Genomic DNA, 72,089 nt, shown 5'->3' on the forward strand with positions numbered 1-72,089 from the left:
CTGCCTGGCCTTTTGGTCAGGCACAGCAGCCTCGGCGCCCACGCATGAAGAAAATACGTAGCAAAAAATATAACTTTTCGTAAAAACAATTGCTACGAGGGCGTATGAAAAGGCACTCGATTCTAAAAGCGACTAAAAAATAAAAATAAATAACTCTTTGCGTCGTTGTTAGGCCTCCTACGACGACAATGCTCGACACTAAAAACCGAACATGCTAATAATTATGAATGTCACATGGGCGAAGTATTCAAAAAAAATAATGTTCGAATAAAGTCTTCAAGAAAAAATAAATGTTCAAATAGAAAATGAATAAATCCGAGTCTAGACTAGGCTATGCCAAAGTACAATCCAAATCCTAAGTCTTAGTTGTCTTAGAATCGGTCCTAATGCTTGGTGTCGTTCTGCAAGTTAAAAGGTTAAACCATATTGAGTCTCCCCTCCTAACATTTAAATCAATAAGCACCCATATGTAATTGTCATCCCTTACTAAGAGTCTACGGCCTCAATACTCTCTCTCACCAATAAAAAGAATATGTTATAGTATTTGCAAAATGGAAACGGTCACATTCTGAAAATCATTCCCCCATAGTCGCACAAACCCCAAAGTGAACCTAAGGTGTCAATACCATTGGCAAGAAAAATCAATGGCCTCAAGGCTTATAATCACATTGGGTCACGACTATCATAGTCCTCTCGAGTCACTCACTCCTTGAAATACTATTAAGTACGGACTAAGAGATCTTCCATGAATGCAACATGACCAACCATGAAAATACCCAAATCGGCATACCAATAGGGCTACCATTGGGGTAAAGCAATACACACTAAGAGAGAAGCCGCACTAATGATTCTAGTCTTGCAAAAATAAAAAATCGATCTCCCCAATTAACTACCTTGCCAACATTAAACAAAATGGCGCATGACAAATGAACACCGAAGGTTTAAAATCTAAAGTGTCAACCAACGAAAGTTATGGTCCAATTAGCCTAAGTCTGAGAGTTGCTTGGTCAAGTATTATAGGCTTACGCCACGTCATTATTTTGAGTCTAGGCCACCTCCTTGTATTCATACACGGGTTATAATCAGAAAGATTAATGAAAGTTTGAGTCTAAATCACAACTTCCAATTAAATCTCAGAAACTAGAATCTGAAAAGAAACAAAAATTACTTTCGATGTAATTCTTTCGTTAAAATTCAATAAGGTAAAAACAACATTTTGAATCTACGCTATTTTAAGAAACGACTAAATACGCTTGCAAAGTAAGACAATTTAAAGGTCCGCCCTAGGCCTACTAAAATTAAAGGTCCACTATAGGCCTACCAAACGAGGCTCACTCAGTCTCGCCTCGTGACTCAAAGACCACAACCATCTACCTTTTAGCCCAAATTGATTGAAGGATTTATGTTGGGGAGAAATCCCAAGCAAAAAGAAAAAAGAGAAAAAGAAAAGGGAAAGCGAAAAGAGCGAGCCATGAAATACTTAGCCCGTACCTCCCAAAGTGCGAAATTTACCCAAGTAAACGAAGGAAGAGAATTGAGTCAACCAATCCAAATCATAAAATTCTACGATGTCTACCCTTTCCAGTCCTTATGTTCTTAGACACCTTCGCTCTGGGGCCCCTGTTCAGCTCATTTAACCCATCCATGTTCTCACTGCCATAACCCAACAAACCATTACCTCGACTCTTGTTCTTGAACTTGTTGTCAACCGCAAACCACGCGCGACCATTAACACGTGCGTCATACCCATTATTTCCAAAGCCCAAACCTGTTCTTACACCACCATTAGCATAATGACCATATAACTTGTGTGGATACATCCAGTTGATATACCCTTGAGCCGTCCCCATGCTACTCATCGACCTTGGTTGATTTAAACTCATGACACTAGCTTGAGGCTGCAAGTTGTGAGTCCTAGCAGATATAATCCTCATGCTTGACCAATACCTATACAAATTATCCTATCTCATTCAACCCATTTTTCAAACCGTCTTGAGTCACGAGTAAAAAAAAGAAGACAAATGAAAAGTACAAAACAATAATGAATAAAAAAAAAGCAAACTTTGCAAAGCGCGTTTAAAAGTTCATCTAAAAAGAAAGAGAAGCATATAGCGCACCAAAAAAGATCCGCCCAGAAATAATCTTCAGCGCCCACAGCTGGGCGCCGAAACCTTTAGCGCCCCAGCCTGGGCGCTGAATCTCTCTACTCGCCAAATTTTGTCCAGAAGTGCTTGTCATTTTATCCGCACATGCACGGAAAAATAACGAACACTTGGAGGGGTACAACACGTATTCAGACGTACGTACCACGTACTAAAAAATACATGTACTCAAAAAATATATAAAACAAATTTTTACGGCAAGGCAGCAGATTAAAATAATAATAAACTTCACTTATTCTACCGTTTCAAATAATATGTTTCCACCTCAGAACGTACTTGTTTAAAATCGGCATCCTAAGAAACCATTTTCTAGGCTAAGAACTACGCAAGACCTGATTCCAAATTAAAATTATTTAAGGCGGATACGTAGGCAATCCATGATTCGGTCCAACCAATTTGCAAAAATATTAAAGCCTATAGAATAACAAGAATAAAAATAGAAGTTCCTTGTTGAAATTTAATTACTTGCAACCCAAGTCGAAAGAAAAATTTAAGTCAAAGGAAGAATCCAAGTCACCAAGATGCCAAAATTAATGAGCACACATCGAAAAATAATAAAGGCACGTACCTTGCCAGAAGGAGCACTCACACTCCTAGGCGCATAGCCAAGACTCAAAAGATCGCTCTGTCTCAATTGAATGGGGGCTAGCGCAAGCGCCCATGACCTCTAAAGTACTTGACTTGACCCTCCCTAAAAGCGAACTAACTCACTTAAAGACTTTCTTTCACCACTAGACATAGTCGTTCGCTTAAAGACCTTCTTTCACCACTAGACACAGTCATGATCGCCAACAAATAGTAAGGGCAGTAAGCTTGCAATAAAGAGGATTGTTCTACGGCATCGCCCCATCGTTCCTCCGAACTCAGGGTATCCGTTCGTGGTAATTCAAATGCTTGCTAATCTCCTTTAAAAAAAAATCAGACATTGTCAATAGGACTTGGCACTTAACCAAGGCTCACCCTACTCAGACATATGACACGGGCATCTAAAATCGAAATCTAAAAACATCGTTAATGGGAAGACATAATAGCAACTGGGGGCTAAAAATTGAAATGAAAGAGCATAGGGAAAGAACTAGGTATACCTTGACCTTTTGTGCAGACATACACCAAGTAAATCTAAGTCGTTTGAAAACGGTTTATATTCCCGCAATTCTGGAAAAGATGGCCCTAAAAGCCTAAAGCATATGCCGCACGGGCACAAGTAAAATCTTGGCGCCTGCACCCTGGCTTCCAGCAAATCCTTATACAGCATTCCAAAAATCGTAACAGTATTTTGATTCACTCATGTGATCCTGTACGAACCCTTCTATAAGTCAACTTGCCTAGGACGCCTCGGATTGTACACAGTAGGACTCGGATTTTAAATAATTTTCAAATGATTTTTAAAGACTTCTTCGAACATAATAAAGTGTCGTTGGTTTAAGCTTAGTATGCGTCTATCTCAATGTTGCAAGTGAGTCAAAAAGATTTTTAAATATGATTATGGGTAAAGAAAGGCACCTAACTTTTGGTCAAGGCATACTTCCACATGTTACTACCTTGACCATGGCAATGTCGCACAATACGACATTTACAAGAGAAGCAGCAAAATCACTACTCGAACGTACCTCGCACTAAACGAGTCTGGTTCAAACTATTCATGATCCATGTCACCATGAATGCATAAAAACGTATGCAAAGCATTATAGCACCAAGCCAATCCCGTAGCTACAATTGGTGGCTTGAGAAAAACACTCTGAAAATGCTCGAAATGACGATTTCATCGCAAATTCTCGACGCTAATGCTATACATACATCATAGGGGCACAACCCTAAGCTTTAATCGTGTAAAACGAATCTTAGAATGGCTACAACCCCTCCCAAATTCTAAAACACTACTTAGAATATATAAAGTCACCCCACTAACAAGGGTAACTGAAAGTCGCGAGTCACCAAAACTCCGATCAAACCACTGCACATAACGCTCGCCCTACAAGCGCCCGTTACACAGTCTACCTCGTTCCAAAGCAAAAGCGAAAGAAAAAATCAAGGATAAGAAATGTCAAAATATACCCAGAGATAATTTTCAACACCCAGAGCTGGGCGACGATATCTTTAACGCCCCGGCCTGGGCGTTGTATATCTCTGCTTGCTAAATCTTGCCCTGATATAAAAATAAGAAAGAAACACCTATGAATCCTCGCATCGAACGAAGTAATAAGCCGTGCAAACCCACGCAGAAGGTGCTACACTTATTCGAACACCTGAACAAGGCATGATGAAATACTCCAAATAATGATATCCCAACACTTGGAAGAATGTTCTAAGACACGCCGTTAGGCCACACAAGCCTGCGTTGCACCATAATCCCACAGCACAAGTCTAAAAAAGGGTAAGGCACATTGCACTAATGCAAGCACGACCAAGGGTAAGAGGCAAAGACTACTTATCGCCCAAATGCAAGCCACACGACTTCTACATTAAGGATTAAAGGTAGCAAAACATTACCTACCACGGAAGGAATAGCTCGCACCTACACGAGCAAAACCCCAAGGCATCTTTCTCGAAAGAACCTACAAAATCGTACGCCAAAAGGAAGTATCCCAACATGCATACTTGGGGGCTCCAAGCTACGAAACAACCATAACAAAATAAAAAAAATCTCGAAGCAAATGTTTGAACAATCGAAAGGGCACGATGTTTGAGCCCACTTCATGAATGGACCTGACCCCTATCAAGCTTCTAAGCAAACTATTCAAAATCAGTCATTACTCAAAAAAAAATGATTCAAGCAATCTGATTAATGGACCGCACACAACGGCCATTCTATGAACGCTCGTTCGCGCATACATATCATCATTCACGAACACGTTCAAAAAATATAAGAGCGGTCAAAGTCTTACGCCTCAAGGTATGTTCCTCGGACCAAATAGACTCGCCCAACTACTGCAATAACTGTACGCCTTAAAGAGCAACAGTTCCTTAAAATAATCGCCCCAAAGCGACAAGCACCGTAGTCCACCGATCGGCTACGGCTTCTCAAGAAAATCATCACGTTCTAAAGAAAAAAAAAACAAAAGACAAGAGAATACATAGAACTTCCAAGTGAAATAAACGAATGAACAAGAGGCCAACTGTGTCATCAAAAGACCAGCCCAAACAACACTTTCAACGCCCCACCTGGGCGTGAATTATTTCAACGCCCAGGCCTGGGCGCCGAAAATGAATCCAGGCTCAAAAGGCCCTAACTTCTATTGGGCCCTGCCATATTCATTCGGCTTGAAAATTGCCGATTTCTTCACTGAAATTCGCACCTCACGGCTTTGTTAAAAATAGCACACTACTATAAGAGGTCGCTCGCACATACGAGCATGACCCCGAACATGATTACAAGACGCGAAAAACAACCGGCGAGCCCCAACACTTGGGGGCTCGCGAAAAGTGGATTCCAACAAAGAGCGCACAATCAAAATCACATTCCCAGACTGCGCCACGCACCATATCATGTTTGGATATCTCAAAAAATATATTGTTAAATATACACAGTGTGGACCCACTTATAGGACACATCTAATCAGGAAATATTATGACCCACCAACAGGTTGTAATCACCAAAAGCTCTTCTACATAGGCAAAATAAGAAATTCAAAATGGGCTCGCCCACCCTCAGCGGGCGGGGTCTGCGTTACTAGCCGCGCAGGTCCTCAGTTTTTCAAAGAATAAAGTCTTCAAATTTAAAATAGGCTCGCAATCTTCAGCCGGCGGGGTCTACGGCGCAAACCACGTAGGTCCTTATTTTCAAAAAAAAAACAAAAATTTCAAATAGATTCGTCCACTTCTATCGGACGGGGGGTCCACCCTCAGCGGACAGGCTCGCCATCTTCAGCCGGCGGGGTCTACGTCACAAACCGCGTAGGTCTTTATTTTCAAAAAATTTAAAACAGATTCGTCCGCTTCTATCGGACGGGGTGTCCACCCTCAGCGGACAAGGTTCGCCACCTTCAGCGGGCGGGGTCTACGTCACAAACCGCGTAGGTCCTTATTTTCAAAAAATTTAAAACAGATTCGTCCGCTTCTATCGGACGGGGTGTCCACCCTCAGCGGACAAGGTTCGCCACCTTCAGTGGGCGGGGTCTACGTCACAAACCGCGTAGGTCCTTATTTTCAAAAACATCAAACAGATTCGTCCACTTCTATCGGACGGGGGGTCCCCCTCAGAGGACAGGCTCGCCCACCTTCAGCGGGCGGGGTCTGCGTCACTAACAGCGCAGGTCCTTAGTCGCTGCAGCGATAACTTTTACTGGATTTTCCTTCGTTTTACTTCCTATAAAAACAAGGGTACTGGATTTTCCTTCGTTTTACTTCCTATAAAAACAAGGGGGTTTTCTCGTTTAGCCAGCCCTGAAAATGAGAATCTTTAAAAACGTTTTACCTCGTGATTGGGCTTGGCCAGGCCCAATTACACTTTACAGCTTTAATTTCGAAAACATTTGTAGTTACTCCCAATGAAAAAGTGAGGGGGTTTCTACGCACCTTTAGATCCTTCCAATGACAAAGTGAGGAAGTTTCTATACTATCAGTTGACAAATACCAATGACACGTGAGGGATATGTCGACACTTCAAGTGATGACCCTTAAGTCAAATGTTATCACTCGGGGGCTCGTGAGACCCTCGCAAAACAGGTCACATACACCATGGCTTGTGCGACGCATCCGTCTAATACTTTGACAATCGTCTTACTCCAAGACTCAATCAAAGTGGGGGCTAACTGTAGACACCTACTTTTGTCCCCATTCCTGCAAGGGAAAGGTTCGATGATGAAAGCATAAAAGCTCCACTTGACAACGCATCTCCTATAAAATAAACGAATCTCGATTCCCCATTTCATTTCACCCGAAACCAGCTATTTATGGAAACCTGCTAAAAATAGTAACTGCCGTAAAAAAGTAGCTTCTAAAAGTGGCAAAATCTGTCAGAATTAGGTGTTGCATTCCAACATAAATCCTAAATGAGATAGAAAACTGCGAGAATCCTATTCCTAAAAGGATTCGGAAATAAGAGTTACGTATTAATTAAAATCCTAACGAACCTAGAGTTCGTAACGGGCCCAGACGCATTCCGTCACAAATTGATACGCGCTAAAAGACTCAAATTAATCTCAAACTCTACGGATTTTAGAATCCAAATCTGACTAAACAAAAAACTGCCCAGACCCTATTTTCAACGCCTGGCTCTGGGCGCCGAAATCTTCGGCGCCCAGGCCTGGGCGCTGAAAATACCTGGGTACGTTTCTTTTCCTAATTCTTTGTGGATTAGAACTCTGCAATCCTATCTTTCCACGAACTCTTCCCTATAAATAGACCCCTAGTTTCGACGTGAAACAACACACAACAACACATAATATATTCTGAGTATTGACTCAAAACCCCCTGAGCCCAAGCCTCTCGCTGCGAAACTGTTCACGCGTTCTGTCGCAATCGATCCATAAATCGAACAGAACGTATCCTGTCCCATAATCGAGATTCGTTAAATAAAAAGGAGAAATAGCAAAGTCAAAGTGGTTAGTTTTCTGAGAACCCTGACGCACCTCTCAAGGGTGCGTCGTAATGTGTCCCTTTTCGATGATTTAACCGCTTTCCTCGTCCTTTTTATGAACTGTTAAACTAACCTAATATGATTGTTCTATCACGCCTAATAAATATAATATTTTTGGGAAATCGGATTATCATGCTAGGTCCCTTAATGATATTTAAATCAGATAATCACGATCGAATTAGTATTATATGCTGCATACTGCTAAAATCAATTCAGATTAGTTTAATAGTTAACGCATGTCCCTTCAATTATTTATGCTGAGCTAGTAAGGATATCCTGCCTCTAGAGTTATCGACGAGCGAATTACTCCTCTCGGTAGTTATAGTCCCCCGAACCCTCAATCTCTACCTTGCGGGTGTATATTGAGAGATCCCCACACCAGGGATCACAAGGGAACCTACGGCCGTCGTGGTCAAACATAATTGCACTCCCTTTATGTCACGATAACCGGGTTTTGTCAGTTTTTCTCATTGTCGTTAAAAACTGAATGGCGATTCCTATATTACTAGTCAATTGGGTGTATACTCACAGGAAATCCAATTACACTTGATTGAATAAAAAGAATCGTCACACCCACGAGGGACAGGTCACGCATTAGCCTCGCGCTTTTTCGACCCCCTCACATCCACGCGCATTCAAATTTCGTCTCCAAAATCGTACAATTGAAGGTGAACTTACGAACCTTAGCGTTTTTGTTCCTGTTTTGGTAAATTTTGAATTTTGGGCTCCCTTGATGGTCAGTTCGTAAAAACCCGAGCTGTTGCAATAATATAGTTTTTTTTTTATGTTGTGGGATGTTGGTTATTGTGGTCTTGTTGATAATTTAGAAAGAAAAAAGGACCTTGAATTTGAAGAAGATCCAGATCCAACAGGCAATTGCTTTACCCCAACCATAGCAATTGCTGATTATTTTTTATGAACTTCGAATGGAGAGGTATGAGGGATCGACAATGGTGGAGAAGAGGTAGAAGAGAAATAATGGAGAGGAGTTCAGAGATGAAGTAGAAAATCGCATTGGAGAGAGGAACGAAAATTAAAATAGCAATTAAAGAAAATAAGGGGAAAAAAAATTATAATTGTTATATGCCATGTAAGGGTGGATAACGCTTATAGCAGGTTAGTAACTTGTTAGGCTTAATAATAGTAGTTAGGTCATAAAGGTTGGATTATTTAGAAATATCGCATAGGTAGACTTAATTAAAGAAAATCAGGCAAATGTTGGATTAATATTTACAAACTTTCCTTTAAAATAAAAAACAGTTTGATTGGCGGGATACCAGGAATTAATCACTCCGACTCGATATAATTGTGTTGTTACTAGTTCAAATTATATTATCAATTAATTCGGGACATAGGGATATTACTCCCTCCATTCCTAAATGATGTATCCATTTGGAAAAGGGTGGTGTTTTTAAGAAAATTGGAATCTTAATTTGTATTGGTATAAGTGTAATGATTGAGTGTAAGAAAAATGATTGTATGTAAGAGATTATAATAAAAAAAAGAAGAGAGAAAATAATAAAGAAATAAGGTAAGAGAGAGGAGTGATAATGATGGGTGATAAAGGAGGTGAGAGAGTGGGTATATGGGGAAGGGAAAAGAATTAAATAAATAGGGGTGAGGAAATTTAGGTGGGGAATCTTTAGGTATTTTGGTAATTAGATAGAAATATAAGGGTATTTTAGGAAAAAATGTATGTCCAAAAATAGAAACGGATACAACAAATACAAACTTTTGGAAAAGACGGTCTTACAGGAAAGACCGCTTTGTTGTCAATCAATATTCCACGCGTTTGCTGACGTGGTCGCAATGTCAGCATATTTTCTGAAAATATATATATCGTATTTTTCATTACTTTTTCATTTTATTTCTCTCTCATCAAAAAATTATAGCGCTCTCTCTCCCCATCCCCTCAAAGTCTCCGCCCCTCCCTTCCCTCAAAATCGTCGACGTTCTTCTCTCCGATCTGTCTGATCTCACATGCAAGGCGGTGGTTTTTGCTTGGCCATGACGGAGGTGCGACGGTGCGCTGATCGATCACCTTTGGTACTCTCTCTCTCCTCTCTCCTCTAAATGTCTTCGTTTTCCTTCATTTTTATTTGCAAAACCCTAATTCCATGATGATTTGTAACAGAAAAGGAGGTGGCGGCGTTCGTCGTCGTAAGAGATTATGGTTTCGCGAAGGATTAGGTTAGATTAACCAGAGTTGGCGACGATTTCGGTGGCCGGCGAGCAGTGAAAGAAGAAGCAGAAGAACAGCGGGAGAGATGATGCCGCCACCGTCGCGAGATCTCCAATTCGAAGAAAATCACAGATTAATGGAGGTTCGCTAAGCGTGAAGATTGAGAGCCACCGATCTGTTGAGATCTCGTAGCCTGATCGAGCCGAAGCCAAATAATGTCGGCGAGGCCGGAGCATACAGAATCAGGGAGCGGAGCGGCGAAAGAAAGAGCGGAAGAAGTCGTCGACTCCTCGCCGCCGCCGTCGTTGCCATCAACTTCCGATCGATGTTGGCAGATCAAGTTGTTCTACGCCAGAATTAAATGTGGTGATGGTTTCTTCTAAAGTACTCTGCTCCTCCGATCCGCTCTGCTTATGCGGTTGTTCCTTCGGTGTTGCTGGTGGTCGTCATTGGCGTTGCTCCTGTTGTCGCCGCCTCCTGACTCTACGTTGTTGCTTAGTTTTTTTTAGTTGAGAATAATTATGTTTTAGTTAACAATAATTACCTTTTAGTTAATTTCGTGTTAGTTATGTTGAATTTTGTTTTAGTTAAGAAAAAATCCATTTTAGTTAAGAAATAAAATTGTTTAGTTATATTTTTGTATTTATGTCAAATTTTATTTTAGTTATGATTTTGTTATATTTAGTTAAGAATAAATTTGTTTTAGTTAAGAATTAATTTGTTTTAGTTAAGAGTGTTTTAGTTTATTTAATATTTTCTGAGTTTTAGTAAAAATTCTTTTGATTTTAGTTACGATTTTCTTGATTTTAGTTTTTTTTTTTTTAAGGATTCTTGGTTTTAGTTAGTAGTTTTTTATTTTTAGTTATGTATTTACGAGTTTTAGTTAAGGTACATTTTTTTAAGCATGAAATCAATTAGTTAAGCAATATAATGACTTAGTTAACAAATGTAATTAATTAGTTAAGCACTGGAAATAATAAGTTTACATATATAAAGAACGTATTTGTTAAGTCTGAAATTCAATTAGTTAAGTATTGAAATTAATTAGTCAAGTAATGAAATCAATTAGTTAATCAATAAAATCAATTATTTAAGTATTTGGATCAATTCAAATTGAAACCAATTAGTTGACCACTGGAACTAATTAGTTTGCATTGGAACCAATAAGTTTGCAGGTATAAAGAAAGTATTTGTTAAGTCTGAAATTCAATTAGTTAAGTTATTGAACCAATTAGTTAAGCCTGACTTTTAGTTATGATATTTTGAGTTTAAGTTACGTATTTCCGAGTTTCAGACAACGAATTTCAGAGCTTTAATTAAGATCCAAAAATGAAACCAATTAATTAAGATATGGAACCAATTAGTTAATAAATGGAATCAATTAGTTAAGCAATAAAACTAATTAGTTAAACACTGAAACTAATAAGTTTACAAGTATAAAGAAAATATTTGTTGAGCGTGAAATTCAATTAGTTATGCATTGGAACTAATTAGTTAAATAATGAAAGCAATTAGTTAAACATTGTGACGAGTTAGTTAAATAATAAAACTAATAAGTTTACATATATAAAGAAATTTTTGTTAAGCCTGAAATTTAATTAGTTAAGTAATTGAACTAATTAGTTAAGCAATGAAACCAATTAGTTAAGCATTGAAACCAAGTAGTTAATCAATATAACCAATTAGTTAAGCAATAGAACCATTTAGTTAACCACTGTAACCAATTAGTTAAGAATTAAAACCAACTAGTTAAGCATTGAAACCAATAAGTTTAAAGATATAAAGTATTTATTAACCCTGGCATTCAATTAGTTAAGCAATGGAACAAATTAGTTAAACAACAGAACGATTTAGTTAAGCAGTGGAACCAATTAGTTAAGCAATTGAATCAGTTAGTTAAGTCAGAAATTCAATTAGTTAAGCAATGAAATCAATTAGTCAAACAATAGAACCAGTTAGTTAAGCAACAAAACGATTTAGTTAAAGCAATGAAATCAATTAGTTAAGCCTGAAATTCAATTAGTTAAGCAAGTTAAGCAATGAAACCAATTAGTTAAGCAATGAAATCAATTAGTTAAGCCTGCAATTCAATTAGTTAAACATAAAATTCAATTAGTTAAACTATGAAAACAATTAGTTAAGCCTGAAATCCAATTAGTTAATAATGAAATTTCATTAGTTAAACCTGAAATTCAATTAGTTAAGTTATGAAACCAATTAGTTAAACAATGGAACGAATTAGTTAAAGCAATAAAACCAATTAGTTAAGTAATGAAATCAATTAATTAAGCATAAAATTCAATTAGTTAAGCAATGAAAACAATTAGTTAAGCAATTGAACCAATTAATTAAGCACTGAAATTACTTAATTAATTAAGCACCAATTAGTTAAGAAATATAACCAATAAGTTTACAAATATAAAGAAATTATTTGTTAAGCCTGAAATTCAATAAGTTAAGCAATGAAACCAATTAGTTAAACAATAAAACCAATTAGTTAAACACTGAAACTAATTAGTAAAACAATGGAACCAATAAGTTCACAGATATAAAGACATTATCTGTTAAGCCTGAAATTCAATTAGTTAAGCCGGAAATTCAATTAGTTAAGTAATGAAACCAGTTAGTTAAAACAATGAAATCATTGCTTAACTAAAACAATTTTAATCATAACTAAATTAATTACTTTTAACTAAAACAAAATTATTCTTAACTATAACAAAAAAATTTCACTAAAACAACCGTTGTCATAAATGAAGAAAATATAACTAAACCATCGTTTTTCATAACTAAATACAACATGAGTTTAACTAAAGCCTCAATTCACGGCTTAAAAACAACACTAATATAAATGGAGCAAATATAACTAAAACATAGAATTTCATAACTAAATACAACATTTGTTCAACTAAAGAGTCTAAAAAAGTATAAATCAGAATATTGCAAATGGATTTGATAGTGATTCATTTCATTCACATTGCTTTCTCGTGTATATGTCCTTATCATTTGCAATAACCAAATCAAAGTTTAAATTCCAGATTTGATGAATAACAACTTCAAAATCAAATCAGAAGAGGGAGAAGACTGAAGAGGAACGTTGAACATTATCAATAATAACAACGATTAACACAAGCAATAGGAGGTTGTGACACAATGGCCACCACCGACCACCAGTCGCCCTCTGCACAGTTGCTCCTCCGCTACCATTAACAATAGCAGCGACCCCAAGCCACAGCTAGGTAAAACGCCGCCTCTGCTTCCCGCGACCACCAGACACCAACACACCCAAACACCAGCATCCTAATCGCTCTACACCACTACCAATGTAATCCCCCGTAATTTTATATATTTTGTTTATATATTTTAACGTATATTAATACATTTAAATATAATTTACGGATTTCAGAAATGAATGTGTAATTAAAATATAATTATTTTATTTCATTTTGAATAATTTTAATGATTTATGAAATCAAAATGTATTTTTGAATTTTACGTTAAAACGAATTCGAATTTCGAAATCACGTTCGATTGAAATTAGCAAGCAACCCTAACCATTTCGGATTCAATAACCTAAACCCTACTCCTAGCCCAATTGGGTAAAAGCCCAAACCAATAAAAATACTCCCTCCCCTTTTCTAATGCACGTGAACCCAAAGAAACACAAAAAAAAAAAACCTCCTCTTGCTCCTTCACTGTTCACGTAACAAGCACCAAACCCTCAACACCCTCCTCCTTGCTGCCGCTGCTCACGCCGCCGGACCCACCAGCACGTCACCGGCATCCCGTCGCCACTGGTAACGCCCACCTTCTCTCTTGTCGTTCTCTTTCTCTTGTTCGTTTTCTTGATCTCCTCCTCAACCGGTTCTTGTTCTCGCACAGCACCACCACCACGCTGAGCGCTCGTGGTTCGGCAATAACCGCCGTCCTCGTCGTCCACCCTTGCACGGTAGATTCCTCCTCCTTATTTCCGTTCTCCCGTCGTGTTTTCCTTTCTTTCGTTTCCTTTTCATGGCTCTCAAACCATGCCTTGATTGTTTTGCCAGCAACACCACCTCGCCGCACCGCCGCGTGCCGCCCAGCCTTCCTCGCCGCACCGCCGCGTGCCGCCCAGCCTTCCTCGTCGCCGGCAGTTCTCCCCCTTCCCTTATTCGGTTAAACCCTTAAACCCTAGACTAATTGAATGTCTTAATTATATATATTTTTAGCTTAAATTATGATTCTTGAATTTAGATTATAAGTCTCATGGTTTAATTTGCAAATTTCAGATTTTTACACGTGCGTAATTGAATTATTAATTTTCAGATTCGTATATTATAATTTAAACAATATTATTTTATTTTCAGATTATATAAATGCATTGAAATATTAGTTTTTTGATTGATTAAAGTATGAAATTCAAGGTTTTTATGATTGTAAATCATGGTAGGTCGAGTATGGATTATTAAATTTGTTGTTTCAATGTACTAGGGACGTAGATTGACCATGGTGAAGCTTTTAAATGAATCTATAGTGCGGAAAATTTAAAGTACGATGTTTGCAAAAGTTTTCAACGAATTTCAATAACTAATTCAACAATTATGATTCTAGGAAATCAAATGTTTAAGTTTTGATATTGGGGAAAGTTCTAAATATGCTTAGGATGCAATTAGAATGCGTTATTATGGTTGTCAATGATCAGAAATTGATTGAGATTATTTATTGGTTGTTTTAGGCGGAGAATTCTCTTTAGGCGACTTTTGAAAGTGTTAAAGTGGCCTATCAGTTTGTTTACACAAGGTACGTACATACCTGTGTGCTTGGAATGTGTGCTAATTGTTGAAACCATGTGTATTATTGATGAACCTGGTTATGTTAATGTTGTTGATGAACTTAGTCGGGTTGAAACTGCATGTTTGATACTGTTGGATGAACATATTAAACCTTTATTGCATTTTGAGGATTTTAACATGTTAGTATGGAAGATTGATGCAAACATGTTTGATTGGGAACGCTAGATTGTTTAGTATATAATTCAGATCAGTTAATTGTTGTTCCCTTTTTAGCTTTTCACTACTTTATGAGGGCGGAGGACCTCATTTAGTAAGTTGAAACCTTATACCCATATTCAGGGGTTAATTAGTATTAAAGAAAAGATTGGAGTTAATTGGAATGAGTCTTGTTAGATGCCTTTGTGATCACTTACTCAATTCCAAGATAAAAACAGTTATAAATAAATGTGAGTTGCATGCCTTATGTGATTGTTGAGTCATAACAGGGTGTCAATTTGTAAATCATGTAAAGTGAAACTGAGTAGCAATAGCTTTAGACTGTGCACGTCTAAAGTGACGGACAAACAGGAGTTGGGGTTCATGGTGGTAGCCCATGGCCTTTCATTCGGACCGGATTGATCACCGCGTCCTATTTTCAGTCAAACGTTCCTCGATATCGCAGGTCACTGAGGTTACGGAGTCGCGCCCGTACCTCGCCTAGCTAGAAAACTCGGTCCATTGCCTATTTAAATTAAAATAATGTTATTGTTATAAAAAGTCTAGTCCAGTCTAGCTTAGTCTAGTTAGGTATGGTCGTTAGATTATCATGCTTTGTTTGCCCTTAATTATGTTTAATAGTATCATGTTAGGATTTTTATTGCTTTAGTATGTAGTACTCAGCTTTGCTGATTACGTGCTTGTTTGTGTGTGTTGATCATGGCTATGCCTTATTGATCCTGTGATGACCCATTTCTGGTGAGCAGTCTCTAAGGATCAATAAGCATTGCCCATCTACAGGTTTGAAGATGATGCATCATTGGGATCGGGATTAGAGAGCTTGTAGTTCTATTTGTTTAATTAAGTGATTCAATTTGTTAACTTGAATTTGAAACTTGTCGTACTATTCGTATTTCCTTATTTCAGTTAATTGTTTTGGACCTAATATGTAATAGATTAATTATGAACCCAAAAGTTAGTTTTATGTTTTCCGCTGCAAAATTCTGAATAAGCCGTACGTTTTTACACGGGCGATAATACTTTGATAATTCCCTACAGTTATATTTAAAAAGAGGTTATTTTAGAAAATGGGAATTGTCGGGGTGTTACAAAGTGGTATCAGAGCTAAAGGTTTTACTGACATTTCGTGTCTACCTTTTATATCTTAGGCGCCTAACCAACTAATTAGTTATGTAAAAGTAATTTCACACTAGTGAATAAATTTAAAGTTATTAGCTAGAAATGTTTGAATTTATTTTAATATTGACTCTTGAATCGTGCTTTGAAATACGTTTTTATGCGAATAAATGTATTTCGATTCTTTTGAAATTTAAATTAATATTTCAAAAAAAAAAAAAAAAAAAAAAAAAAAAAAAAAAAAAAAAAAAATATTTTACTGCTGCTGCTGCTACAGTACCGTAAAAAAAAAAAAAAAAAAAAAAAAAAAAAAAAAAAAAAAAAAAAAAAAATTATTTAGTTATTTATCGTTTAATAATTATTCTTTTAATCAATCTAATTCTTATAAATCATTCTTGTTTATCCTTTTATGCTTCAATGTTGCATATACTATGATTATTTTGAGAGTTGGGTAGTATAGGAAAAGGCATATAGAATAGAAGCATTGTGCATGCATTATGTCAACATGATTGTAATTTCTCTACCTGCTAACTGTCGTGTCTTCCCTATGCATTGCGATTGATATATATATTCTTACTTATTGTGTATTGTGGGATCATACGGTAAGTGAGAGTACTAATTACTAACATAGAAACTATGTTTAATTGTTATAGATCACTAATCATGTCTGGCATACAAGGAAATAGAATAGGGAGCAATTCTAACCCTATTGTTCTAAGCGATGATGAAAATGAAATGGATTACGAGTCTGACATTAACAGTTACACCAGCCATGAACTTGTTTTGCGTCGAGTTTTAAGAGCAGGAGAACCTGATAGTGATGATGAAGCCCTTCGTGAATTTGATCGTGCTAGAGGGCAAACTAGAGTCGATATTTATCAAGCTGTTTTGAGACCTGAAAGCGATTCGGAGCCTGAGTTTGAGCATGAATTTGGGTTTGAGTTCGAACAAGAATTTGAGTTTGAATTCGAACATGAATTGGAGGTTGAACCTGAGTTTGAGTTTGAGCCCGAACAAGAACCTGAACCTGAGCCTGAGCCTGAGGAAGCTAATCATCAACTTCAAGGTCTACGAAGATCCTCTAGGCCAAGAAAAGAAGCTTATTATTTTGATATGGATGACGATGATGAACTTAAATATGAGTTATTCACCCTAGAAGGTTATAGCGAATCAAAGGACAAGTCTGATGACGTTTCCCTTTAGCTTTGCTTACATATTTAGTTGTGTGTGAGAAAAATGTTGGACAATCCGCCCAACCATAGTTTATGTTATATCGTAGAACCTTTTTACGTCATTTTGAGAACAGGTGTGTGTTAATATTTAGGATTGTTATTGACATTCTTCTGAGGAATAAAAGCTAGATTATTGACTATCTAAAAGATCAGAGTTTTACGGGCACGCAAATGGAATGTTTTCTTCTTTTATTCTAACTTATTATTCGTGATGATTGAAGTTATTCCTTGTCTCTCAGTTAAATGTTTTGCATGATTGTTCATTTCGTGTGCATTTTGAATGTTAATGTGATATTGCATTGCTAGAGGATAATGTAAGTAAAGTTTCGAACTTGAACTAGAGCATATTAATTTCAGGTCGCGCTCTAGGATGGCCAATAATAGTGACCTAGCTGCTGCTATTCGCCTCTTGGCGGAAAAACTAACCCAGGAAAGAACTGAGCGTCCCGATTCTGCAGGGGACATGTTTGAAAGGCTTGCGAAAGTTAAGCCACCATACTTTAAGGGGCAGGCAGACCCCACCTTCCTTGAAAACTGGATCAGGGAATTTGAGAAACTATTTGGGGCGGTAAACTGTCCTGAGCATATGAAAGTAGGCCAAGCTGTCCTCTACCTGAAAGATGAGGCCGACCTTTGGTGGAGGGAAAATGGCACTAGACTAAGCGCTGCTGAGGGATTCAATTGGGATTCTTTTATTGTTGCCTTGAGGGGGAAGTTCTATCCTCCTTTTATGAGGAAGCAGAAAGCCCAGGAATTTATCAACCTTAGGATGGGGAATATGACCATCGCTGAATACTACAGTAAGTTTATAGCTTTGTCGAGGTTTGCACCTGAGGTGGTAGCTACTGAGGAACTAAAGGCTCAGAGGTTTGAACAGGGGTTAACCGATGAAATCCAACTGGGATTAGGCGGGGAAACCTTTACGTCCTTAGACATTGTGTATGGGAGAGCTGCCCATATTTATGGCCTGCAGACCAGGAGGGACAAAAAGAACATTGTTGTTGGGGATAAAAGGAAAGAGTTTAATGCTGGGGGAAGTCAGGGGAACTTCAAAAGGAATAGAAATGGAAATGGGGATGGTAATGGTAATGGCAACTTTCAGGGAAGGAATAACCAGGGGAATAACTACACCAACAAAAACCAGCCTAACAGAGTGCATCACTGTAAGATGTGCAACAACAATCACCCTGGGAAGGACTGTAAGGGGGAATTGGTGACTTGCAACTACTGTCGTAAGAAGGGGCATAGAGAGTATGAGTGCTTTACAAAGCAGAAGAGAGAGCAGAAAGGTAGTGGGAGTAGTAACCAAGGGAAACCAGGGTTTAACCATTCGGGGAACCAAGGTTCGAAGCCTGCTGGGGCACCAAACAACCAGGGAAACCAAAACAAACCTGCCAATGGAAACAACAATAACATCAAGGCTCCCGGAAAGCTGTTCGTAATGAGTAGAAATGAAGCTGAACGTTCTGCAGACGTAGTTTCGGGTACTTTCTCTATCAACTCCTTACCTGTTAAAACATTGTTTGATTCAGGGGCAACATATTCTTTTATTTCGACCTCTATTGTTAAAAATTTGAAGTTAGTAGATTTTGAGGCAATTGATTCACCTGTTAGTATGCCTAATGGTGCAACAATAAGGTGTACGAAATTATTTAAGAACTTGCCTTTGAAAATAAAAGATTGCACTTTTCCATCTAATTTGATAGAATTTAGTTTGGGGGACCTAGATGTGATTCTGGGGATGGATTGGCTAAGCTTATACAAGGCCAGGATAGACTGCGAGATTCAGAAAGTAAGCCTAAAGAACCCTACTGGGAAATCAATATCATATAGACGTTTTGGGAAGTCTGGGAACTTTGGGGTGATCTCCGCATTACAAGTGAGGAAACTGGTCAATAAAGGGTGTGAACTATTTTTCTGTAGTGTCCAAGATGTGAGTAAGAAAGTTGGGGTAGAGATAGGGGATGTCCCAATCGTAAGAGAATTTGTAGATGTATTTCCGGATGAGATTCCGGGTATGCCACCGGCTAGAACCCTTGAATTTACCATAGAGTTAAATCCCGGAACTGCACCTATATCCAAAGCACCTTATAGGATGGCACCCCCAGAAATGAGTGAGTTAAAAATACAATTGCAGGACTTGTTCGACAAGGGGTACATTAGGCCTAGTGCATCACCGTGGGGAGCTCCAGTATTGTTTGTCAAAAAGAAAGATGGGAGTATGCGGCTATGTATTGATTATAGGGAGTTGAACAACGTAACAATCAAAAACAAATATCCTTTGCCTAGGATAGATGACCTGTTTGACCAGTTGAACGGGGCAAGTGTATTCTCAAAGATTGATTTGCGTTCGGGATATCACCAATTGAGGGTAGCTGAAAAAGACATTCCTAAGACTGCATTTAGGACTCGTTATGGCCATTATGAGTTTACAGTAATGCCTTTTGGGTTAACCAATGCACCCGCCATCTTTATGGACCTGATGAATAGGATTTTCCATGAGTTCCTAGATAAGTTTGTGGTGGTATTCATTGATGATATTCTGATCTATTCGAGGAATGAAAAGGAACATGACGAACATTTGAGGGTTATCTTGGAGACGCTTAGGAAGAACCAGTTGTATGCAAAGTTCTCTAAGTGCGAGTTCCGTCTGGAAAAGGTAGCATTTTTGGGGCATTATGTGTCAAAGGAAGGAGTCTCTGTGGATCCTGCCAAGATTCAAGCTGTGAGTGAGTGGCCTACCCCGAAGAATGTGTCTGATATTCGGAGTTTCTTAGGTCTAGCTGGGTATTATAGGAGATTTGTGAGAGATTTCTCAAAGATAGCAAGACCCATAACCAACTTGATGAAGAAAGAATCAAAATTTGAGTGGAGCGAAAAATGTGAGGAAGCCTTCCAAATTCTCAAAGAGCGTTTAACCTCAGCACCTGTTTTAACCTTGCCTGATGGGAATGAAGGGTTTGAGGTGTATAGTGATGCGTCGAAGAATGGGTTGGGGTGTGTATTACAGCAAAATGGGAAGGTGATTGCGTATGCGTCGCGTCAATTAAAACCATATGAGGCTAATTACCCTACCCACGATCTAGAGCTAGCTGCGATTGTTTTCGCTTTGAAAATTTGGAGACATTACCTCTATGGGGCAACATGTAAGATCTTCACAGACCACAAAAGCCTAAGATACATTTTCACCCAGAAAGATCTCAACATGAGACAAAGAAGATGGTTAGAGTTGATCAAAGACTATGATTTGAACATCCAGTACCATGAGGGGAAAGCAAACGTAGTTGCCGATGCATTGAGTAGAAAATCTAGCCATAGTATGAATGTCTTGGTAGTGCCTGAAGAGTTGTGTCGAGACATGCAGAGACTTAGCCTGGAAATAGTAAACCCTGGGGAAACCAAAGCAAAACTGAGCGCATTATCATTGGGGTTGTCTATATTCGAGGAGATTAGAGAAAGTCAAGCCGGGGATGAGTGCCTAGAGAGAATCAAAGAAAAGATGGGTCAAGGGAAAGAAGTAGATTTCAAGATTCATGAGGATGGTAGTTTGAGGTTCAAAGGGAGATGGTGTGTACCACAGAAGTGTGAAGAACTCAAGAGACGTCTTATGGATGAGGGGCATAATACTCCATATTCTGTGCACCCTGGGGGTGACAAATTGTACAAAGACCTGAAACAAATCTATTGGTGGCCTAATATGAAACGGGAAGTTGCTGAGTTTGTGTCTAGATGCCTAACCTGTCAGAAAGTCAAAATAGACCACAAAAGACCCATGGGGAAAGTTCAACCTTTAGAAGTGCCTGGATGGAAGTGGGATTCCATTTCTATGGATTTTGTTACTGCCTTGCCTAGATCAAAGAACGGAAATGATACCATTTGGGTGATTGTGGATCGTCTAACAAAATCAGCCGTGTTTATTCCGATTAAAGAGACTTGGAAAAAGAAACAGCTTGCAAGGACATACATTAAGCATGTAGTGAGGTTGCATGGGGTCCCAACCGATATTATCTCATACCGTGATTCAAGATTCCTCTCGAAATTTTGGCAAAAGGTCCAGTTGAACCTTGGGACAACTTTGAAAATGAGCACTGCTTTCCACCCTGCAACCGATGGTCAGACTGAGAGAACAAACCAGACTATGGAAGATATGTTGAGGGCTTGTGCGATTGACTTTAAGGGTAGTTGGGAAGACCATCTAGACTTGATCGAATTCTCATACAACAATAGCTACCATGCAAGCATTAAGATGGCACCTTTTGAGGCACTATATGGGAGAAAATGTAGAAGTCCCACCTGCTGGAATGATTTCAGTGAAAATATAATCTTGGGAACGGAATTCATTGAGGAGACTGTCAAGAATGTAAAAATGATTCAGGCTAGAATTCAAGCTGCCCAGGATAGGCAAAAGAGTTATGCTGATCTGAAAAGAAGAGATGATGAATTTGCAGTAGGTGATAAAGTGTTCTTGAAAGTATCACCAACCAAGGGTGTGATGAGATTCGGGAAAAAGGGGAAGCTAAGTGCCAAGTATGTAGGCCCATATGAGATTCTGCAACGAATAGGGAAAGTAGCTTACAAGTTAGCCTTGCCAATGGAGTTCGAAAAGATGCACGACGTGTTTCACATTTCCCAACTAAAGCGCTATATCCCTGATGAGCGTCATATCTTAGAGCCTGAGAGAATCCAGATCGATAGTAGCCTCACATACGAAGAAAGGCCTGTGAAAATCCTTGATAGAAAAGTGCGTAGTACACGCAATAAGGACGTCAGCATAGTGAAAGTGCTTTGGTCAAACCACGAGTACGAAGAGGCAACGTGGGAAGCCGAAGCTGAAATGAAGATCAAGTATCCAGAGTTATTTCCTGAGGTGAGTTACGAGGGCGTAACTCGTTTTCTTTAAGGGGGGTAGAATGCGATAGAAATTCGCGCTTTTTACCTATTTTTATGGTATTTTTATGCATTTTATGCTTATTTTTAGCCACTTCTACATGTTGATGCAAGTAAATAGATTCTCCGCATAAGAAAATGTGTTCTTGAATATTGCAAGTAACTCTGTGTTGGCAAAAGAGTGAACAAGAGTGGCACAAAGTGCTTCTACAATAAGAATAAGTTGAAAAGTTTGGAAAGATATGTGAATTTTCGTGTCAAGTTTCGGGACGAAACTTCTTTTAAGAGGGGTAGATTGTAATCCCCCGTAATTTTATATATTTTGTTTATATATTTTAACGTATATTAATACATTTAAATATAATTTACGGATTTCAGAAATGAATGTGTAATTAAAATATAATTATTTTATTTCATTTTGAATAATTTTAATGATTTATGAAATCAAAATGTATTTTTGAATTTTACGTTAAAACGAATTCGAATTTCGAAATCACGTTCGATTGAAATTAGCAAGCAACCCTAACCATTTCGGATTCAATAACCTAAACCCTACTCCTAGCCCAATTGGGTAAAAGCCCAAACCAATAAAAATACTCCCTCCCCTTTTCTAATGCACGTGAACCCAAAGAAACACAAAAAAAAAAAACCTCCTCTTGCTCCTTCACTGTTCACGTAACAAGCACCAAACCCTCAACACCCTCCTCCTTGCTGCCGCTGCTCACGCCGCCGGACCCACCAGCACGTCACCGGCATCCCGTCGCCACTGGTAACGCCCACCTTCTCTCTTGTCGTTCTCTTTCTCTTGTTCGTTTTCTTGATCTCCTCCTCAACCGGTTCTTGTTCTCGCACAGCACCACCACCACGCTGAGCGCTCGTGGTTCGGCAATAACCGCCGTCCTCGTCGTCCACCCTTGCACGGTAGATTCCTCCTCCTTATTTCCGTTCTCCCGTCGTGTTTTCCTTTCTTTCGTTTCCTTTTCATGGCTCTCAAACCATGCCTTGATTGTTTTGCCAGCAACACCACCTCGCCGCACCGCCGCGTGCCGCCCAGCCTTCCTCGCCGCACCGCCGCGTGCCGCCCAGCCTTCCTCGTCGCCGGCAGTTCTCCCCCTTCCCTTATTCGGTTAAACCCTTAAACCCTAGACTAATTGAATGTCTTAATTATATATATTTTTAGCTTAAATTATGATTCTTGAATTTAGATTATAAGTCTCATGGTTTAATTTGCAAATTTCAGATTTTTACACGTGCGTAATTGAATTATTAATTTTCAGATTCGTATATTATAATTTAAACAATATTATTTTATTTTCAGATTATATAAATGCATTGAAATATTAGTTTTTTGATTGATTAAAGTATGAAATTCAAGGTTTTTATGATTGTAAATCATGGTAGGTCGAGTATGGATTATTAAATTTGTTGTTTCAATGTACTAGGGACGTAGATTGACCATGGTGAAGCTTTTAAATGAATCTATAGTGCGGAAAATTTAAAGTACGATGTTTGCAAAAGTTTTCAACGAATTTCAATAACTAATTCAACAATTATGATTCTAGGAAATCAAATGTTTAAGTTTTGATATTGGGGAAAGTTCTAAATATGCTTAGGATGCAATTAGAATGCGTTATTATGGTTGTCAATGATCAGAAATTGATTGAGATTATTTATTGGTTGTTTTAGGCGGAGAATTCTCTTTAGGCGACTTTTGAAAGTGTTAAAGTGGCCTATCAGTTTGTTTACACAAGGTACGTACATACCTGTGTGCTTGGAATGTGTGCTAATTGTTGAAACCATGTGTATTATTGATGAACCTGGTTATGTTAATGTTGTTGATGAACTTAGTCGGGTTGAAACTGCATGTTTGATACTGTTGGATGAACATATTAAACCTTTATTGCATTTTGAGGATTTTAACATGTTAGTATGGAAGATTGATGCAAACATGTTTGATTGGGAACGCTAGATTGTTTAGTATATAATTCAGATCAGTTAATTGTTGTTCCCTTTTTAGCTTTTCACTACTTTATGAGGGCGGAGGACCTCATTTAGTAAGTTGAAACCTTATACCCATATTCAGGGGTTAATTAGTATTAAAGAAAAGATTGGAGTTAATTGGAATGAGTCTTGTTAGATGCCTTTGTGATCACTTACTCAATTCCAAGATAAAAACAGTTATAAATAAATGTGAGTTGCATGCCTTATGTGATTGTTGAGTCATAACAGGGTGTCAATTTGTAAATCATGTAAAGTGAAACTGAGTAGCAATAGCTTTAGACTGTGCACGTCTAAAGTGACGGACAAACAGGAGTTGGGGTTCATGGTGGTAGCCCATGGCCTTTCATTCGGACCGGATTGATCACCGCGTCCTATTTTCAGTCAAACGTTCCTCGATATCGCAGGTCACTGAGGTTACGGAGTCGCGCCCGTACCTCGCCTAGCTAGAAAACTCGGTCCATTGCCTATTTAAATTAAAATAATGTTATTGTTATAAAAAGTCTAGTCCAGTCTAGCTTAGTCTAGTTAGGTATGGTCGTTAGATTATCATGCTTTGTTTGCCCTTAATTATGTTTAATAGTATCATGTTAGGATTTTTATTGCTTTAGTATGTAGTACTCAGCTTTGCTGATTACGTGCTTGTTTGTGTGTGTTGATCATGGCTATGCCTTATTGATCCTGTGATGACCCATTTCTGGTGAGCAGTCTCTAAGGATCAATAAGCATTGCCCATCTACAGGTTTGAAGATGATGCATCATTGGGATCGGGATTAGAGAGCTTGTAGTTCTATTTGTTTAATTAAGTGATTCAATTTGTTAACTTGAATTTGAAACTTGTCGTACTATTCGTATTTCCTTATTTCAGTTAATTGTTTTGGACCTAATATGTAATAGATTAATTATGAACCCAAAAGTTAGTTTTATGTTTTCCGCTGCAAAATTCTGAATAAGCCGTACGTTTTTACACGGGCGATAATACTTTGATAATTCCCTACAGTTATATTTAAAAAGAGGTTATTTTAGAAAATGGGAATTGTCGGGGTGTTACAACCAACACACCCAAACACCACACCATCTCCCTCGCCAATCAAACACAACAACCATACCCAGCTTCCAATCAACCCTCCTCGCAAAACACCAATCACACCAGCATCGAATTTAGAGCACCTTTCAAGAACAACTCATGGACCGCAGTAGAAGGTTGACGAATTTGCTGAATTCGTCAACCTCGACCACCAGCCATAATCAATCTCGAAGTTTTCATGTGGATACGACGGTGAAAGATCCATGGAAACTTGAAAACCTCAAGGCGGAATCCATGGTTGCGCATCCATGGTCGGCGGAGACTACGAGGCTGAGAGGATCGAGGAGAGATCGAGGAAGGAGAAGAGAGAATGAAGGTGGCTAGGGTTTTGTAGGGACGGCGACGAGGAGGTACCGGTGAGGTGCCTGAGTTTTGGAGGAGAGAGGGGGCTGAGATCCAGAGATTTTTAGAGGAGAGAGAAATAGGTTAAGAAGAGAGAAGGGGAAAGTGAGAACCCGGTAAACAAAAAAATCGTTTTATACCGCGCGTGAGCCCACGCGCGCGTGGTTGTCTCACCCGGTCTTTCCTACACGCGCCTGTAAGGCGGTCCTACCGAAAAGTAGCTGTACAACAAAGAGAAACGTTTAAAATGGAAACGGATACAACAAAAAGAAATAGAGGGAGTAGTATATAATGACACAAATAAAGTATTCCACCTCTCTCGATTTCTCCGTGACACCAAAAATAGAGGCGGCAAAAGGCGAATAGAAAGATCAATTCATCAACTGAATTTTCATTGGTACGTTTGGAATTATTCACTATTGTTAAATTGAATGCTGCTTTTGAGTTCAATTTTTAAATTACCTATTCTAGAATTTCTTGTATATAGTAGTTGAATAATCTGTTTTGGGAAACTTGTAGTTGAAATCGATTTGGTTGATTATACTGATTTGGCATGTGGGGTGGGTTTTGATCCATGAGCAAATGGTTTATGAGTAAATCAAGCTTCGGATAATATATGTTGCAAATCATGATCTTGTTTGACTGGGTTAGTTGCAAGATCCCGAAATAGTTGAATAAATAGCCGACAAAACTCTGAAAGTCTGATCAATCATGGTAACTAACATAAGAGGTAAATATGTCAGAATTAGAATGTAATACGAATGGAATGCTAATTTTGATCATATTTCGTTTTAGCTGCACAAGTTGATAGATTATTTTATGACTGTTCTGCAACCTAGTCTGAAGTCACCCAGGTATTAATCCTGATCTAGCTGCAGGAATTTTGCATAAACTGAACAGCAAAAGGACAATCAAAGAAAATGAGGTCTTTGCTCATGTCATCGCTGTTAATTACAAGACTTCCTCTTTCACTGATTACATCCAGATTTTTTAGATTATCCTTGGTATGAATCCCCTTGCAGCATAAATAGGCATTGAGTTCAGTTCAAGTTCAATAGTCCGAAGTACTGAACATCTAGTTGCAGAGCTCCTTATAAGTGTTATGAAGACCTCGTCAATCTGTATTTGTAAATATGTGAGATCCTCGTTAATGTGTAATTACTTTTTATTTTAATCACTTGAGCGTGGTAGAGGAATGAGCCTATATGCACATAATGACATAGGTAACTGGCTACTATATAAGTCAAATTCGACTTAGTTTTTTGGAGAAAGTCTCAAATTTTTGCTATGAAAAGAAATAGAATTTGTGAATTCCAGCCATTGATATTCCATTTATGGTACGAGAATGATCTGATTGTGTTGGGACATGCTAAGAACGATTTAACATATGATACGGACCAAATCAAAATGGCTCTTAAAACCTCTTCGTTTCGTTTCCTTTCCATGAAATAGAAGATAGTCGTCCCGTTATCGCTTTTGGGTCAATTGGAAACAACCTCTCTGCAATTGCAGGGGTAAGGTTGCGTACACTCGACCCCCCTTACCCCGCTTCTTGCGGGAGCCTCTTTGAGGCAATGGGGTAATGATAATGATAATGATGAATGACGGAGTATTTAATTTATTTGGTTTTATTTGCTTCTGTAGCTGTACATTTATACCTAATTCCGCTTTTAGTCTGTGAACCAGTTTCTGGCCAAACTAGCTAGTTATCCTCTCCAGTTTTATGATATCATTGATACATTGGGGGGAATGAACATTTCACAACATCTCTATTTAGAAATCTTACTACTGGGTCCCTTGATCTCCTGAATAACTGTTTATATTTTTCATATTTTGTGTGCAGAAGACAGAAGTAAATTGCTTCAGTCATATTCTACAGAATACTATTCATAAATTGGGGGCAAACCTACTAGGAAGGACTCTCCCTCATCCAAAGAAGATAAAACCGCTAGCCAAAAATACAACCTCCTTAACTAATTCTCACACATAGGCACACTTTTGTACAAAACACCATTTCTTGTCTTCCAAATCAGATAAATGGTCGCATTTACAGTTGCAGCAAGTACCCTTTCTGAACTAAGACCCTATATATAATATATTTCTGCCTTCCCCATACCGAAGTTAAGGAATGAAACAGCAATGTTTCCTTATTATTCCTAGCCACTGAAGAATATTATTTATACACCATTGCCTATAGCAGCACTCACCTAGTCGGTGTTTGTGTGTTTCTGAATGTTGACCACATACTAAGCATAAGTCGTCAGAGCAAAATGCCTGACCTAAAAAGTATTTCTTTATCTGTAGTATACCCAATCCAGCAAGCCAGGAGATAAATCTGTGCTTAACTGTAATCTCTTCAAGTGTCAGAAATCATTGCTAACCTGTTCTATTTTCGGTTTTAGTGTACCATGGCTCAAACTGCAGAAGTTAAAACGGTGAAGACGGGTGCTTACATTCGATCTCCTTCAACATTCCGCAATTTTATATCAGGAGATCAAGGATCGGCCTTTATGCCCGAGTCTGGAAGATATCACCTATATATATCCTATGCTTGTCCGTGGGCGTGTAGATGCCTTTCTATCTTGAAGGTCAAAGGTCTTGAGAAAGCAATCAGTTTCACGGTAACATGCATGGGCATTTACAGTTGCTTAAACAAAGTACCATCATATCATATGTAGAACTCTAGCTAATTTAGTATGACATGTTATTTTTCTTGCAGTCCGTGAAACCCAAATGGGAAACAACCAAGGAAGGTGATACACATATGGGGTGGGTTTTTCCTGTCACTGATACGGAGGAACCTGGTGCTGACCCTGACCTTTTGCGTGGAGCTAAAAGTATCAGAGAGCTTTACGAGTTTGCAAGTGCTAATTACTCTGGAAAATATACAGTGCCTGTATGTGCCTACAGTTCATATTTATGACATCTGGTATTGTAGCTTTCTGATATCATTTGGTATACTATAGGTTCTTTGGGATAAGAAACTTGAGACAATTGTGAACAATGAAAGCTCAGAGATTGTTCGAATGTTAAACTCTGAGTTCAATGATATAGCAGAGAACAGAGATTTAGACCTATACCCTGTTCACTTGCAAACCCAAATTGATGAAATCAACGAGTGGATATATGATAAGATCAACAATGGCGTGTACAGATGTGGGTTCGCCACAAAGCAGGAACCATATGATCAGGTAAATACCTTTTTTGTTTTGTATTTGACCTATAATATACGGAGTAATCCAACTTTGTTTTATTGGCTTTTAATATGCAAAGTTCTTGTGCTCAACCTTTTGTCCTTATGACTTTGATTATGATCTATTTCCTAGGCTGCTGATAGACTGTATGAAGCACTGGAAAAATGCGAAGAGATACTCTCCAAACAGCGATATTTATGTGGCAGCTCACTGACTGAAGCAGATATACGGTTATTTGTAACCCTGATACGATTTGATGAGGTAAAATGACTATGGTGTAGTAAAGAATTCATTGGATGCTAGTATCAGAGAAATCACAGTTCCAAAACAGTATTTCAATTTGGTCAAGCCAACAATATTGGTTATTGGTTAAGTTTGAAATTTCCTACATTTTAATAGGAAATAAATATCATCATGTAGCTGCCAATCTTCAAAGTGAAAGTTTTCATTCACTTGGACCTGTATTTGATATGCATTTTATTTTACTTTGCTTTATTCACAGGTGTATGCCGTTTACTTCAAATGCAACAAAAAACTGGTGCGCGAGTACCCAAACCTGTTCAATTATACAAAAGAGATATTTCAAATTCCTGGTATGAGCAGCACAGTGAACATGGATCACATCAAGAAGCACTATTATGGAAGTCACCCATCCATTAATCCTTATGGCATCATTCCTCGTGGCCCAAATATTGATTACTCTTGTCCACACGACAGAGAAAGGTTTTCTTCTTAGATATGTTAACAAAACTGTTGTTATATTAAAGAAGAGCTTTAAAGGCCATGTTATATTACAACCTTAAACCTTTGATTGGAAGTGGCAAGAATATGCAGGTGAAGTATTTTAGATTGTGTTGTAAGTTGTAAGCACGATTTAGGTTTGTTGTGTCAAAGGATGATCGAACTTTGGCAGCACCAATGATGTTTATTTTCCGTACAACAGAATGATGAGGCCTGTCTGTACTTGGGTGAGAATGACAATCTCAGAGATTAGTTGCTGCTTTCTAGCAGTACGTGTTAGCCCTGCGAAGATGACCTTTATAAAGAGCGAAGACATGCATTTTAGACAAGCATAATTATTAATTAAGGGGGTTTTTTGTAAACCAAACACATGATGTCCGATGTCCGATGTCCCCCGTTCTCCTTTTATGTACAAAACTCGTTTTGACAGCTCTACCGCTCTCCCGACACTCGTATGTACTAGTCGTATCATAACTAAACCATCCTGTTTGCAAACTGCAGACTGTCGCCGTCATATATAGCAAAAGTGTGTCAAAAATCAAGCAAAAGAGACTTGATTCTCAGGAAACTTGTGGTAAGTATAAAGTATGTATGTGAGGTTAATTTGCTGTGCACAAAAGAGAAAAATGACAAAGCCATCATAAAGTGAAAAATAAAAGGGACCAAGGCAGTAGTCACCAAGCAGCTTCCTTTAAAGTTTAAAGCAAAGATTTCGTTATTGGCGGCCTAACAGCAACTAGTATAAACTGCAACAAACATATCATGTTTTCCACCAATAACATTAACACTCCACTGTTTCTCTCTGTATTTACCAAGTTTTCCACCAAATCTACTCAACTCTTTCTCTCTCCATTTTCTCCTCCGAAAGCAGGCGGTAACGTAGGAACTGAAGCTGCTAGAAAGATCAACTGAAACTGAATTTTCACTGGAACTGGGTATGGTTTCTAAGTTATCTTTCTTGTTAAATTTACGCTTAGAGTTAGAGATATTGTTATGTCTGATCAGTTAAGACTTACCAACTGCAAGAAAGATACCAAAGTAAACTAATTTCTATCAAGATACTGAAAATTCTTGATCAATCCAGGAATAATAGGGTGAATTTTGTTGCATAAGAATATAACTTACTGGAGGCTGGAGGCTGGAGGCTGGAGGCTAGAGGCTAGAGCTGACAATTGATTAACTCACTCCATATACTTACTGGTGTAAACAGATCGAAGGGGCGTGCTGAAGTCTATGAGAATGTTAATTAATAATTATGCCTGAATAAACATATGAGACTCAAGTAACAAAGAATTCTGAATTCTAAATCAAGTTTTTATTAGCTGCACCACCAAGTGGATTTTCAAATTAGTTCCTACCTTGCTACTCCATAGTTCCCTATAACTTTTATTTTATTTTACCAATTCTTAGGTAAGCTAGGGGATTTTATTTTATTAATCCTGGCCTAGTTGCAGGCATTTTGGCATAAACTGGACAATTAAAGAAAATGAGCTCCGTTGTAAGACACTCTCTTCCACTGGTTACACCCAGATATATATAATATATTGTTGAGACCATCCATGGTAAGAAATAAGAATCCCCTCACCGGCAATGGCATACCTCAAGTCACTAGTGTACGGGTAGCCCTATCGGTATGCCGGTAGGACAACCCATAACAGCTGTAACATAGACATATACTCACAAGAAGCACCAAAGGTGCAGTCGGCATCCAGGGTTTACAAACCCAGTCGGCAGTTCTCTGACATCATCTGCCTATCAGAGCCGAAAGGGAGGATCCGGAACCAACGGGTAATAACCCGGGTCCTCCGTACAAATAACCCGTCTATATATACGGACCCCCATCAATGCCAAAGGTAGGCAATTCCAATCCAATCATTCTTATGAGCATTTATTACAGAGCTATCAGCATAATCTGACTTAAGCATCGGAGGGGTAATTCTCGGATCACCCCCGAGGCTAGTTAACGGCTTCACTGTGCAGGATCCAGTCAGCAACCTCAGTCGGGAGTCAGTCATCCTTTTCCTGTTCCGAGTCCGCCGCCGGAACAATTGGCGCTAGAAGGAGGGGACCCCCACTTGTAAGCAGAACCCACAGCCAGGCAAAAAAAAAAAAAAAAAAAAAAAAAAAAAAAAAAAGAAAGAAATCAATCATAATCATCACCCTTGAAAATGGAGAGTACGCAGTCAGATTCGTACAAGAGAAGCAAAAAGCAGGCCTCGAAAGCAACCCCACAGAGTACGCAGACGACAAAAACAACAACCCCATTGAAACCCACGCTATTCTCGGCAGAACCAATAATAACACCCGTCAATGACCAACCCACCCCCCAGCTAGGGAGCCAGTCGGTCGTCAGCAAAACTACGACTGCAGCAACACCCTTGCATGTTCTGGGATACTCAGTCGAGGACGACGACTCAGAAGGAGAGCCCAAAAGCCCAGCCCAGGACGATACGCAAATGCCGTCTGAACTCGCCGGTCAGTTCTCGGAGGAACAGTTGGCTACAGCAAGAGCGGTGATGGCCGCGTTGTCGGCCTTGAAGCCAGCAAGAAAGGCAAACACAGAACCTGTACCCAGGACAGTCATACACCAGACTGCAGAAACACCAGTCGGCGAAAAACGGAAGAGATTGCCGATAAGAAACCTATTCGGAGAACAGATCCTAGTGCAACAAGAACAACACCCAAATACAAACCAGGCGATTGCTCTGCGCAGTCGGCCGGAACCCATGGTCATCGAAGAGACAAGAGAAGCACCCCAGAGATACGCGTCGCGCCGTTACACCATCCAACCTGCAAACTCCCCCCTGTGCGCGGACATTCTGGAGGAACCAATGGAGAAATTGAAGTTTCCACTCTGCAAGTACGACGGATCCACAGATCCGGAGGTCCACTGCAACACATTTGAGCAACATATGATGTTGTATACAGATTCCGACGCCATGTGGTGCAAGATATTTCCCTCAACGCTGCTGGGAGTGGCATCCGGCTGGTATAAGGGACTACCAAAGGGGTCGGTATATAATTACCGACAGTTAGAAACAGAGTTCATGCTACGGTTCATCAGCCGGCAGCAGAGAAAGAAAACGTCGGGAGAGCTGATGGCAGTCACCCAGAGAAGCGGAGAATCCTTAAGAGATTACCTCACCAGATTCAACAACGAGTCCACCAGCATACCAAACTTGCAGCAAGATATAGCTGTGGTGGCCCTGATGAGAGGAATGAACCACTGCGAGTTCAAAAAATACTTGGGAAGAAAATCCTTCACCGATTTGGGAAGCGCACTGATAAAGGCCCACGAATACATCAAAAGCGACGAGCTGATGACAATCCCAAATCACTATCAGTCGGCACAGACCAGAAATGCCGCACCAAGGCCGGTTCAGCCGGCGCAGCAGAATCAGAACAGGGGGTTCAGAAAGGATGAACAGAGGAAAGACCCAAGAGGGAGGGATTACCAGAAACAATCAACCAGCATATACCCCACATTCCATGAATACACTCCATTGAACGCCCCAAGAGCCGCAATTTACAATGTCAACAAGAACGAAAACTGGAAGAGGCCTCCACCAATGAGCGACAAACCCCGACCACAGTCGAAGTACTGCGCATTCCATGATGACTGTGGACACTATACGGAAAACTGCAGAGATTTGAAGGATAACATCGAGGATATGATCAGGAGAGGCTATCTGACACAATATAAAGCCCGACAGAACAACAACAACCAACAGAATAGCAATTGGCAAAGCAATAACACAAACAACAGATTACCATCCACCCAAACACCGCTCCGAATAGAGCAGAAAGCACCAGAAACCAGTCGGAATGGGGAGGCTAGAAACAGTGGCCAGAAGGGGCCGACAGTATGGGTCATATCTGGAGGACCGTGCCATGGAGGAACAATCAGTGGAGCCGGCAGAAGTCTGGGCGAACACCGCCACCTGGTAAACTACCACAGCACCATAAAATGGCCGGCAACCCAAGTCATGCCAAATATTTCATTCACCCAGACGACTGTCGCGGAATTATATACCCTCACGACGATCCACTGGTTTTGGGCCTCGAAATAGCAAACTTCCCAGTGAAACGAATACTGGTGGATGGAGGGAGTTCAGCGAACATTATCTTTTGGGAAGCCTTCGTTCAGCTGAAAATAGACGAGAAAGAACTCACACGAGTCAACTATCCTGTGATAGGATTCTCCGGAGCCACAGTCTTCCCGGAAGGTAGCATCAGGCTACCAGTGCAGATTGGAGAAGGTAGAGCCGCAAGGGACCTAATGGTAGACTTCTTAGTAATCAAAGTGCCTGCTGCATACAACGTAATAGTGGGCCGGCCATTCATCCACGATGCACAAGCAGTGGTATCAACATACCATCTAACTATGATATACATGTCTAACTTTGAGAAGGCTGAAAGAATCCGAGGCAGTCAAGATTCAGCAAGATCATGCTACTTGACGGCATTAAAAACACCAGGCCGACTGACCCCATCCAGGAATATAGCAAGAGAGGCAGCAACGAAAAGACCGGCAAAGGGTCAAGCCCCAAGATTGGGGGGCGAGTCATCTCTTTTGCCCAAGAAGGAGAAAAGGCAGAAAATGGAGTCACCCACAATCGAAAGCATCGAAAAGGGGACTTCTCTACCTAGGGTAGAGGCCGGAGGAAGGTCAGAAGAAGTCGAGCTGGTAGAAGGAGAAACTGGCAGAACAGTAAAATTAGGAACCGACATTGACCCCAGTTGCGGGTAAACATGATCGGTCTGTTGAGAGAACATGCGGATGTGTTCGCATTTTCCGCAGACGAAATGCCCGGTATAAGCTCGGAGGTAATCGAGCACCGACTGAATGTCGACAGAGCAGTCAGGCCGGTAAAGCAAAAGAAAAGAAACTTCTCAACAGAAAAAAATCAAGCAATACAGGAAGAGGTAGAAAAGTTGTTGGCAGCAGGATTTATTGAACCATGCGACTACCCAGAGTGGTTGGCCAACGTCGTAATGGTTAAGAAGTCAAACAGCTCGTGGAGAATGTGCGTAGATTTCACAAACCTTAATAGAGCATGCCCAAAAGACTGCTACCCACTGCCAAGAATCGACAGGCTAGTCGACTCCACATCTGGCCACGCGCTGCTCAGCTTCCTTGACGCATTCTCCGGGTACCACCAAGTCAGCCTCGCAAAGGCCGACAGGAAAAAAGCAGCATTCATCACTGAGGGGGGAGTATTCTGTTACAAGGCTATGCCGTTTGGGTTAAAGAACGCTGGGCAACGTACCAAAAACTGGTCGACAGAGTGTTCGCAAACCAAAAAGGCCGCAACATTGAAGTATACGTCGACGACTCCATAGTGAAAAGCAAATTGGAGACCGATCATTTAGATGACCTCAGGGAAACGTTTGAAACTCTGCGCCGTTACCAAATGAAACTAAACCCCAAGAAATGTGTGTTCGGAGTGAAATCGGGGAAATTCTTGGGTTTCCTTGTCAGCGAGAGAGGCATAGACGCAAACCCAGATAAGGTAGAAGCGATACTCAGTCTGCCTCAACCAAAAAGCATCAAAGATGTACAAAGGCTGACAGGAAGAATGGCGGCTCTGACAAGATTTGTTAGCAAATCAGCCGACAGGTCGATTCCATTTTTTAACACTCTTAAGCAGAACGGAAAATTCCGGTGGGGGGAAACCGAGGAAAGGGCCTTCGAGAAGGTAAAAGAACATCTTCGTGCTTTACCGACGATAGCCAGGCCGGAAGAGGGCGACAAGCTACAATTATATGTGTCCGCTTCAGCCCAAACCGTTGCTGCCGTACTAATCAGTGAAAAAGACAAAGTCCAGCAGCCGATATACTTTGTCAGCCACATTTTGAATCCGGCAGAAGCAAGATACTCGCTGATAGAGAAAGTGGCCTATGCAGTCCTGATAGCCGCCAGAAAGCTCAGACCATATTTTGACGCACATACCATACAAATTCTGACGAACTTTCCACTGGAGAAGGCTTTGCAAAAAATGGATACAGCCGGCAGGCTGTTGCGATGGGCAATAGAGCTGTCGGAGTACGATCTTGAGTTTCACCCGCGCAATGCAATAAAAGCACAAGCTTTGGCTGACTTCGTAGTTGAAGCATCCTATCAAGAAGAGGAAACCAAAGCAGAATCCTGGAAAGTATCAGTAGACGGTTCAGCCGCTCAGTCGGGAGCGGGAGCCGGCGTTGTCATGATCTCTCCGACAGGAGATAAGTTCGAATACGCAATCAGATTCACTTTCGCAGCTTCGAACAACGAAGCAGAATATGAAGCAGCCATTGCAGGGGTACAACTATGCTTGTTGGCAGATGCCAAGAGGATAGTAATGACAACGGATTCTCAGTTGGTGGCAAATCAGTTTTCGGGAGAGTATGAAACAAAAGAGCCGTCAATGCGGCGGTATCAAGAAAAACTGAAGACGCTGACAGCGAAATTAGAAGCTTTTGACATCGAATTGGTCCCCAGAGCGTTGAACACTGCCGCAGACAGCCTTGCAAAACTGGCCAGTTCGAAAACAATCGAGCTCAGTCGATCAGTAATGATAGAAATCATGCACAGAAGGAGTACGGAGGAAAAAGGAAAGGAAATAATGGTCATCACGGCAAACAAAGAGTGGTACGACGATATCTGGGCGTACAAGACGACTGGAGTTCTCCCGGCCGATATCAGGGAGGCAAAGAAAATCAAAAAAGACATCTGCATCTTGGGCCTTAGCAGACATCTGCGTCTGACGGCATGATCCTTAGCAGCTTTCTCAGCATCTTGGGCCGCCTGCAGCGCCGCATCCAGCTTGATCTGCAGCTCAGCCGTCTTCTGCTCTTCGGCCGTCAACTTGGCTGGAAGAAGCTCTAGTTCAGCCTTCCTATTGCCTGCGGCAATAACATCCAGCTCAAGTCTCGCAATCTCCTTCCGGCAGTCACCTTCAGTCCTGACCGATTCAGCAAGGTCCGTCTGAAGCTTCTCTTTCTCAGCTTGCGATCGTTTTAAACGACGCTGATAGCTCCGATAGCACTCCACAAGCTCGGTAGCAGATTGCGTCACCTGAGGAAAGTAAAATCGCTCAGAGCCGAAAATAAAAGCAAGTATAAAAAACAAGCAAGTCAAAGAGGGAAGTAAAATACCGAGTACAGGTCATGCATCAACTGTGCAGCCGGCGTCTCAATCTCCTGGGGCATACCGTCGGCGGGTGTAACAACTTGGCGCAGAGACCGGTAGCCCAGTGTACCTCCGTCTTTAGGACGGTCAAAAAGGATAGACTCACCCCTCAGAACATCATTCTGCGGCTGCCAGTGCTCTTCAGCATGACCGGGAGCAGCGGCTAGACCGGCAAGAATATCCGGAGATAGCACAACAGTTTTGTCCTCGATGAACCCCCCAGAACGAACTATAACCCCATACTTAGAGGCCGAGCTGGCAGACCGGTTCATGGAAGGGCTATGCCTCGACACAGGCACAGGATGGATCGGATCGCTAATCAAATCGCTCAACACCTGCTTCCGGTTCAATTTGGACAAAAGGTCAGCATCCAAAATCTCAACCGACTGAGCAGGCTGTTCAGCAATCTTCTTTCCAGCGCCAGATGTCTGCAAGGGCTTGTCGACGCTGGCGTAGACGTCTTTCACCTTCTCCTGCGCTGTCTTCGCAGCGTCATTTTTTGACCGTTTGGGAGAACTGGCCTTCGCCTGGCTGGAAGACCTCTTCCGAGTAGCATGTCCCCCCCGACCGGTAGGAAGAGAAGCAAACCTGCCAGTAGTCATTTCGTCTTGGGCTGAGGATGTAGCCTGGTCAGCTGCCGGAACCTTTGTTCGAACAACGCGAGGAACAACACCTCGGTCCACAACGGCAGAAGGAGTCACAAAGCTGGCTGACCGACCACGACAAGCTTTCGCGCAGAAAGTAGAAACAGTGTAATATTTCTCAGCAGGACCCGCCGGACACTGTTCAGCAACCCTCCAATTCTTGTCAAGGCCGAGTGAAGCCTTGTTTAAAAGATGGTGCCCTAAGAAAAATAATATAAATAAATAAATAAATGAACGAGGAAGTCAGAAATTTTTTTTAACAAACGCAACACGACACAACAGAGATCCAAGAAATATAAACAAATACAGCAGATAACGAGTGCAGGCAAACAACTGCATTTACCAAGGGGATGTGTAGGTGCAAGACCGACTGCGCCCAAAGCGGCAGGACTAAGAATATAACCGGCAGGAGGAAGCCAAAAAGCCGGCAAGGTTTTAGGCTTAGACAGCCCAACGTCAACATAGTCAACCAGCAGCCTGTCGTACGCACGTTGCTCTCGGGGCCCAAGGTCGGCTTGGTCAAATTGTTCCATCCTAGGTTTAGGCTGGTAGAATGTACGCCGAAGGGGGTAATCCTCGGGAACAGCCATGAAATAGAAGTGGTCCTTCCAGTCCTTGCAGCTGGAGAGCCGGGGGCTCACAGTCTGACGCTGACTCTTGGTAAAGATCGTCCACCAGCCGGTATCTTTCCCATCACGCTTCAGCCAGTGCAGTTTTTTGAAAAGGTTGAGGGTCAAGGGCCACTGTTTGAATGAAAATAACCAAGTGTACGCAACCAGATTGCGAATAACTATGGGCGATAATTGAACGAGGCCGACATTCCAGGCCCGCAGAACCTTCTCAATGAACGGGTGCAAGGGAAAGCGCAACCCATAGTCGAACATCTTCGTGTATACAACAACATGACCTACGGGACAGTCGGCCACCGTTTGCTCTTCTTTCGGCACAGTCAACTTGTAGCCCTCAGGTAAACCCAAAAAGCGACCACCAACCTCAGAATGCCGGTTGGCAACGGCCTCTTTTACAAAGTCACTATCTATCTCAGTGGTGAGGGCAGCAGAATCATTAGGGGGAGGGGCCGGAACCAAGAACGCGGCAGCCTCACCTTCGAAATTCACATCGGCGTCCAAGGCCTCTTCTTCAAACACTTGCTGCAAAATCGCAGCATCCTCCTCATCTTCATTAGAGTCGGCAATGGGCGGCGCCCTTAGCCCGGGAGACCCAGACTCAGAAGACTCCAGTATGGAGTCGCCAGGGGTGGAAGGAACATCACCACTAACGGCGGCATCAACCTCACCCCCATCATGGACGGCAGGATCCTTCCCGGCCCGTCGATTACTTGTAGACGGTTCGGCGTCTGACGGCATGACCCTAGAAACATATATATTGCCGATGTTAGTACCGTACTCCCCAAGACCAGAGCCGCCAGGCTGAGTAAATTCCCGATAATCCCGCAAATGGTACCTAACCGAAATCGGATCTACGTCTAATATCGGCTCCCCAGCCGGCACGTTATGCTCATTCGGCCTAAGCTCTCTCTCCATTCGTGCCCGCAGGCCATGTAGCTGTTGTGAGCGAGTAAACTGAGCCGCAGTCATGGGTATAAAAGGGCCGGTAACAGGATTCCCACCCATAAACTCCGCAAAAGGAGGTGGCGTGTTCGATTTTACCCCCCACCCAGCATTCTTAGCATTACTACCGGCCGTATTCCCGTCCATATTTAGTTCTATACCAGAATCGCTACTTGTGTCTGACAGATCTATCACGTTACTAACCCCAACCCTACCAGTCATGTTTTGGCTACCCCCACTCAAAACGCATGCAAGCAAAGAACATAAACACCCGACAAAAAGAGAAAGTAAGACCAGAAACCGTACCTAATTCTGGAAATTCACTCTCAAACAGCTGCAAAGTCCCTCAAACAACCCAACTGAAAGAACAACACGAGAAAATCAGACAGCCAAACCTTAACAAAACAGCAGACAACCTAAAAAAACCAGACTAAGTTCAAAACTTACCAAGAGAGACAACCAAACCCCAACGGAAAAGTACGGCAGGAAGAAACGGACAAAAATTAAGAGGAAAAACAAGAGAGAGAAAGAGAGCAAATTGGCAGCGCGAAAATTGGCAAAGGAAAATAAGAAAGAGCGGAAATGAAGAAAAAAAAGAAGAAACGGTTATTTAAAAGAACGAAAGGAAGTTGAAACGACAAGAAGCAGATCTGGGCGGTTGAAAATATCACAACTCCCCACACTTGCCGGATGGCCGACACGTGTCCAAAACACTTTTCAAAATCTCCCGCCACGCGCATAAAGAAAAATGAACCGTCACCACGTGTCAGTCAAGGGGGCTAGTCAGCCTAAAAAGTCAAGGGGGCTAGTCAGCCTAAAAAGTCAAGGGGGCTAGTCAGCCTAAAAAGTCAAGGGGGCTAGTCAGCCTAATAAAGTCAAGGGGGCTAGTCAGCCTAATAAAGTCAAGGGGGCTAGTCAGCCTAGAAACTCAAGGGGACTAGTCATTCAAAGAAATCAAGGATAACAGTCAGCCAAGAGAATCAAACACAAACATGGGCAGCCGGCATACAAAAAACCTTCCACTTAAAGCAATCAATCCTTGTCCTAATGGGGGCTAGTCGTGACATCAGAACAAGTATTGAGCTAAAAACCGCACTGTAAAACAACCATCTACAGAACAATCACACCCGTGGGGTGTTGATCGTCCCCGAGGGGGCTAGTTGTATAGGGGGCTTACCCCCAGCTTTCGCTTTTTTCTTTTTATCAGAGCAACTACAGACCGTAAAAACCAGCTGTAGTCACTCTGAGGGGGCTAGTTGTACGGGTAGCCCTACCGGTATGCCGGTAGGACAACCCATAACAGCTGTAACATAGACATATACTCACAAGAAGCACCAAAGGTGCAGTCGGCATCCAGGGTTTACAAACCCAGTCGGCAGTTCTCTGACATCATCTGCCTATCAGAGCCGAAAGGGAGGATCCGGAACCAACGGGTAATAACCCGGGTCCTCCGTACAAATAACCCGTCTATATATACGGACCCCCATCAATGCCAAAGGTAGGCAATTCCAATCCAATCATTCTTATGAGCATTTATTACAGAGCTATCAGCATAATCTGACTTAAGCATCGGAGGGGTAATTCTCGGATCACCCCCGAGGCTAGTTAACGGCTTCACTGTGCAGGATCCAGTCAGCAACCTCAGTCGGGAGTCAGTCATCCTTTTCCTGTTCCGAGTCCGCCGCCGGAACAACTAGTATTGAATAACTGTATTCGTATATGTTTTTCATACTTGGTGCTGACTGCTGACTGCTGACTGCTGACTGCTGACTGCTGAGTAGAGAATAGTCAACTTTCCATCTATCTCTTCTTATTCCAGAACTTAAACGTCCATGTTTCTTCACATATACTTTCAGTCTCTCTTTACATATATTGCACTTCACATATACTTATCAAATGTCAGAAAACACTACTACTAAACTGTTTCCTATTTTGCAATTTTAGTGTACCATGCAGTTGATGAGACAGAAAAATCTGGTGCTTTCAACAGATCTCCTTCAACATTCCGTAATTTTATTTCAAGAGATCAAGGGTCTACATTTTTGCCCGAGTCTGGAAGATACCATCTATATATATCTTATGCTTGTCCTTGGGCGTCTAGATGTCTTTCTTTCGTCAAGATTAAAGGCCTTGATAAAGCAATAAGTTTCACGGTAACATCACATGCATGGACATCTATATATTGTTCTATTCTTAGTATAATTAACACATGGATCGATCATTTCCTTGCACTTGCAGTCGGTCAAACCCAAATGGGAAAGAACAAAGGAAGGTGATGCACATACTGATACGGAAGAATCTGGTGCTGACCCTGATCCATTGAATGGAGTAAAAACTATCAGAGACCTTTACGAACTTGCTAGTACTAATTACTCTGGAAAATTTACCGTGCCTGTATGTATCACTGATTCATACTGTGATAATGTTATGATGGGTTTTCTTTACCCTGTGGTTTGATCTACAAATTGGTTTGTTATTCTACAGGTTATGTGGGACAAGAAACTTAAGACAATTGTGAGCAATGAAAGCTCTGAGATTATACGCATGTTAAACTCTGAGTTCAATGATATAGCAGAGAATGGGGATTTAGACCTTTATCCTCATCACTTAGAAACTGAAATTGATCAAGTTAACGAATGGATATATGATAGAATCAACAATGGTGTTTACAGATGTGGGTTTTCCACAAAGCAAGAACCGTATGATCAGGTCAATACTTGTTTGAATTTGAATTTATATATGTTTTGGTTGTTCTGTTGTTGCAAGTACCTTGTGTCCTGCAGAGTTCTGATGATGCCTGTTTATGATTAGGCTGTTGACAAACTGTATGAAGCACTGGACAAATGCGAAGAGATACTTGCTAAACAACGATATTTATGTGGTAGTTCAGTGACTGAAGCAGATATACGTTTATTTGTAACCCTAATTCGGTTTGATGAGGTAAAATGACTGCTTAGTAAGTGCTAGTACATCTTACTGTTGAGAAAATTCAGTTGTCCAAAACCATGTTTCAGAAGTCATGAATAATCGGCATTGTTTAAGTTTACAAATTCATGTTTTTGTTTTAATTTGGTTAGTTGACAGTGTCACTTGACAGGTGTATGCTGTTCACTTCAAATGTAACAAGAAAGTGGTGCGCGAGTACCCAAACTTGTTGAATTACACAAAAGAGATGTTCCAAATTCCAGGTATGAGCAGCACAGTGAACATGAATGACATCAAGAAGCATTATTATGGAAGCCACCCTTCCATAAATCCTTATGGGATTATTCCTCAAGGTCCAAATATCGACTACTCTTCTCCCCATGATAGAGAAAGGTTTTCCTCTTAGAGATTATTCCTTTGCTTTGTGTTTGGTTACGGTCAAGAGGTAATTGTTGCTGTAACTGTTTGTTTGAATAAGAAGCATGTTCCTGTCTGAAGCATGCATCTTAGATAGTTTAGCAGGTTCTGAACTTAGAAGCTAAAAGCTTGTATCCTCTACAGGATGAATGAATGAGTAAGAAACATTCCTTACAAGATGCAAAAATAACAAATGAATGAAAAAGTAATGGGGGTGCACTAAGATTATTGGTGCTCTGATTTAGTGATGGAACATATTGCACCTCCAAATTAAAATCTTTTTCTTTTGAGTTTTGAACCAACTCCTATGTGCTACTTCACTGTCCCCTCTTGGCTTCTTTACAACATTCAGTCTTGAACAAAACATGGCACGATATAATACATGCATTATAGTAGCAAACTGATCAAGATAGCATGTTAATGGAGACATTATAGATTTATCGTAGCAAACTTATCAATTATTACAATACTAATTAACAAAGAGGCAAGAACCTTGATGGTGACATGAATTGCAAAATTAATGGTGACATGATATAAGGAATCTGATCACAAACTGGTTATTTCCATTTCCATTTCCATTTCCATGAAAAGATAACAGCCACGAAGCATGTATCATGCACCCATCTATTATGCACCAGTGTGAAACTAGTTGTAAGCGCACCCTTCAAGGCCCTCACATTTCTCTGTTCATATGTTTACCATATGAATGTGAATCTTTTTATGTAAGATTGCACCTTATTCTCGGATTCATGTAAGAAATCTTATAAAAACCACAAGCAGATCTAGTAATTACGGAAGAATCCAACAAACAAAAAAGGATAACTGGCAAAATTCAAAACTCGTTCAGTACCTTTAAATCTCACACACAGTAGCATTACTTGACATCCTCCCTCCCTCCCTCCCTATATGATTGCCTGTATTTTTCCTCAGGTGTCCATTTAAGTTTGCCACATACCTTAAATATTAACTTTTCCAATTGTTCATGCTTTATTTCTCTCCTCTCCTCGTGCACATAAAATATTATACCCAAAGACCCAATTCCCCATTGTTTATTATTTCCCTCTCTTTCTCGTGGTACTCACATATACTCACCTTATTGTCCCTCATAATACATTATTCATCCGCTATCAAATATTTACAATAAAGTATTAACGCATTCACCTCTTGCATCGCAGAAGAATTTTGCTTTGAAAAGAAAAGTACACAAGTATGTTAATGTTAGTCACACGCATACTCAACCCATATTTTTTCAGGAGTCAAGTGGGGTAAATATAAAAAAACATGTGGCTGTAAAATTACCAAAAATAGAATTATATACTTCCTTCGATTTTTAATACTCGCAACGTTTGTGATTTCTACCCTATTCACATATTATACTTTGATCATTGTTGGTGATTTATACATAAGATAAAACATAATCATTTGAGATCTTGTTAAATTCATCTTCATGTTTATTTTTAAAATATTAACTTTTTTATAATTTTTGCTTAAAGAGGATTAAAGATATTAGTGATCAAAGTTGTGCATTGACATGCGTAAAAGTAACAAACGTTGCGAGTAAAAATGAACGAATGAAGTATGATTTAAGCATGATCCCAAGAAAGTAAAAAATATTAACTTTGTTCCATAATCCATGCAACATTTCTTTTTGCATCTATTACAACATGTTTCTTTAGACATTAATATTTCTTGTTGTTAAGTAAATATTAGAAAAAGTTGATATTTGAAATCGTCACATTGAAACGAATTGAACAACATTTCACTTGAATATATTTTTTCTTACATAATGGTAGAAAAAATTATCAAAGTTAATTAATAAATAATGTCTAAATGAAAAATAATGCATGTATTGCAAAAGCAAGGTAGCAATTAACAATGGGTGATGATAAAGGTCGCAAGTTGCGATAACATTTAATTGTCGCAATCTTATGTGTCGCAGTTTAAGTGATACATATAGGCGCCACGTAGGCTATGCGTCATCCGAATATTTTTCTACCAATGCAATATTTTTACTATGAAAATATGTAAATAAGGTAGTCGATATAAAAAAGGAAATAAATTAGAATATTAAGATTTTCCCAACTTTTTTGTACATATATAATTGGTTATATATAAGTAAAATATTTCAGTTTCCAATTTAAATCATGACACGTAAACATGCCATGTCATCATTATGACACATCTTAAAAGTCGCATGTTGCGACCTTTATCATTTTCGATTAACAATTGGGGAGTGGGATGTAAAAGTTAACAAAAATGGAATTGTAGCTCTTACCAGTAAGGCCGGAAGTATAACTCTGTAACTTTTTCCTAAAATGGAAATAATATCCCGAAATAGAAGACGATTTGCAAAAGAAAAAAAATTGTAAGAAAAAGAATGTATCGAAGATAGAAAATGCAGATGGTCTTTATTATAAAGAAGAAAAAAATGAAGTGTTTAAAATGTAAACCAGGGTAAAGAAAAACCTCCATAGCAGGTGTTATTGGGGATAGGGAAACGTGAAATTTGAAAGATGAAAAGAGAAGAGAAGAGAGAGAGAGTCACCGGCGACTGGCCTTAGTTTTGCTATCTGAAGCAACTTCAAAAGGTTGTCACTATCTGCGTTTGTTTCCTTACAACTGCTGTCTTTTCGCCTTTCAGCTCTTGAAACCTCCTCGGACTCACTTACGATATCAAACGTCCATCTTATATTTATATACCGGACTACCCTTCTTTCTCTACCGTCATAGTAACGGATCACTTATTATTTGTACATACCCCTCCCTATTTTATTAGGATCACATGTTGATTGACACGCGTACTAAGGAAAGAGTGTTAATTCGAATAAAAATGATAAAATAAAAGTGGACGACAAAATAATAAACAAATGGAAAGGTGATGGAAAACTTATTTTAATTACACAAATTCTTATTTACAAGGGTTGTACAATAAATATTGTACACCGGAATAAAAGTTAACTCAAAATGCTTAAAAGTTAAGCTTATATATGTAAAAGTTATCTATATTTTAGTGAATTTTTTTTTAATTTTAATAAAACTTATTTCTTCAAAATCACTAATAATGTATAAAATTAATCATTTAACCCTTTAAAATGTTTATCTATCAACTTTCTTTTTACTAATATAAAAGTTAATCAAAACTAGGTTAAAGTTACAGAAAAATGAGTAAAGTTATCTTGGTGTACAATAAACTTATTGTACACCTTGTGCGCGCAAGACCTTTTGTTTTAATTAAAGCAGGGAAAGAGTTTATTGTGGTGGTGGTCCCTAGAGGAAATTAGATATGTTAAATAATTAGAAGGTAGGATAGAAAAGTTACAAAAAAAAAATGAAAGTGTGGCTCCTAAAAGTACGACCGAAAATGATAAGTGTGACTCCTACCAAAAAATATACGGAGGGAGAATTTTAGGGGAGTTTATTGTAGGGGTGGTAAAAAGGTTATTTGAAAATGGAAGTGATCCTAATAAAATACGAACAAAAAATAATAAGTGTGACTCCTAAAAAAATACGAAGGGAGTAAGATGTTTTTGTGTATTTGTAGGGTGTTAATAAGAGCATGAGTAGTGGTAAGTCACTATACCCTACTTACTCACAATCATACATGATCTTATCTCTCTTCCACATCATCATCCACATCATTTTCCACTATCTTGAGTCACTATTATGAGTCACCTCATTTATTTTTCTACAATGGTGAGGTTGCCCACCACTCTCTCTCCTAATTTTATCAATACCCCACCATTTATTCTCTCTCTTATGTATTACTAATTATTTTTAGTTATTGAGCTTACATAATTAATTAATAAAACTAATGACATCGTTAATTATTATTTTTTAATTAAAGCATTTTATTATGTAAGCTATTTAATTTATTTATTTTGAATTCGAAATGAAAATTAAAATAACATAAAATTTAGATCACATAATTTATAAAACAACGAAATGCATAAACATTTAAAATACAATCTACATTAACAACGACTTTGGTCTTCTTAATCTTTTCATTCGTTGCCGAAACGAGCCCATATATGCTCAACCAAGTCATTTTTAGTTCTGTTCGCCATTTCTGTTCGCCATGAGGTTGATCATTGATAAATTCCGATGCATCGTAATGCAAATATCCATCTCGCTCATCTTCGACAATCATATTGTGCATGATAAAATTTCAGTCGACCAAGCTAGACCTGGTTGACGTATTATTGCAAATCGAGCTTGTAACACTCCAAAGGCACGTTCAACGTCCTTTCTGTAACTCTCTTGCTTCTTGGTAAATAATTTGTGCTTACCGGTTTGTGGATGTTTGATTGCTGGGATAAATGTTGCCCATTTTGGATAGATACCGTCGGTAAGATAACATCCCATATTGTATGTATTTCCGTTGACATTGAAGCTAACATCTGGAGCTCTACCCTCACAAATATCAGAGAACACCGGCGACCGCTGGAAGACATTTATATCATTACAAGAACCTGGTGTACCAAAGAAAGCATGCCATATCCACAAGTCTTGTGAAGCAATAGCCTCTAAAATTATACTCGTTGTTTTACTTCTCCCTTGATACATTCCTTTCCATGCATGTGGATAATTTTTCCACTCCCAGTGCATGCAATCAATGCTTCCCATCATGCCAGGAAATCCACGAATATGACTTTTCCGGAGGAGTCGCTCAATATCCGTAGTATTCGCCCTCCTCAAGTACTCCGGTCCAAATTCAGAGACGACCCCTTCAACAAAGTGAGAGAGACATTCCCTTGCAGTACTTGACGCGAGTTTAACATATTCGTCAACTGCATCGGCTGATGTACCGTATGCTAACATTCGAATTGCTGCAGTGCATTTTTGGAGGGAGGATGCACCTAGTCTTCCGGTGGCATCTGGCCTTTGTTGAAAGTAAACATTACTTTCTCTTAGCTGGTTCACAATGCGTGTGAACACATTTTTACGCATGCGAAATCGTCGGCGAAATATATCGTCTGTGTACAATGGTCGGGGACTAAAGTAGTCGTTATATAACCATATATCAGCATCTTCTCGATCTCTTGGTACATACCACCTTTGGTACGTAGGTTCAGGAGTGAAGGGGACGTGGTAAGTAGATGTTATCCCCCGTAAATTTATAAATTTTATTAATATATTTTAACGTATATTATTTATATTTAAATAGAATTTATGAATTTTAAGTAATAAATATATAATTAACGTATATTTATTTTATTTTAAGTACGTTCTAAATATTTAACGATTTTTGAATTTTATTATATATTTAATGTATATTTAATTTTATTTAAATATATTCTAAATATTTTAACGGTTTGTGCAATCAAGAATAATTTTAGAATTTTATGTTGAAAAGAATTTGAATTAGGAAAACTCGTTGAATTCGGAAAAACAATCCTATTCGATTTTGACTCAAACACGAAAACCCAAATTCTAATGCTAGCCCAATTAGTAAAGCCCACAGATGAATTAAAAAGTGATACCGCAAGTGCACGGTGTCTGTTGTTAGCAGATACTTAACAAATACGGGTCGATCCCACAGGGAGACAAGTTCTATTAGTTTTTGCCCAATTATACGAACTATTTCAATAACGAAAGTTGATTTTGGATATTATTAACTAATGAAGCTAAAGCAATAATGTAAATGTGAAATTATCAATGAATTAAAAGGTCTAGGGCGTCTATTCGGTTCACCATGCTTATACCAATCCAAGAACACAAATCAATCCAGAAATGAATAAACTAAGCCGAGTAATTAAAGTACATGTTAATCCTACGGTCGGGTCTTAACACTTTCAATTCAACATATGGAGTACGGTCGCTAACATAATCAGAATTGCCAATTGTACTAAGCCTCTAAAAATACGATCTTTCGATTCTAATTTCTATTAGCTAGATAATCAATTCATGAAATTGGCCGATAACATGAATCAACAATTAAAACAAATCAATCAGAATACTCAAGCAATAATCTATAAATTAACTAACTTTATGCATAATAATCATGGTATAAACATGGCTTCCCTTACTTAGCCCTAGAATACGACTACTCGCTCATAATTGAATTAACAAACATGATAGAAATAATAAACATGAATTTCATAATCAAAGGAAAAATTAAACTAAGGAACGAAAACAATAATAATAAATTAAAGCAAAAAAAATGATTCTTGAATTACCTCTAGATTGATGAATTGAAAATTGAAAAGCTAGGGTTCAACAATGGAAAAGGGAAGAAAAACAAAACTAACGTGAAAAGCGTTATCAGGAATTGAAAACGTAAAAAATAAAAAAGGCATAAGGGAATACATTAATTCCCTTGAGGTATTTTAGTGTTTCCTAAATTCTAAACAAAAAAGGAAAAATAATAATAATTACATAAGTTATCATTTAATTGAACGATCACGAGAAACGACGCAACGAACCCGCGTGGAAGCAGCTGGGCGGAGAAACCAGCGGGCCCGCTGGTGGGTCGCTGGTTTTCGCGCCCAAGGGGAAGATTGGGCCATCGTTTTGGGCTTCGGGCGAATCGGATAGTCGAGCCATCTTGTTTATGTCATAACTCTTGTTCTACAATGCCTATAAGGACATGTGACCTGTCGTTGGAAAGCTCTTGAAGTCTACTTTCTAGGACAATAAACATCGCCTCATTCCGACATGTAGAACTTGAGATATCATCAAAAGAGTGAACGCTCGTCCATTTTGATGCTTAGAAAAATAGCGTTTAGCTTCGTTATTGACTCAAAATTATCCCTAGAGATATGCAATGATCCTCGAGTCAACATTCCATCCGTTCATCATCCAAATCAACTCATAACACTCCGAAAGCATCCAAATGACCGTAAAATCACCTGAAACATTAAGAAAACACAAACGGGGCGTAATAGAGTACGACAACGATAACTTATGCAAATGTGATCCTAAATGTAACTAAAATGATATAAATGCCTAATAATGCAACCTAAATGCGCCTAAAATACCCTATTCAAATATGACTCATCAAATTCCCCCAAGCTAGACTGTTGCTTGTCCCCAAGCAACACTAAACCAAAGATAGAGAAACAAGACGCACATGACTTTCACAAAACCATGGTAAGACCAACCCAACTCTCGAGCAAACAATCAAACAAAGTTATTGAGACAGAAATCTAGCTCGGATACAAATAGAACCACAAAGCATCGTGATCCACAATCGAAACAACCAAGCTTAGCCACAAACTATTCTCAATAAAGCTAGTCGTCGCCGCATACCTTGTAGAATATAAATATATGATGCAACATGGGGTAAGATGACAATAACAAGAAACGATTTTCATTCAATCACAAAACAAACATGCCGATCAAGAGGTCTTTATAATAAGCTTGTAATGGGGCTAGGTGAAAAGGAAGGGTAGGGTATAATTTGGGAAAAAGTGAGAGTAAGGTCCAACTTGGGGAGCAAATGTGAACTATATGCGTCGGCGTGATAATGCCGCAAATCCAACTCCATCGAACCATGAAACCCGAACAATCAACCAAGTTATAACCAAGGGAAAAACATAATATAATGTCAATGATCTTTCTTCACTCCCCTTTCCCAACTTTCAGACTACATACAAAAACGAAAAACATATTTTTTTGATTTTTCTTTGATTTTTTTTTCTCTTTTTTTTTTTCTATTTTTTTTTTCAGGAATTTTTTTTTTCTTTTTATTTTGGTATGAAAATGAAACTAGATAATGAAATCGAAAGTACATAAATAAATCTAATGCTAACTGTTACAAGCTTGGGTGCCAACAATAATATACACCATTTCCGAACCACAAATCCAAACATAGCCTCGAACCACGAACTATTGGCTTAGTGTGCCAATCAATCAACATCAATGAAACCATTACGAACACCGAAGCTCCCCCAAGCTAGGCTCGGGACAAGTAACCAACGGGGCTAATAGGGCTCAATTTTGTGGAGTTAAAACAATAAACAGACAAGGCTACAACATGGGTATGAAAGGCAGGAACTGATGTTTCTAAATTCGTCTGAAGGCTTCCTAAGAGAATGGCCTCTGTCATACGCGGCATGCGTGAGTTGCAACTAAACTACTAATGAATCTCAAGCCAAAATCATACGATAACAAGTCACATCAATCACACAAACACATAGTAAGGTGACCTATAGGATAATTGGCTAGCTATTCTTGACACGAGACCAACATCTTACCGCATACCGTTCAATTGGTTCACACAATGCCAAGCAGTTATCAATGTATAGCATGACCGACTGAATTTCAGAATCATAACTAAGTTCAAAAGAAGCTCAAGAGAGTCAAATAAAGCCCGAACATAGTTTGAAAGTCAATTGCACAATGCAGGGTATACAGACATATGAATGCAAGTAAGAATGCAACTAAATTGAACAATAACACTAGGAAAACAGTACATTTTTTTCGTTGCACGTAAACTCCCACCCCTAATGGACGGTACAAAGCGTACAACACCTAAACAAAACAATAAAACTATACTAGAAAGCAATAAAGATAGATATCCCTCCCCCAAGCTAAACAAAACACAGTGCCCTCACTGTGAAAATATCAACAATATAACTCAAACAAGGGAGAGAGATGGAAAGTGCTCACTCGTGATGAGCCTCGTCGGCCGAGTAAGACTCGGTAGGACTGTCGACAGTAGAAGCGGTGTGGCCAGAAGCTTCAAACTGACGACGCAAAGAGCCAATCTCCATGCCCATTGCCTCAACCTTCTTGTCAAGGCCATCAAAGTTAGCCTTGATATCCTTGGAGAACTGAGTAAAGCAATCTAGGAGCGTTCGGAACGCTTCCATGGTGACTGGGGCAGAGCTCGGGGTCGCAAGATCATGCACCTCAGGTGGATATGAGGGCTCATGCGCCGAAGTAGTGGTATCATGTTGTCGGAGATCGACGCTTGCTTGCATAGTGGCCGTTTTGTTGGTAATAGGGGTGAACAACAAAGCATTAGGCAAACTCAACCGTGTAGCGGGATTAGGGAGGAGTGAATAAGGGACCTTGCATGCGCCCTCCGTTGCCCCTTTTATATACCACATATATGTGCTAGTTCCACATGCCGATAACCAGTCAAATTTTTCCAACCTTTTATGAGTAAGGGGAGCCATGTTTTTCAAAGTTGCAAAAGAAGACAAGGGGACTCCGACATGCTCGGCAAAGAGAGTGACAAAACTCCCTATAGTGATGCGTTCCTTCTTCTTTCGGCGCTCTCGAATGAACGCATCAATGAGGAACTTCCCAAAGTCAAGTTGACCCATTTTGTCCTTGTCACCATGCACAAACCACCATAGCATCTTGAAGTCTTTGGTTGTGAGATTACCCAGATCTTTCCTTGCATAAAGCACCTGTGTCATGATCCGATGCCAAAGACGAATAGCCGGGTTCACAAAGGAGAAGGCCTTTGAAAGACCAACTCTCCAATCATCCCGACCCGTCACCTCCTTCCAAAAGGCTTTTGAAAAGAATTGATGCCCATTCTTGTCTCCGTCGAATGACTCGAACTCCGTAGGAACGATGGTCCCATCACATGGCCATCCAAAAAGCTCATTGACCTCCGTCGAAGTCATAGTTCTTTCCACCCCATCAAGTGATATGCATGTTTTATATAGTGTTTTTACCCCCGTCCCTTAGTACTTTTATGTGTCAAACGTGCTCTTAGGAGCCGTTTCTAGTACTAATGTGTGTTATTGAGTGTGCCTTGAGTTTCAGGTTTGATATGAGAAATTGGTCTTTTTAGACCCGTTTCACGTTGATCTAGGCCACTATATGAGCCCGAGGAAGTTCGGGACCTTCATCGTCGACTTTCGGGAGCCTTGGATGCTTATGGTTGAGCCCCGGGAGTTAGACTCAGTGATATGGGCGAGCTACATTGAAGATTGCAAATCGCCCTGGAAGCTGAGGGAGAAATGCAACCATCGGGCGGAATTATAAGCAATCTGGATTCATCAACGCGCGCCCGATCGGGCGCAGCTCGCCCGATCCGGATCGGGCGGTCATCAAGAAGCCCATGTGGAGAGTTCGCAAACCGCCCGATCGGGCGGATTTTTCCACTCCACCTAAACTTAAAGACCCCGGGAGTTTTTCCATCCCATGTAACATTGGCACCGTATTTATTGATAAAGCTTTATGTGATCTAGGTGCTAGTGTGTCTGTCATGCCTTTGTCTGTCTGTACTAAACTGAATATGGGTGAGCTTAAGGTTACCAATATCACTCTACAAATGGCCGACCGTTCTGTCAAATACCCCTTAGGTGTTTTAGAGGACGTCCCTGTTAGAGTAGGTAAATTCTATATACCTGTAGACTTTGTAGTATTAGACATGCAGGAGGATTCTCAAATTCCCATAATCGTAGGTAGACCCTTCCTTCACACGGCGGGGGCGGTAATTGACGTTAAAAGTGGGAAATTGACATTGTCTATTGGGGATGATAAGGTGACTTTTAATCTGAATAGTGCCTTAAAAAGTCCCATGCTAGAGGAGGAACAATGCTATCGCATAGATGTAGTTGATTTTATTACTCGTGATAACGTCTCCCAAGTTCTCGAAAGAGACCCTTTGGAGGCAGTGCTTTGTTGTGAGTCTTCTGCAGGTGATAGCAGTTCTTGGAGTGCTGAAGTGGATGCTCTGGAATTTGCTCTTAATGGTGGAGAATCTGAGCCGGAGAGCACCAAATTGAAGAGGTTAGTTCGGCCGGTTTGTTTTGTTAAAGAGGTAAAGAAACCCGAACTTAAGCCTCTTCCTGCTAACCTTAAATATGCGTTTTTAGATAATGAACAACTTTGCCCTGTGATCGTCAGTACTACACTTGATGCAGACCAGTTATCCCAACTTCTTATTGTGTTGAAAAGGCACAAAAAGGCCATTGGGTACAGTATTGATGATTTAAAGGGTATTAGCCCTGACTTTTGTATGCATAGGATACATCTAGATGAAAATCATAAACCATGCATCCAACCCCAGCGTCGTTTGAACCCTATCATGCAAGATGTTGTAAAAGCTGAAGTTATGAAATTGCTTGATGCGGGTATTGTGTATGCTGTGTCTGATTCTAAGTGGGTGAGTCCTGTTCAGGTAGTGCCTAAGAAAGGGGGGACAACTGTGGTGAGAAATGAAAAAAATGAGTTGATACCAACTAGGGTAGTCACAGGTTGGCGCATGTGCATTGATTATAGGCGTCTTAATGTTGCTACTAAAAAGGACCATTTTCCCCTTCCCTTCATTGATCAAATGTTAGAAAGGCTAGCCTGTCACAAGTTTTTCTGTTATCTGGATGGTTATTCTGGTTTCTTTCAAATCCCCATACATCCAGACGACCAGGAAAAGACCACCTTCACCTGTCCCTATGGTACCTTTGCATATCGTAGGATGCCTTTTGGTCTGTGTAATGCACCTGCTACTTTCCAACGTTGCATGATGAGTATCTTTTCTGATTTTATTGAGTCTATCATGGAAGTGTTTATGAATGATTTTAGCGTCTATGGTACTTCTTTTGATTCTTGCTTGCTAAATCTGACTAAAGTCTTGAAAAGATGTGAAGAATGTAATTTACTCTTGAACTGGGAAAAGTGTCATTTCATGGTTACTGAAGGGGTGGTTTTGGGACATTTGATATCTGATAAGGGCATTCAGGTGGATCGAGCTAAGTTCCAAGTGATTGAACAATTACCCCCTCCAGTTAATGTGAAGGGTGTTAGAAGTTTTCTTGGTCATGCGGGGTTTTATCGCCGCTTTATCAAGGATTTTTCTAAAATTGTTAAACCACTTACCCAGCTCCTCCTCAAGGATGCCCCGTTTGTGTTTACTGATGCTTGTCTTGAAGCCTTTGACAGGATTAAACAGGCACTGATTTCGGCTCCCATCATTCGTTCTCCCGAATGGGATCTCCCGTTTGAGATAATGTGTGATGCGAGTGATTATGCGGTTGGGGCAGTTCTGGGTCAGAGAAAGGAGAAGGTTTTACATGCCATCTATTATGCAAGTAAGACCTTGGATAAATTCCGCACCTATCTGATTGGATCCAAGGTGATAGTCTATAATGACCATGCGGCCCTTAAGTATCTGCTCTCTAAGAAGGAAGCCAAGCCTAGGCTTATTCGATGGATACTACTGCTACAGGAGTTCGATCTAGAGATCCGCGACAAGAAAGGGGCTGAGAATGTGGTTGCAGATCACTTGTCTAGATTGAGGTATGACGATGGTAAGGGATCTACACCGATTGATGATTCATTTCCGGATGATCATTTACTTGCACTTGCCAGTCAGTCACCACGGTTCGCAGATTTTGCTAACTACATTGTGGGGAGAATTCTTCCGGCCGATCTTTCATATCAACAGAAGAAGAAATTCCTACATGATGTCTGGTTTTACTTTTGGGACGACCCTTATTTGTTTCGTGAGACTGCCGAAGGGTTGTACAAGCGTTGTATTCCAGAATGGGAAGTTCAAGGTGTTATCAGTAGATGTCATTCTTCACCTTATGGTGGTCACCATGGACCGTCTAAAATAAACGCTAAGTTGTCACAATGTGGTTTTTACTGGCCTACTATGTTCAAGGATGCACAGGCTTTTATTATGGCTTGTGATGCGTGCCAGAGGGCCGGCACTATTTCGAGGAGGTATGAGATGCCACAGAACGGGATCCTTGAGGTTGAGATTTTCGATGTGTGGGGAATTGATTACATGGGACCATTCCCATCATCCAAGGGTAACTTGTATATCCTTGTTGCTGTAGATTATGTGTCAAAGTGGGTGGAAGCCGTTGCCTCACCTACTAACGATGCTAAGACAGTCATCTCCCTGTTCAAGAAGATCATTTTTCCTAGATTTGGGGTTCCGCGCGCTTTGATCAGTGATGGAGGGTCACACTTCCATGAGAAGCATCTGGATGCGCTCCTGCGCAAGTATGGGGTTTATCACCACACTGGGCTAGCCTACCACCCTCAGACGAGTGGTCAAGTTGAGGTCTCCAACCGAGAGATCAAATCTATCCTTGAGAAGGTGGTGGCGAAGTCTAGGAAGGATTGGAGCGATAAGCTAGATGATACTCTATGGGCATACAGGACCGCCTTTAAGACACCTATTGGTACCTCCCCGTATCGGTTGGTGTATGGCAAAGCGTGTCACTTACCAGTAGAAATGGAGTACAAGGCTTATTGGGCAATCAAACAGCTCAAAATGGATGCAAAGCTAGCCGGTGAGAAGCGGTTACTTCAATTGGGTGAGCTCGATGAATTCCGACTACAAGCCTATGATAGTGCCCGGATTTACAAGGAAAAGACCAAGAAGTGGCACGACAATCACATTTTGCATAGAGAGTTCGCGGTGGGCGACAAGGTTCTACTTTTTAACTCTAGGCTTAAGTTATTTCCTGGAAAACTTAAGTCTAGGTGGTCTGGGCCGTTCACCTTGACTATGGTAAGCAAGTTTGGGTCTGTTGAAGTAGAGAATGAGAATGGTGAATGATTCAAGGTCAACGGGCAACGTTTGAAGTTTTATCATGATGGGGCTACTGTAGGAGTGGTTGAGGTCCATCACCTCAATCCCCCCGCCTCATAGACTGCATATTCAAGGTAACAAGGTCGAGCGGGACCAAGAAATAAACCAGCGCTTTGCGGGAGGCAACCCGTATTTTATCGCTTTAGTAGTGTAAGTTTGATTTTTTTTATTCTATTTTTGTGTGTTTAGTTAGTATTTCCCATACCTAAGTGTGTTTAAGTAGTGTTTTTGGTGTTAGTGAGGCGAGAAGAGGGCATTACACTGTTTGGGTGTTTAATAATGTGCAGGCCTAAAGCTCCAAGTTCAAGAAAGTGAAATTACGCACAAGGCCAAGCACGCTGCAAACCGCCCGATCCGAATCGGGCGAGGTGCGCCCGATCGGGCGCGCACGGATAAAACAATAGCAGCTAATCTTTGCCCGATCGGGCGCAGCATGCCCGATCGGGCGGTCTGGCGAGTGGAATGCTCGATCGGGCGAAATTATTTGCCCGATCGGGCGGTCTGGCGAGTGAAATGCCCGAGTCGGGCGTTGGTCTGCCCGATCGAGCGCAGAAGGCGAGTGGTGTTAGGTTATGATACATATGACAATTCATAAATCATGCGGAAAAACCATTTAGCAAGGAATACATATTATTTACACATAATCATATAGCATAGTTTAGATGCATACTCTTTGTTGCGTGCCTTCCCTAGCTGCGCCCGAACCGAACAAGAACAAGTCTTTAGGACTCCAAGTGTCGTCCCTCCGTAGATAGTCCACAGCACGTCCGGATCCGCCTTAAGATTGACCAACTAGAATCGCCCTTAAGGTACTAAAATTTCGGCACTTTTAGGCAAGGAATGTGACTGAATTTTTCTCTCAAAAACTCACTTTGAATACTTGAAAACTCGTTATAAATTGTGAACCCAGGCCACATATTTATAGGGGTATGGAAAGAGAATTGGAATCCTATTAGGATACGATTTAATTAAATTAGAATCCTAATGAAACTCTTATTTAATTAATTTATCAAATAGGATTAGGGATTTAATCATTAAACGAATCCTGTACGTTTTAGGTTTCGTATGTGAACACAAACACCCACGCACGCACAGCAGCCCACGAGGGGCGCCATGCGCGCGCGCGCACAGCCCGAGCATCGCAGCCCACGACTGCCGCAGCCTTGGGCGCGCGCTGGGCCTGCCTTGCGGTGGGCCTGGCGCAGCCTTGGGCTGGCGTGTTGTGGCGCGCGTTTCCCTTGCTGGACGTGGGCCTGGCTTCGTGCTGGGCCTTCGTCTAGCAAGCTCGTCCGATGCTAATTCGTACGACGCGCTTCCGATTAATTTCTCGATTCCGGAATTCATTTCCGATACGAACAATATTCAACATTTCCGATTCCGGAATCAATTTCCGTTTCGAACAAATATTTAATATTTCCGTTTCCGGAATTATTTTCCGATTCCAATAATATTTCCGATTCTGACAATATTTCCGTTTCCGGCAATATTTCCGATTCCGGCAATATTTCCATTTCCAATAATATTCTCCGATTCAGACAATATTTCCGTTTCCGGCAATATTTCCGATTCCGGCAATATTTCTATTTCCGATAATATTTCCCGATACGTACCATGTTTCCGTTTCCGGCAACATCTACGACTTGGATAATATTTACATTTCCGATACGATCCATATTTCCGTTTCCGGCAATATCATCGTTTCCGGAGTATTCATTTCTTGCCAGTGACGATCTCAGCTCCCACTGAAACCAAGATCCGTCGATTCCGAATATCCATAGATGGAGTATTTAATGCCATTAAATACTTGATCCGTTTACGTACTATTTGTGTGACCCTACGGGTTCAGTCAAGAGTAAGCTGTGGATTAATATCATTAATTCCACTTGAACTGAAGCGGCCTCTAGCTAGGCATTCAGCTCACTTGATCTCACTGAATTTATTAACTTGTTAATTAATACTGAACCGCATTTATTAGACTTAACATTGAATGCATACTTGGACCAAGGGCATTATTTCCTTCAGTCTCCCACTTGTCCTTAGGGACAAGTGTGCATTTCCTAATACCTTTGTCGCTCGATGCTTGCTCTTGAACATAAGGTAAGAGTTGTCATCCTTATTATGTCCAGAGGTGTTCCTCGGTTTCAGAGTTCAACTGATCAAATAAACAGATAATCATAGCCTATGATTCATCCGACCACGGCCATGCATTTCACAGTTTCTAGCTCTTCGAGTGGCCTTGTACAACTTTTAAGCATCTCATCCCGATTTATGGGAGGAAAATCCCAATCTTGCGATCTTGAGATTAGACTTCGTTTGATAGGTGATTACCTGAGCGTTGCCTTTATAGCCTCCTTTTACGGTGCGACGGTTGGTCAACGTCAAAGCAACCAGTTCTCAAACAAGTAATCTCAAATCACTCAGGTATTGAGGATTTAGTGTCTAATAATTTTAATGAAATTTACTTATGACAGATTTTCATCTCTTACAGTCAAGTTTCATAGGTCTTGTCCGATACTAGTCTTCACAAAGTAAGTATCTATGCAAATGATTATGACATTGCCATGTCCACATAGTTCAAGAAACAGAACTACTAGTCATCTTGCATTCTAATCGTCTAACGTTTTCTATGCGTCCAATTTTATAGAAAACTCCGACTAGGGACCATTTTCAACTTTTGACATTCAAGTTCACTTGATAGACATTTCTTAGTCACAGGACTGGTCCTGACAGTCTATCTTGAATATATCGTCAAATTGAAGGGACTCATCATTTAATAAACCACAAATTAAATGGAAAAATGAATTCCTTTCATTTATTGTGAATGATTAACCAATAATGTTTTACAAAGATTTAAACTCTAAAACTTTAAAACATTAAACAGAGACATCAAAGCCATTCTCCAATATGCTTGATTCCCATAGCTGCAGTGTGCGAGTTGTGCTTCGCCTGCGGCAGAGTTTTAGTCAATGGATCTGATATGTTGTCATCAGTTCCAATTTTGCTTATCTCGACTTCTTTTCTTTCAATGAACTCTCGTAGAAGGTGAAATCTACGAAGTACATGCTTGACTCTCTAGTGGTGTCTAGGCTCCTTTGCCTGTGCAATAGCTCCGTTATTATCACAATACAGGGCTATTGGTCCTTTAATGGAGGGGACTACACCAAGTTCACCTATGAACTTCCTTAGCCATATAGCTTCCTTTGCTGCTTCATGTGCAGCAATGTACTCCGCTTCAGTTGTAGAATCCGCAATGGTGCTTTGCTTAGCACTTTTCCAGCTTACTGCTCCTCCGTTGAGGCAGAAGACAAACCCAGACTGTGATCTGAAATCATCTTTGTCGGTTTGGAAACTTGCGTCCGTATAGCCTTTAACAATTAATTCATCATCTCCACCATAGACCAGGAAGTCATCTTTGTGCCTTTTCAGGTACTTCAGAATATTCTTGGCAGCAGTCCAATGCGCCTCTCCTGGGTCTGACTGGTATCTGCTCGTAGCACTGAGTGCATACGCAACATCCGGGCGTGTACATATCATAGCATACATTATTGAACCAATCAATGATGCATATGGAATCCCATTCATTCGTCTACGCTCATCAAGTGTTTTTGGGCACTGATTCTTGCTTAGAGTCATTCCATGAGACATGGGTAGGTAGCCTCGCTTGGAGTCCGCCATCTTGAACCTATCAAGTACCTTATTGATATAAGTTCTTTGACTAAGTCCAATCATCCTTTTAGATCTATCTCTGTAAATCTTGATGCCCAATATGTACTGTGCTTCTCCTAGATCTTTCATCGAAAAACATTTCCCAAGCCAAATCTTGACAGAGTTCAACATAGGAATGTTATTTCCGATAAGTAATATGTCGTCGACATATAATACTAGGAAAGCAATTTTGCTCCCACTGACCTTCTTGTATACACAAGATTCGTCTGCGTTCTTGATGAAACCAAAGTCACTGACTGCTTCATCAAAACGTATATTCCAGCTCCTGGATGCCTGCTTCAATCCGTAGATTGACTTCTTTAGCTTGCATACCTTTTTAGCATTCTTTGGATCCTCAAAACCTTTAGGCTGTGTCATAAAAACAGTTTCTGTTAAAACGCCGTTTAAGAAAGCAGTTTAGACATCCATCTGCCATATTTCGTAATTGTAATATGCAGCGATTGCTAACATTATCCGAATAGACTTTAGCATTGCAACTGGTGAAAAGGTTTCATCGTAATCCACACCGTGGACTTGCCTGTAACCTTTTGCAACCAATCTAGCTTTGAAAACTTCAAGTTTCCCATCCTTGTCCTTTTTCAGTTTGGAAACCCATTTGCTTCCAATGGCTTGGTAGCCATCTGGCAAATCGACCAAATCCCATACTTGGTTTTCAGACATGGAGTCTAATTCAGATTGCATGGCTTCTTGCCATTGCTTGGAGCTAGGGCTCGTCATAGCTTGTTTGTAAGTCGCAGGTTCATCACTTTCAAGTAATAGAACGTCATAGCTCTCGTTCGTCAAAATACCTAAGTACCTTTCCGGTTGAGATCTATACCTTTGCGATCTACGCGGGGTAGCATTTCTAGTTTGACCATGATTCTCACCAGATTCTTCTAAAGATCTCTGAGTTTCATCCTGAATGTCATCTTGAGCATTCTCTAGAGTTTGTTGTTCGACTCGAATTTCTTCGAGGTCAACTTTTCTCCCACTTGTCATTTTGGAAATGTGATCTTTCTCCAAAAAGACACCATCTCGAGCAACAAATACCTTGTTCTCAGATGTATTGTAGAAGTAATACCCCTTTGTTTCCTTTAGATAGCCCACAAGGATACATTTGTCAGATTTTGGATGAAGTTTGTCTGAAATTAATTGTTTGACGTATACTTCACATCCCCAAATCTTAAGAAAAGACACATTTGGAGGCTTTCCAAACCATAATTCGTATGGAGTCTTTTCGACAGCTTTAGACGGAGCTCTATTTATAGTGAGTGCAGCTGTATTTAGTGCATGTCCCCAGAATTCTAATGGAAGTTTGGCCTGACCCATCATTGACCTGACCATGTCTAGCAAGGTTCTGTTCCTCCGTTCCGACACACCGTTCCATTGTGGTGTTCCTGGAGGAGTCAATTCTGATAGAATTCCACATTCTTTCAGATGGTCATCAAATTCATAGCTCAGATATTCACCGCCTCTATCAGACCGCAGTGCCTTAATCTTCTTGCCTAATTGATTCTCTACTTCACTCTGAAATTCCTTGAATTTGTCAAAGGATTCAGACTTATGCTTCATTAGGTAGACATAACCATACCTACTGAAGTCATCAGTGAAAGTGATAAAGTAGCTGAAACCACTTCTAGCATTTGTACTCATTGGTCCACATACATCTGTATGGATTAAACCCAATAGTTCATTTGCTCTTTCTCCAACTTTAGAGAAAGGTTGCTTTGTCATTTTGCCAAGTAAACATGATTCGCATTTACCATAATCCTCTAAGTCAAATGGTTCTAGAATTCCTTTCTTTTGAAGTCTTTCTAAGCGTTTCAAGTTTATATGGCCTAATCGACAATGCCACAGATAGGTGAGATCTGAATCATCCTTTTTGGCCCTTTTGGTATTTATGTTATATACTTGTTTGTCGTGATCTAATAAATAAAGTCCATTGACTAATCTAGCGGGTCCATAAAACATCTCTTTAAAATAAAACGAACAACTATTGTCTTTTATTAAAAAGGAAAATCCCTTAGCATCTAAGCAAGAAACTGAAATGATGTTTTTAGTAAGACTTGGAACATGGAAACATTCTTCCAGTTCCAAAACTAGCCCGGAGGGCAACGACAAATAGTAAGTTCCTACAGCTAATGCAGCAATCCGGGCTCCATTTCCCACTCGTAGGTCGACTTCACCCTTGCTTAACTTTCTACTTCTTCTTAGTCCCTGTGGATTGGAACATAAGTGTGAGCCACAACCTGTATCTAATACCCAAGAAGTTGAATTAGCAAGTATACAGTCTATAACGAAAATACTTGAAGATGGAACGACTGTTCCGTTCTTCTGATCTTCCTTTAGCTTTGGACATTCTCTTTTGTAATGGCCTACTCCATCACAATAAAGACAGCTTGATGTGGACTTGTCCTGCTTTGATTTAGCATTGCCCTTGGACTTTCCACCTTTCTTGAATGGTCTCCTTCTAGCCTTGAGTAAATCTTTTGCTTCACAGTCCAGTATTATTTCAGCCTTTCTGACAAGGTGAACAAATTCTGCAACTGTTTCTTCTCTTGGTTCACTTAGGTATAGTTGCTTGAAGCGACCAAACCCACTGTGTAGTGAATTGAGCAAGATAGAGACTGCCATCCTTTCGCTTATTGGTGTTCCTAGTAGACTTAGGCGATCAAAGTATGAACGCATAAGATCCACATGGAACCTCAGTGGGACGCCTACCCTCTGTTTAGTGCGAAGGAGCTGAACATGTGTTTCTTGGACCTCCATCCTATAACACCTGTTGGGAGAACTAACCTTTAGACCAGACATTGATTCAATCAACTCATGGACGTTCAGGTCCCTGTCCTCCGTGCTTCCACGACAGATATCCCTCAGATTCTTGATGAGCGTAAAAGGTTCATAGGCTACAAACCTTCTAGCCCAATCATCAGGGATATTGTTCAGCATGAGACTCATAACCTTTTTGAGATCCGCATCCCAGGCGTAAAATCTCTCAGGAGTCATGTCTCTGGCATAGTAGCTTGGCATGGGATGTGACAGTACATACTCAAGTCCATTGAGTTTGACTATTTCAACTAGCTTAGCTTCCCATTCAAGAAAATTTGCCAGGTTCAGCTTGACCATAAGCTCAGAACCTATGATGATGTTTTGATTGTTGTTTGCCATATTAAAAACTACAATTGAAAAGAATAAACAAATAAATAACCATTCACAGTTTCTCTTAATAAACTTAAATTCTAGCATACATGCATAATTCAATGTTTATTAAGCATTTTATTCAAGTTATGTGTTCCGGCAGGTGTGAATAAAATGATTCCAAGATCCTAAAATCATTGAAGAACTAAGCACAGTTTGTCGACTTAATCCTAAAACATCTTAGGTAAGCAAAAGCCTTTTGCTAATAGTCTAGAAACTATTCTTGGTTGATAGGTACGTCTAAGAACTTATTAGGTAAACCTATCGATTTTGCCACGACATAAAAGGACTCCTTACTTATATCGTTGAGTTTCACCAAAACTAACATGTACTCACAATTATTTGTGTACCTTGCCCCTTTAGGACCAATAAGTAACACCTCGCTGAGCGAAAACTATTACTAGATTGATGTAAAGGATATCCAAGCAAGTGTATATTTTGGCATGGGACCTTTTAACTCAATTTTTAAGTTTGGAACTTAAGGCTCTTACTATGTTGGTTAGATTTTAAGTGAACTAAAATCCTTAATCATGCAACATAATCAAGCCACAATCTCATGCATAATTAAGACATATTTAAAGCAATAAATAACTTAAAGCATGCATAAGATAAATGTGATCTAGTATGGCCCGACTTCATCTTGAAGCTTTGACTTCAAAGTCCGTCTTGAAAATCTCCGTGGGAGGCACCATTTTCTTCAAATAGGATACGCTATAATTAAAACTAATTACAACTATTTGATGGTACGCAGACCATATTTGAATTTGAAAAACGACTTTGGTACTTTAGACCAATTACATTCAAATTAATGGTACGCAGACCATATTTTCTATCCTTTTTGGGACATACTAGTCACTTCATAACCTGCAAAACAGTACATATACAATATATACCATTCACCCATTCATTATCATGAATGGCCCACATAGCTGGTTAGTAAAACACATTATGCATCACGTAAACATTTGCAGCAATTAATCAAGGGCACCAATAATCTACCAATTATTCAGTCCTTATTAATTCTAATCAAGTTGTTTTAACCTTAAGGATTTGTAGACCTAATCAAGAGTTTATGACTAAAAGCGCTCTCACTTAAACCAATAAATTCATATGCTTTACTAATTTTAAACATAAAAATGTATTTCTAGTCTAACCGGAAACATACAAATTTAATTAAAATTTAAAGCTCATATAAATTTATAATTGAATCCAAAAAGTTTAATTTAATTTCAGTCGTATTTAAATTAATTCATGATTTTAATTTTAGTAAAATAATTAGAATAAATAAAAATTTATTATAATTACAATATTCAAAATTAAAATCCAAGAAAATAATTTAAATTATTAATTTTAAAATTAATTAAAATTCCGTAAACTGAAAATTTCAAATTAAACATTCAAAACGATCTAATCGCAACGCAAACACCCTACACATCGCACGCCCATGGGCCACACGCACACAGCCATCGCTGGCCATGTGCGCGCAGCCCATGCGCTGCGTCGCATAGCTGCTGCTTCTACCCTTCGCAAGCCATCGCACGAGTTGGTGCTCGCTGCGCGTGCGCTAGTGCTCGATGCACGCGAGCCATCGCTCGCTGTGCGCGCTCGCCAGCGCTCGATGTGCGCGAGCCATCGCTCGCTGTGCGCGCGCCAGCGCTCGATGCAAGCGAGCCAGCGCTCGCTTCGTGCACTCGCCAGCGCATGCTTTGCGCGCTCGCTAGCGCTCGCTTGGTCCGAGCCAGCGCTCGCTGCGCGCGGCATCAACGCTGGGCGCAGCACTCGTGGCACGCGAGCTTGCGCTCGCTGCGCGCGAGGCTGCGCGCGCTTGCGCGAGGCAGTGCGCGTTGTGGCGCAGCTCGCTTGCTGCCCACACGCGACTGCCGTGCCTTGCCTTCGCCCATGCCCATTCGTCCATTGCTCATAGCCCACGACACAAGGCAGGGCTGCTGCCTTGTGCTCGTGCACCATGCCCTTGCTCATTGCATACGTGCCGCATGGGCGACGAGCTCCCTTGCTCGTCGTCGCATGCCCGCACTATACAATACCCCTTAAGGGTAACACGTAGCGTCCATTGCTTTGTGCGTGCAAGTTATATGAACGAATCGCATAAAATTTAAAAATTTATATTTAAAATTAATGACAAATTAATAAATTAATATTAATTTCATAATTTTAGGGCGAAAAATCGAAAATTTATTATTCAATTGATTTCCGATTATCATGGATTCAAGCCTAGGTCATAAAAATTTAAAATTTATCATAAATGGTGGTTTTTAATCATAGGTATCTAATTAAAATTTTTATGGTGGTTTTTAATCATAGGTATCTAATTAAATTATAATTAATTATGAAAATCAAATTAATTCTAAATTATTCTAATTTTCAACAAATTAATCATAATTACAGATTAGATTGCATAATTAACAAGGCTAGGCATTCAAACTTGTTAAACATATACAGTAGGTCAATCAAAAATTCAAGATTTATCAACAAGAATCGCAAATATTTAATTTAACATCTTAAATTTACGAAATTTTGCATTCGAAAAACTAAAACCTTCGAAAAGTCATAGTTAGGCTTCGAATTTGAGAATTCTGGGTTCGGCAGAAAAATAACTATTTTTGTCAAAGTTTTAGAATGCCTTTTACATGCGGAATTGACACAAAAATCACTCGATTTGGATGAGTAACGAAGAAACTGCCGAAAAACTGCGTACGTATAATTAAATAAACGCAATTTGCAATTAATTAACAATTACGAAAATTAATCACCCCTTTTAATTCTTGCAAATTTGTAATATTTAACCATGTTCATGCAATTTAGATTATGAAAATAATAAGAGGCTCGTGATACCACTGTTAGGTTATGATACATATGACAATTCATAAATCATGCGGAAAAACCATTTAGCCAGGAATACATATTATTTACACATAATCATATAGCATAGTTTAGATGCATACTCTTTGTTGCGTGCCTTCCCTAGCTGCGCCCGAACCGAACAAGAACAAGTCTTTAGGACTCCAAGTGTCGTCCCTCCGTAGATAGTTTACAGCACGTCCGGATCCGCCTTAAGATTGACCAACTAGAATCGCCCTTAAGGTACTAAAATTTCGGCACTTTTAGGCAAGGAATGTGACTGAATTTTTCTCTCAAAAACTCACTTTGAATACTTGAAAACTCGTTATAAATTGTGAACCCAGGCCACATATTTATAGGGGTATGGAAAGAGAATTGGAATCCTATTAGGATACGATTTAATTAAATTAGAATCCTAACGAAACTCTTATTTAATTAATTTATCAAATAGGATTAGGGATTTAATCATTAAACGAATCCTGTACGTTTTAGGTTTCGTATGTGAACACAAACACCCACGCACGCACAGCAGCCCACGAGGGGCGCCATGCGCACGCGCGCACAGCCCGAGCATCGCAGCCCACGACTGCCGCAGCCTTGGGCGCGTGCTGGGCCTGCCTTGCGGTGGGCCTGGCGCAGCCTTGGGCTGGCGTGTTGTGGCGCGCGTTTCCCTTGCTGGACGTGGGCCTGGCTTCGTGCTGGGCCTTCGTCTAGCAAGCTCGTCCGATGCTAATTCGTACGACGCGCTTCCGATTAATTTCCCGATTCCGGAATTCATTTCCGATACGAACAATATTCAACATTTCCGATTCCGGAATCAATTTCCGTTTCGAACAAATATTTAATATTTCCGTTTCTGGAATTCTTTTCCGATTCCTATAATATTTCCGATTCTGACAATATTTCCGTTTCCGGCAATATTTCCGATTCCGGCAACATTTCCATTTCCAATAATATTCTCCGATTCAGACAATATTTCCGTTTCCGGCAATATTTCTATTTCCGATAATATTTCCCGATACGTACCATGTTTCCGTTTCCGGCAACATCTACGACTTGGATAATATTTACATTTCCGATACGATCCATATTTCCGTTTCCGGCAATATCATCGTTTCCGGAGTATTCATTTCTTGCCTGTGACGATCTCAGCTCCCACTGAAACCAAGATCCGTCGATTCCGAATATCCATAGATGGAGTATTTAATGCCATTAAATACTTGATCCGTTTACGTACTATTTGTGTGACCCTACGGGTTCAGTCAAGAGTAAGATGTGGATTAATATCATTAATTCCACTTGAACTGAAGCGATCTCTAGCTAGGCATTCAGCTCACTTGATCTCACTGAATTTATTAACTTGTTAATTAATACTGAACCGCATTTATTAGACTTAACATTGAATGCATACTTGGACCAAGGGCATTATTTCCTTCAAGTGGCACGCCCGATCGGGCGAAATTATTTTGCCCGATCGGGCGGTTGATGAAAAGTTCGTGGAAAAAGTCAAGGAAGATTCTGAGTGGAAAAAGTCAAGAAAAATTGATTTCGCAAATCGCCCGATCCGGATCGGGCGAGGTGCGCCCGATCGGGCGCGCACGTATGAGATGAAAAGGATCGCGAGTCCCCCGATCGGGCGGAATGTCGCCCGATCGGACGAAACGCGATTCCAGCGATTTATTCACGGTTTCTCCTTTCTTTCTTCACTTCCTCTTCATCTTGAACCTAACTTTCTCTCACTTCCTCCATTAAACTCCAACTTCACAAAACTTCCAACCACCATATCTCCCTCAAATCTCCACCAAATTCAACAATTTTTTCATCAAAATCATCCTCTCATCATCCTCTACAACCTACACCTAACCGATTTGAGTTTTCTCTCATCCCCACAAAATCCCCAAATTCACCCAAAAAGCTCAAAAACTCAAAAAAATCAGATTTTTCATCAATGGAAAATCGACCACAAAGGAAATGCACAAGGGTACCAAGAAATCAACATGAAGCTTCCACGAGCCGAGCTCGGGAACCGACACCACCACCTCCGCCGCCGCAATTCGAGCCCGACACGGATTTTCCGGATGTCATCTTTATTACGACGGAGCAACGAGCACGATTCATGCACCTCAAATTGAGGGAGGTAATCCCTACTCGCTTTATATGTCAAAAATCCTTGCATGAAATGGGAATTGAGCGTGATGTCAAACGTGTTTTTGTTGGTGTTGGTATGAGTAACATGTATAGTATGCTCCGTCTCACATTTAGACGGTTGACTCTAGAATTTTTTAGTAGTTTTAATGTGCGTAGGGATGGTTATCGAACCGTGTCATCGGTTCAATTTCGTGTGATGAACCGAACCTACACCATGAGTTTAGCTGATTTTGGTAGGATTTTTGGATTGTCTACCACATATAGTAGGAAACCTAAGGAGACCCATAATAACTGCACCATGTGGGGAAAGCTTACGGGTAATGCTAATCCCGGGAGTATGCAACATTTGAATGCTTCCAAGATACGACACCCGGTACCCATTGTCTTTTACAGGTTCCTAGGATTTACAATCTTTGGTAGGGATGAGACCCAGAATATTAGGAGTACGGAGCTAGAGATCCTAGGTGGCTACGTTTCAGAAGGAGAGGAGGGCTACAAAATGAACCTTGCACATCATATGGCCTCTCAATTTTACTCCATAGCCACTTCCACACATACTACCAAAATTACCATTGGTGGGTTGATCACCCACATAGCCATGGCCACGGCCAACTTTACTAAGGCTAACCAGATTCCAGTTCTGGGTAGCAACTTGCTTGATTTGGCTTATTTTGCTGGACTCCGTAGGTTACAGGGGGAGCATGGGTTGTTTAGGCCGGGAGCCATGTACTGGATGTTCAAGGGAAACAGGCTTTTCACCTTGCCTGACCCTCAGGGCCGCACTAGTTTCAGACCCGGTCAGGCTCATTATTTATTTTTTGGATTTGAGCAAGAGCCTCAGCCTGACCCCTAGCCTCAGCCTGACCCACAGCCAGAGCCCCATCAGTACCAGCCAGAGCCTCGCACCTACTTTAGGAGGGGGCGTCGAGACACGGGGAGGCCCCAGGGTGGCCCGGTAGTACATGAGGAGCAGGGGTCCATTGATGAGAGGTTGAGCAGACTTGAGCTCGGTTTTCGAGAGTTCGCAGCTGATCACCAGAGGACCATGTTCCCATTTTATGATCAGTATGCCAGGCAGGGCTATATTGCCCCAGATTACGAGCACCCTACCTGGTATACCTATCCCGCGGAGGGATATGGAGCTCCGTGTTCTATGGGCACCTTCACACCTACCCAGTACGGAGGGTGGGGAGCGGGTCCTAGTGGGCATGGTGGCAGAGATGATGGTGATGATGATGATGATGGCGGCCATGGCCGTCAATGATGGAGATGAGATCGAGTTGGTTCGATACCCTTGAGCCAATGAGGACATTGTCTAATTTGGTTTGGGGAGGGTTTCACATTACTTGTACATTGTAGGTATGTTTTTCTTTTCTTTTCGCATTTCTTTATTTTGGTGTGTTTCTTTGGTGTGTTTAATGCTTTCTGGATTAGTTTATTGCTTTGAAAAAAAAACTAATCCAAAAATACGTTCCGATGAATGCAAAATCATGCTTCCCTGTGCCCCTTTGAATGAAAATTGTTTTGATTCTTGGTATTTGATGATGGGCAATGTAGATGTGTTAGCCATGATTTGATGTTCGATTGCTTTGATGCCTAAACATGAGTCAACTCCGACTAACTACTTGTGGACTTGGTGCTTGACTAGTTGACTTGGTTAGGATGTGTGATAGCTTCCTGGTGTGCCATTGATTTTGAGTATTGGTTTGCAACTATTAGTAATGTTTTATGGCTCATATACATGCACATTGTGGAGGACGAAGGCATTTTTCTATTTAGGTAGCCTTCAGATGAAATTAGATACGTTTGTTCCCTCTTTTTCTACCCATGTTGTGCTTGTGCCATTTATTCGGTGACTAACCACATTACAAGCCCGTAAATTCCCCATTGTTTACTAGTCCCAAGCCTAGCTTGGGGGAGCTAATAGTAGTGAGGTGAGGAAGTTGTAGTGTGGTACATTTTGAGCATATTGAGTATTGAAAAGGGAAGTTCTTCTTATCATGATTGTTGTTGAAAAAATGAGATGAAAAATGAATGAGATGAGGAGAATAAAAAAAAATGTGTGAAGGTTCCAAAAGAAAAAAAAATGAGATTGAGCAAGAAAAAAAAAAGGAAGAAAAAAATCGTTATTCTCAAGATAATTCAAGCTTTTGTCACTCCGGTATTATAATTTCTTATCTTCATGAGTGATTGGTTATAATTGTGAAATCAAGGCAAGAAAGTATAGTGTGGTTGTTTGTTGTTTTTATTCATGTGTTGAGTGGGAGAGTTGTGGTCATCATTTATGATTGATCGTGGGTTTGCTAGGATTTATGCTCCCCAAAGCCGAGGCTTTAAGCTCACATTTTACCCAAATTTACCGCACCCTTACCTAAGCCTATCATTACAAGCTTGAAAGACCTTCCGACCTTTGTGCATAGAGTTGTATTAATGTGAAAGTAGTTGTTTATCAATGCAAGTTATGACATGACACATTCCGAGTCGACTACTAGGTTGAGTGCATGTTTTTCTAGACACACGAGTGTTGTGAGTTTGGGAGGGCATTGTACACATATATGTTGGGAGGGGAGCGAACGGGTACATTTTTTATCCGCCACATAAATGAGTGACGAGTGTGTGAGCACTAGTCTTGAATTCCATTGTACACTTGTGGTTCGCTTTGCGTGACGATTGTTAAGGTGGATTGGCGATTGAATGAATTTGATTGGTTGACATTGATGCATGCTTGTTGGATTTTGCCTCGAATTATGTTTTTCATTTTGAATTATGTCGGGGGTGAAGTTGGTTTTGTGTTCATCGATGATTTCCTTGCTTAGGGACAAGCAAGGATCTAGCTTGGGGAGGTTTGATATGCATGTTTTATATAGTATTTTTACCCCAGTCCCATAGTACTTTTATGTGTCAAACGTGCTCTTAGGAGCCGTTTCTAGTACTAATGTGTGTTATTGAGTGTGCCTTGAGATTCAGGTTTGATTATGAGAAATTGGTCTTTTTAGACCCATTTCACGTTGATCTAGGCCACTATATGAGACCGAGGAAGTTCGGGACCTTCATCGTCGACTTTCGGGAGCCTTGGATGCTTATGGTTGAGCCCCGGGAGTTAGACTCAGTGATATGGGCGAGCTACATTAAAGATTGCAAATCGCCCTGGAAGTTGAGGGCGAAATGCAACCATCGGGCGGAATTATAAGCAATCTGGATTCATCAACGCGCGCCCGATCGGGCGCAGCTCACCCGATCCGGATCGGGCGGTCATCCAGAAGCCCATGTGGAGAGTTCGCAAACCGCCCGATCGGGCGGATTTTGGCCCGATCGGGCCGACTATCGAGTGGATCGCCCGATCGGGCGAAGCGACGCCCGATCGGGCGACGCCAACCTCCAGCAGTTTTTCGCGCATTTGTTTTCCGTTTTTTAGGCTTTATTTTGGTAAACTATATAAACAAGCTTTAGTTATTTTAGTTGGACACTTTATTTTCTAGTATTGAAGCTTAGTATTATCTCCCTTAGCCTAATTTTCTCTCTAGTTTATGCAAAAACACTTAGTTTAATTCTCAATAAAAATTCAAGCTTTCACTTTCCTTTGTTCTTCAAATAGGTATTAATTCTTATTTCAATTCATTTTCTTGCTTTAATAATGCTTTCAATTATGATTATTGCTTTGTTTATTGTCAACATGCTTGAGTAGTTTAATTTCTAGGGTTGGGGATCCATGAATAATATGAAGGGATGATTGAATGATTATGAATGTTGGCATTGTAATTGATTCCTATTGATTGGTTTATTTCACTATACAATTAGATTTGCGCAGGTTTAATTGTGGTAGTTATGCAATATCAAATTAAGATTCGAGAGATGCAATTTGATGTTTAGGCTTGTGTCAATAGGTAATGCGTGACCTCGTCCCTCATGGGTCTGACGATTCTTTTTATTCAATCAAGTGTAATTGGATTTCCTGTGAGTTTACACCCAATTGACTAGTAATATAGGAGTCGCCATTCAGTTTTTAACGACCATGAGAAAAACTGACAAAACCCGGTTATCGTGATATAAAGGGAGTGCAATTATGTTTGACCACGACGGCCGTAGGTTCCCTTGTGATCCCCGGTGTGGGGATCTCTCAACATACACCCGCAAGGTAGAGATTGAGGGTTCGGGGGACTGTAACTACCGAGAGGAGTACTTCGCTCGTCGATAACTCCAGAGGCAGGATATCCTTACTAGCTCAGCATAAATAATTGAAGGGACATGCGTTACTATTAAACTAATCTGAGTTGATTTTAGCAATATGCAACATATAATACTAATTCGATCGTGATTATCTGATTTAAATAGCATTAAGGGACCTAGCATGATAATCCGATTTCCCAAAAATATTATATTTGTTAGGCGTGATAGAACAATCAGATTTAGTTAGCTTAACAGTTCATAAAAAGG

The 72,089-nt window shown here is 40.3% G+C and overlaps 2 protein-coding genes and 2 long non-coding RNA genes across 4 annotated transcripts; 3 read left to right on the forward strand and 1 right to left on the reverse strand.

Annotated features, from left to right (window-relative positions):
* Nucleotides 1-13,572: 13,572 nt before the first annotated feature.
* LOC130467867 (uncharacterized) lies at nucleotides 13,573-15,993 on the forward strand. Its single transcript, XR_008927844.1, has 5 exons — nucleotides 13,573-13,719; nucleotides 13,805-13,871; nucleotides 13,969-14,076; nucleotides 14,637-14,701; nucleotides 15,657-15,993. It is a non-coding gene; the product is annotated as an uncharacterized lncRNA (long non-coding RNA).
* Nucleotides 15,994-22,767: 6,774 nt separating this feature from the next.
* On the forward strand, nucleotides 22,768-25,189 carry LOC130467868 (uncharacterized). Its single transcript, XR_008927845.1, has 5 exons — nucleotides 22,768-22,914; nucleotides 23,000-23,066; nucleotides 23,164-23,271; nucleotides 23,832-23,896; nucleotides 24,852-25,189. It is a non-coding gene; the product is annotated as an uncharacterized lncRNA (long non-coding RNA).
* A 16-nt stretch (nucleotides 25,190-25,205) lies between these two features.
* Nucleotides 25,206-29,711, forward strand: LOC110775496 (uncharacterized). The gene is made up of 6 exons (XM_021980095.2): nucleotides 25,206-25,969; nucleotides 27,975-28,193; nucleotides 28,292-28,468; nucleotides 28,539-28,763; nucleotides 28,899-29,027; nucleotides 29,269-29,711. Exons 2-6 carry the CDS (start codon nucleotides 27,981-27,983, stop codon nucleotides 29,500-29,502), a joined length of 978 nt encoding a protein of 325 aa, XP_021835787.1. The 5' UTR covers nucleotides 25,206-25,969; nucleotides 27,975-27,980; the 3' UTR covers nucleotides 29,503-29,711.
* Nucleotides 29,712-46,378: 16,667 nt separating this feature from the next.
* LOC110775500 (uncharacterized) lies at nucleotides 46,379-47,182 on the reverse strand. Its single transcript, XM_021980098.1, has one exon. It carries the CDS (start codon nucleotides 47,180-47,182, stop codon nucleotides 46,379-46,381), a length of 804 nt encoding a protein of 267 aa, XP_021835790.1.
* Between the last annotated feature and the right edge of the window lie 24,907 nt (nucleotides 47,183-72,089).

Source organism: Spinacia oleracea, chromosome 2 (assembly GCF_020520425.1).
Source record: "Spinacia oleracea cultivar Varoflay chromosome 2, BTI_SOV_V1, whole genome shotgun sequence".
NCBI classification, from domain to species: Eukaryota; Viridiplantae; Streptophyta; class Magnoliopsida; order Caryophyllales; family Amaranthaceae; genus Spinacia; species Spinacia oleracea.

What these genes read in the sequence shown, in the direction of transcription:
- LOC110775496 (XM_021980095.2), top strand. Translation starts at nt 27,981, where the DNA reads ATGGCTCAAACTGCAGAAGTTAAAACGGTGAAGACGGGTGCTTACATT. An exon ending in AGAAAGCAATCAGTTTCACG is followed by an intron (nt 28,194 to 28,291) that starts GTAACATGCATG and finishes TTTTTCTTGCAG; the next exon opens with TCCGTGAAACCCAAATGGGA. An exon ending in AGCAGGAACCATATGATCAG is followed by an intron (nt 28,764 to 28,898) that starts GTAAATACCTTT and finishes TCTATTTCCTAG; the next exon opens with GCTGCTGATAGACTGTATGA.
- LOC110775500 (XM_021980098.1), bottom strand. Translation starts at nt 47,182, where the DNA reads ATGCGTAAAAATGTGTTCACACGCATTGTGAACCAGCTAAGAGAAAGT.